Source organism: Hibiscus syriacus, unplaced genomic scaffold (genome assembly GCF_006381635.1).
Source record: "Hibiscus syriacus cultivar Baekdansim isolate YM2019G1 unplaced genomic scaffold, ASM638163v2 tig00111330_pilon, whole genome shotgun sequence".
Taxonomy (NCBI): Eukaryota; Viridiplantae; Streptophyta; class Magnoliopsida; order Malvales; family Malvaceae; genus Hibiscus; species Hibiscus syriacus.
This window is the reverse complement of record NW_024063059.1, coordinates 7,007,851-7,068,798: the sequence shown is the minus strand read 5'-3', so window position 1 is coordinate 7,068,798 and position 60,948 is coordinate 7,007,851. Positions and strand designations below refer to the sequence as shown.

The following is a 60,948-nucleotide window of genomic DNA, read 5'->3' as shown; positions in this document are numbered from 1 at the left end:
TGACCCTTTTTACTTTAGAGCCATAACTCAACATATAGTAAACCTAGAACTTGAGTCTAGTCAAAGCCCAACCCAATTCAGTCTTGTAAGGTTAGTACACAAGGAAAAACATGTTGGGTCTTTTAAATTACTTAGCCTTACTTTTCTGAATAAATGCATGCGAACTAGAAATCATGCGGTTAGGATTATTTTTCCAAACAAAGCATGGAACTAGAAAGCATGAGGTTAAGATATATATATAAATGTACTATGATAAATAGATTTTTTTTAATTAACTGGTACTAATAATTTTTTATTCTAAAAATACATTTTATTTTGGCCTTAATTTGTTTATATGGATTTCTTTTGATTGAATTGCATAACCATGGCATAATCAAGAGTGTTGATTGAGGAGTGATCATCAAAATCAAAAGGTTTTCATTATCGACAAAGGGTTTCATGATCAATTGAACTATGATGCAGTCAAAGAAGGGTATCTTGAAGAAGCTCTAAAAAAGGTTGAAAGCTATGTACCCAAAGGTCCTGCTAGATTGGTACCAAAAGCATTTTATGGTAAGATCATCAATAGAAGCATTCAGAAGGGAGAAATTTTTTATGAAGCTCAAGCACGTTTTTGGAAAAATAAAAACAGGAAATTGAGCACAGTGGTCGAAGTCATGCTTAATGATTTTCGAAAAATAATTCAAACCTTTGAAAATACTGGCCTAGGAAATACCCTAGAAGAATGGACAACAGAGATCATCAAACTGAACAATGATGCTGAGCACTGGAAAGAGAATAAAAGATACATGAAGATCAAGCAAAGAAATTCTCCAATGACTTGCAGATTGTAGAAGAAATGTGTAATACAACCATCATCAATTTGGGAAAATGTCAAGCTGAAAATCAGATATTGAAGAAAGCTATAGCAAACATGGAAGCCTCATATCAGATCTACCAAGATGAGATTGATGCTAAATTAGAAGCCACTAGAGTCCAAAATCACACATTAATGAGGATGGTATAGATAAACCTTTTGTGTTCAATGAAAGCTATTTTAAGATGATCACTCTTGAATCATACCTTTTCATTCATACATTTACATAACATAGTTTGCTTTTTTATTTTTGTATTTACACTCATACTCTGCATAGCATGATAACATATGTCAATAATGAAGACATGGGAGTAATCAGTGAAGAATTTTGTAATCAGGAGTTCTGAAAGTGCATTCAAGAATTGGGACAGGTCTTTAAAAGATTGAAAGCAATGAATGGAATATTAGCACGAGTTGGAAAGATTGAAAGAATTCAAGAGCAACTTGTAGAAATTCAGCGAGAAATGTTTAAAGAAACAAAAATGTTCCAAGTTGAGTCTAGAGAGCAGATGTCTAAGATGATGAGTATGATGGTCACTATATTGTATGGGGGGAAATGTTAGAAGACCCTATTGAGTATAAAAAGATGAAAGTCTTGGGAAAAATTCTGAATCTTAATGATACAGTTACTGCTATGATGATAAATGACCAAGAACCTGTTATGGAACTCAGAAATCCAACTCAGCTCCAAAGATTGGGAAATATGACAGAGGACATGGAAATTGAAGTTGGTTCAAATAAAAGAAACATGGAAGAGGACCAAGTCCCATTAAAAAAGGCTAAAAAAGGCAAGAAGAAAAATAGGATGACGCATCTTATTCCAATTCCAATCTCATATTCAGAGTTGTTACCCTTCTCTTTGAAAATAGTCTTGTAACACCCATTCCTCCTAGTGTACTTATTTGCTCCCAGATTGGAAAATTGTCGAAGATTCATGTAATTATCATTCTGAAGATTCCAGTCATTCTACAGAAAATTGCATAATTCTAAGATTAAAAGTCCAAGACCTTATAGAAGAAGGGTTGTTATGTTTTGAAGATGGGAAACTAAAGTCCCTCATAAACTCAAAACTGGTAGAGAAATAGAGACCCTCAAATCACCATCTCTCTCATGATATTGGTCAATATTTTGGTCATCAGTCACAAGATCTTCAAGATAGTAATCGTAAAGAAATGATAAAGGCAATAGAGCTTCTACCCAATTTTCCTTTAGTTTCATACAGCAAGATATATTTCGAATTACACAAAGCCCAACTTATTGCTCCATGTTTGGCTAAACCTTTGATACCTCCGTACCCAGGTTGGTATAATGAGAAAGTCTCTTGTGAATATCATGTTGGAATTCAAGGACATTCTATTGAGAATTACGGTAACTTCAAACGATGAGTCCAAGATCTTGTAATTCGTGGATTTATAGAAGTGGATGTAAACAGTCAATCCATTTTTATCAAACAATTGGGAGTTAACCCCCAAAATGAAGTTAGGATCAAAGTAAGTGAAGTTCATGCAACGAATAGAATTGAGAAGAAAAAGGGCAAAACTAAGAAAGAATAAGTAATTCAAGACTGGCCTATAGGTTTAAGAATGAATGGGGTAGATACAACCCTAAAGACACCTCAAACACATATATCAGATTTTCTAGAAACAAAAGAGACAGGGGCAATTTAAAGAGTTTGGTGAATACTACGCCAATCACAACTTCAAGGAGTGTCCAAAATCAGGGCAACACTGTCATCACCAAAGAAATTTTGTTCTGAATCTGAATTTGAACTTAATTTCCAATCAGGAAAGGAAAAGATGATGGGATTTGAACAAGAAAATGTTAAGGAGAGAGCAAAAAATTTGCATATCTGAAGGCTCATCCAAAGAAGCTACCCAAGAAATGATCAAGAAATGGGGGGGAAATATAGACAAAGATCCTGGTCTGATTACACACCCAACATCTAAGGAGTAATGGGGCAGTTAGATAAATAAATGGAAGTCGTTATCTACCACTGTTGTACTTTTCATTTTCAATATCTTGTTTGAATGTGTTTTGTTCCTTTCTCCGTTTTTTTTTGTAATAAATAAATTTGTATTGCTTTTAAGGTTATGAGCATTGAATCAATTTTGCAATTTTGCAATATTGCAATTCTTTGAATATCACTGGATTAAAAACTCTTTATGATTAGAGTTATAAATCTTTTACAAAGTATCAAGATTGAAAACTGGTAAAACAATGACCTTCGCCTTACCTCAGAAGAAATATACCCAAACATTGTACCCTTATATAAATCTGAGAAAGCCTTCTCAAGTGTAAGGAATTAGACACCCAACATCTAAGGAGTAATGGGGCAGTTAGATAAATAAATGGAAGTCGTTATCTACCACTGTTGTACTTTTCATTTTCAATATCTTGTTTGAATGTGTTTTTGTTCCTTTCTCCGTTTTTTTTTGTAATAAATAAATTTGTATTGCTTTTAAGGTTATGAGCATTGAATCAATTTTGCAATTTTGCAATATTGCAATTCTTTGAATATCACTGGATTAAAAACTCTTTATGATTAGAGTTATAAATCTTTTACAAAGTATCAAGATTGAAAACTGGTAAAACAATGACCTTCGCCTTACCTCAGAAGAAATATACCCAAACATTGTACCCTTATATAAATCTGAGAAAGCCTTCTCAAGTGTAAGGAATTAGACAAAAGGCTTGGTATTTGCATATTGGAGCGTACAACATGGGGCATCTTTTGTGTAACATTACAAAATTGGCTAGACTACTTTTCTATTGATGATGTTTGACGGGGAAATCTTCACAAATAGGTAAAATCAGTTTCTTGATAATTTAACTCTAACAATGAGATTTTCTGGCTTCCACACAAACACATAGACTATAACAGGTTCTTCTTAAATAAGCTTAAGAAATTAGAGCCATATACCCATGATATTATTATATGTACTAAAGATGTCCCTCTAGAGAAATTGGTTAAGAGCCCCGACGTTATGGATAAGTTTCAAATAGCCCAATGAAGGCAAGTTTCAATAAAGTTGAATTCAGCTAGCCAAAATGGAAAAAGGTCACTAAATAAGAAGTTGATATAAATATGGACTAAGGGAGTTAAGAAACACATGTTATAGTCAACCTCACACGTGCACAGAGAAATTTCGTTTTTAGACCAATATTTTTGCACTACTTTGGTTAGAATAAAGATTTCAAATAACTGAAATAAAGGTATTCTAGAAAGTCTAGTAACTGGCTATGCTAGTTGCGTCATTTTGTCTGCATCCGGTTAAAATACCAAGTCAAGAAAGTGAGGCATGTAACACCCCCAACCCGTACCCGACCCTGATACGAGTTCGAGATGTCACATTAACTTTTTAAAACAACATTCTTACAAAATATCAAAAAATTTGAACTTATATTAAGAAAATACAATAATATACCATTAAATTATGTTCGTTATAAAATTTTAAGGCAAAAACATATTTATGAACATTACTATACGGTACCGTACAGTACCATGAACAGTAATAAACAGTACCAAATGCTAAAATTTTCCAAGATGCTAGAGGGGTATCGATACCCTGCTACAGTACGGCTACAGTACTGCTATAGTACTTCCGTAAAACATACATAAACTATTAAAATTTAAACCGTTCATCACTATACAGTTATCATTTACATAAATACGTTTAAAACATTCCAAAACTTGAACAGAGCACACATACTTAATTAAAAGACTTTGTTTATATGTCAACCTATTTATCACATAATAATACATACTTTTTAATTTACTTCTAATCTGATCTTCAAGTGGAGATATGTTGTTCTGCTGAGCTTATAATGGATCTCTCTATTTTTTGGTACCTACGTGTAAAATGCTTACACGCTAAGTCATAGACTTAGTGAGACATAATGATAATGTCATAATAATATGAAATGTAATGAAATAATATATTTAATATATGCAAATTGCATAACCATGTATCTTACCCATAATCTAATCAAATTAATCATCATGAATTCATATAATAAGTTCACTAGCCCATGATATAATACTGAGAACCTGAGGTATGTGAGTACTGTGAGGTTGTGCACTATGCTGTCACCACATAGAAATTCCTTAAAATCATATACATATACCAAGGATCAAGTAGGTGTCTCAAAAGACCTCATACATGTTCCAAAGAATACATATATGTCCCGAATGACCACGTAGAATTTGTCCCGAATGACCGCGTAGACCTTTACTCTTGGCATGCCAACTATACCTATAGTTCTCATCTACATAACATGGGCTTTCAAAATTCACATAGTGTATCTCATAGACATATTATTTCCATACCTTTATCACATAGACATATCATTTTCCATACCTTTATCACATAGCTCATATAACTTTCCTACATATTCATGTTACATAAAGCATATAATATGAATTCATGTCATGTATCATAATATGGAATGTGATCATGTATCAAAATATTGAATCTAGACTTATCACAAGTCTAGAACTGATTATAATACTATATTCATGCTATGCACATGAACTCACCTATATCTCTTTGCCTTTTCCTCGATCGATCTTACTTGTCAATTATTCCAGAACTTATTTAGGCTTGATATCTACATAAATATAATTTTCAAGAAAATTATAAGAAGCCTAAACCTTATAATTTGATACTAATAGCTTAAACGAATTTAATGAATCAATCTTTAATTTTTTCTTTAGGGGGTATCGATACACCCCTTGAGGTATCGGTACCCTTACTGTATTCTGTTATTTTTCATTCAAGAGGGTATCGGTACACATATATAGGGTACCGATACACTCTGCTCAAACATGCTTTTTCACCAAAAAATTCATCAACTCTTCACTAAATTCCTCATACAAAGATCCTTTCATACCACTAAACTCAACTACAACCATTTTAACTAACTTTTATCATTCCAACACTTTATTATCTCCCATACTTCATTCAAATTCTTAAAACTAAGAATCATACCCAATTTTCCATGTTATCCAAACTTAATTCTAACACTTATAACTTCTTATTCTCATAGATGACAAGTCAAATTCAACCTCCAAATTCATTTAAACACTTTTATTCAAAATTTCACTTTGAAACCCATTCTTTTTAATCTTTCATAACTTCTTAAGTATCACCTAAGGATCAAAACCCACTCTTGAATTTTAAGGATTAACCAAAATAAATCTACTTACCTTAGCTTGTGGCTTCACGTTGGAGAAGAGAATAAGATGAAGAAGATGAGAAGAGTAATCTGGAAACTTGATTTCCCAAATTATGATTCACATGGGTTTATAAAAATATCCACTATAATTATTTAATTATTTCCTTGTTCAATGACCCATTTTCCCTTTGACTCTTTCTTCATTTACTAAACTATCCTATATAAAATATTTCAATTAATTCTTAAACTTTTCAATTTATTTAATCTGGTCACTAAATTCTTAAAATTTCACACTTTGGTCACTAACCCGATATTGAGGATGTTATAAGGCATGTGACAATGTTCAAAAAGAGTGAGAGAGGAGTGACATCATAATAAGATGATACCATAGAAAATAGGAAAGCCAACCTGAAACTCACCCATAAATTTTGATACTTGTCAAATAACTATAACTTTGAAACATTAAAGAGCTATTGATTCTTTTGATATTCTTTGAACTCATGCTTATGATTTGATTCTATTGTGAACCTGTAAGCGATAATATTTTACAAAATTCTTTCATTCTTTGATAAAGAAGGGAGGAAAAAACATTTTCAAACAAGATAGCCTCAGATGAGAAAGGTTCTTGAAACAAGTTGATGCGTATTATACCTCTTTTGGAAAAAATAAGCAATGCCAGAATGATGAAGCATTTCACATTCTTGAAAGTAAGTGGACCGAGATACCAGAAGTCTAAAGAATTGGATTTATAACATTCCTTTCATAACAACCAGTCAAGAAGAAGATGATCATCCTCGTATGGAAGGGGCATACATCTCAGACATTTTGTTAGAAGGAATAATCACTTCCTAAGATTACTTGGCAACACTGTTGTTTAGTAACAATGGGATGAGAACATTCAAGATAAACCAATTTGGCACCAATAGAGCTACAAGTACCCCCAATGGGGCATCATCAAAGTTGGACCTCGTAAGGATCATGAGATTCAAATTCAATAGACATTGAGAAATGTGGGGCATTTTGAATGCCTATTTCAGGAAAAAATGATCCATGTGGGGCATTTTGAAGGCAAATATTGAGGGCAAGTTAAAAGTCCTTATCATGGAAAGATCATTGATTTAAGTAAATATTTTCAATGAAACATAAAGGTATAAAGATGAAAATGGAAATGCAATGACAGTAGAGTTGACCATACATAACTGTTTTATCCACCATGTGATTACATTATCCCGACATAAACCACATGAAAGGATGAATGTGTTGTCAAATGTTCCCTGATATGATATTGACAAGTTAAAGCATTTCATTTTTATCCTTACTAAAGTGTCATTATGACATCATACAAAAGCTCTAAAAATCATGCAAAGAGTTTCCATGATTGAAATCTAGACATAAGATACAGGAATGGATGAATATGTTGTCAAATGTTTTACGAACCAGTAATTATGGTGTTAATGCTATAATCATATGCGGTGACTCAAGATTAAGTTTGTCTACAACCCCAAGAATAAAAGTGAGAAATGATGAAGATTTCTTTCCAAAGAAGGGGAGCTGAAATTTTAACAACAAGAAACTAGTAGAACCAACTAAGATCGAATGATGGGTTGTTGTTAAGCATCTCGACATGATATGGTTTGAATAGTCTTGTTCGATATCTGATTAGATATGGAGACATGAAAGGAATTAGGATAAATCCTTCTTGTGATGTGTTTCAAGAGTCAAATCAGAACAGACGTTGCTCTCTTGATTAATCTCTGTTGATACTGACAAATGATAGATTCATTTTTCAAAGGAGAAAGCTTTATTGGATTTCTACTCAAGTTCAGGTGAAGAAACTCGGTATTATCATTCTGAGTGTGGCAAGAGCTCTATAAATGAAATATTTCTTCTGAGACTTTAATGCAAATTGAGGCAAAGGAGACACAAAGATACAAGTTAATGAGATGATTCTTCATAAATACAAATTTGAAAGAATAAGTTGCTACATTGATGACTAAAGTAAACCCTATAAAGGAATGATCAAGTGGAAGAGGATCAAACTTTGGAAGTCAAATGAAGATTGAATCATCATTCATTCATAAGAACATCATTTGCATAAAACATCATGCATTACATACATTTGATTGCATTTTCATAAATACATTGTCACAAGAAGATGCATGAACAAAATACCTTACTAGTATAAAGTAGAATTCATATCTAAAATGAAAGAAGCACGTTAGGAGAGGCAAACATCTGAAGAATAGATGGACACAATCCAAAAAAAAACATTAATTTTGCGGCATGCCCAACCAATAATTTGTTTTGAAAATGAGAAAATGATTTTCAAAGTTTCTCATTCAATCTTAGCCAAAAATGAAATTTTTAAAAAGTAATAGGTTTCTAACCCAGTAAATTATTTCCCCCAAATTTGTAAAACCTTCGGGTTATTTGTAAATCCCCTGGGTGATTTGTAAAATCTTCGGGTTATTTGTAAATCTTTCGGGTCATCTGTCAGTCTCTTGAGAAAAATGATAAGTCCTTAGGGCCATTCACCACGGAAGAGTAGTGGAAGAAAATCAATTTCGAATCTGATCTTCATGGAAGAGTAGTGAAACAGATTCTTCTCAAGTTAGTCATCATTCAAATTCAACCTTCACGGAAGAGTAGTGAAGTAGATCATTGTCATCATCCACGGAAGAGTAATGGAAGCAAAAGTGAAGTTAATCCAACCTTCATGGAAGAGTAGATAATACGGATTCTTCTCAGTATAATTCAACCTTCACAGAAGAGTAGTGAAGTAATAGAATCTGACCTTCACGGAAGAGTAGTGAAGTCAATCATTTTCATTATTCACGAAAAAGTAGTGAAGTATTCCAACCTCGAATTTGATCTTCACGAAAGAGTAGTAAAACAGATTCTTTTCAAAGTCAATCCAGCCTTCACAGAAGAGTAGTGAAGCAGGAGTAAGATCAGATCAAAATTCGATCTCCACGAAAGAGTAGTGGAACGAATTTCTCATCAAAGCATAAAGTCCACTCGACGAAAACTTCTTGTCTTTTTTACTTTTGTTTTATTCTTGTTAACACAAAAATAAGCAAAGAGGGGCAGCTGTTGACAGTCGTTTTCGTCTGAGTGGCGTTTATATTATATAATATATTATATATAATATTATTATATAAGATTATTATTAAATTTTTACAAGACCCGAAGGCCCAATTACACAACATGGTTCGAATGCCCAGACCCGATTTTAGGCTCAATAGCCCAGTAGGCTCAAATTGGCCCGGATGCAGCTAGGGTTTTCTGCTCATCTTCTCCAGCTGCCAGCAACCATCACCATTGGATCTGGAGAGATTCAACGGTCCATAATCATCCAGTAAAAGCCCTAGGGTTTCATTACACCCTAGGGCATATTCTAGCTACCACCTCCAACTGCTCCTACTGCCACGCCTCCACCGCCTCACCAGAGCCTAGTAGAATACTCCAGAAGATGAACAATAGCCGCACACCTCATCGGTCTATGGTGAGTCACCACCGTAGGTTCGGTGACTCATCGAAAAGGCAATCATAATAGCCGAATTCTGAGGCCTATAAAAGGCGACCCTGCAAGAAAGAACGAACAACAAGCACCCATACAAAAAAAATGAGAAACAGAGAGAGATACGCTATACACAGCAAGCAACGAAAGAAAAGAGAGAAGAAAAGGCTTACCCAAGGTCATCGGAGCATTCATGCGACTCCATGCGCCACCAGAGAAGACGAAACGCCAAAGGTAAACAATTAGATCTAAAGAATTTACGTGGTTTTTAGAAAACAAGAACGTCGGATCTAGGCTCATGGGAGAATTATATTTATTTTGGTGTAGTTTGGTATTTTTCGGCCACCGTGGGTGGTGGCCAGCAGCGACGATCGTCGTCAGAACACGGCTGCTGGCCGGTGGCTGGTCTCCCTCTGGTGAGGGATTTTAGAGAGAGTTGAGAGCTTTTCTCTCTAGGAGAGAGAAGCTGAAAGAGGGAAATGAAAGAGTTGGGTCTTTTTGGACCGGTTTTGGTCCTTAAATACCCTCCCCGAATGGTGTCATTTTGGGAAGGGACTGTTTGTGTAATTCGGCAATGGTCTAATTCCACCCGAGGTCCCCACATGTTGTAATACTTCAATTTGGTCACCAAAAGTTGATTTTTTGCTTTTAATTCTATCTTTTAATTTTATTAATTTATATTTTAGTACGTAAAATGTGTAACTTTCGCTCTAGAAATATGATATTTTTATATTTTAATTATTATTTTATATATGTGTATTTAAGTCGTATTATTTCATACAATAGATCATCAAATATCTTTTTAATTAATTAGGAAGGTATTTTAAAATGATTATTGATGAGAAATGATATTCCTATTATTATTTTAGTATAAATTTAAAATTAGATACAAATTTATAATTTATTGCAAAGACAAATTAATTAATAAACACTGGTACCAATTTTTTAGCGTTGTGGGGATGTTAATCCTTCCCCACACGTAACCGAGTCTCGAACTCATTTCTAGTAAGCAGACCCTTTGTTGTATTATTTTAATATTATTCTCAAGAATTGTATTAGAATAATATAACATTTTGGTGACCATTCACACCTCAATAAATGATTGCTGGCGAACTCTACAAATTGGTGTTTTATCTGATTCAAGGAAGATAAACACTTACTTTTTTTAGAAAGGTACACTTAGGTGTACTATTTGCATTCCCATCGTCGGGCAGAGAAATGTCTCGACAATCCCTCCAACAACATGATTTTCAGGATTCAAGCTTTGAGTTTCTTATTTTGCTAAACAAAGTGGGGATTTTATCATCCAAGACCTAGAGGGAAATATTGGTTGGCTAAAGTAACTTTATTTCGGGATTCTAACATCAAAGTAGTGTATTTCTAATCCTTTTTGTTGTTAAGGCTTTCATAAGCATGATGATTTGTTAAGGTTTGGGTATTTGAGTTTTTTTAGGCTTTCGTACTTGATTCATGCCATAGATGACGAAATTGATGTAAACCATGTGTTTTTGTGATACTTTATGACCCTAAATGACTTCCTAATTTTTTAGCACATGATTAGGAACCAAGCTAAGACCTTTAAAATGATTTTTGGGTATTTCCCAAGCTTAAATAAGACATATCTAGATTTGAGTGTTGATACTAGATGAACTATGATGAATTTGGGGCAAAATTAGCTGGAAGTATCGATATTGCCCCTACAATATCAATACTCAGGGTACCTAGTATCGACATAGGGCCAATTTTCAACAAACAAAATTCATTTTTAGAATCAATACTCATAGGGGGTATCGATACTTGACCCTAGGGTACCAATACTATAAATAGAGTGTCGATATTACCCACTTTGGATGGTTAGAGTTAACCTTTTAAAGGGTCGTAAGAGCTAAGGATGATCTGTAATGATGAAACTTAGTCCGTGAGGGACAAAATTGATCAAGAAGGCCTAAAAGCGCTCATAGGAGTGGATAAAAATCGAAGTAACCATACTAAGATTGATATGTCTAAGTATCTTCAGTCGAGCACGTATCGAATAATTACGAATGAGATCGTTCTAGAGGATGTACCGATAAACAGTACATGACGATAAGTCAAATTAAGTAATACTGAAAACCGTGTACTTCGGGAACATCAGTGAACCGAGAACATATAAGTCGTCCCTCTAATTCAAGGGATATTAAGGAGAAGTACGATAAGAGTGATTAGAGTGCCACTACCAGTATTGAACCCGACAGGTATCAGGCTAGCTAGTATTACCGCTAGTGAACAGTAGAATCAATAATTATCATAAAATAACGAAATACGTAGAGACTTACTTAGAGACAGAAAATGACTAAAACACCCTTCAATCATAAATGACCAGAATATAGCATCTTACTAAACTAATAGAAGTGATAAACTAATAAACCTTGGCATAATGTTATAGGTAAGAGAACGAGCGATATATCAACTAGTGAAAGGATGACCTCACTTTATTGTGTCCAGTTGTGCTAGGGTGTAGCCACGCTACCTTAGTTACCTTAGTGGGGCATTGTCAGCATCATAAGGCCTTAAGGCCCTCAGTTAAGCATGTATAGTTGCATCAGTCCAATACAACAAATATCCTTAGAGCTTGGTCTGACGGCTATGTGAGGCCGAGCCAATGCTTCAGTTGAGCAGGATTGTATTGATGTTATGTGACATCATGTTCCCCCTTCATGATCTAACTAATGGTTATATAAGACCAAGAGATCGTTCAACACTTTAGTGGGAATTTTTTCAATGCTTTGTGATACTGGGTTCCCTCGGTTAACTAGTATCTAATAGCTATGTGAGACCAGATACTAGCAGTTTTGCATTCAGATAATGCACAATAGAGTTAGTGTCACACTCAAATAATGTGTAATAATTACAATTATTATGGTTAGAGGCCCTTTAGAGGTGTATTCATGGCGAGGCCCTTAGCAGAGGATTAAGGGAAGCATGGGACTCATACTTCAGCGATAGAATAATTAAACCCTTAGTAGACAGCACTTGATTTAGATCATGCATGTACCTACTGCTTAGTATCATGTCTTTAGCATTCATATGTTTATAGAACTCGTAATGTTGCCCTATATTAGTGATTATGCTACTGGGCTTTGTAAGTTCAACGTTCAAATGTTTTTTGTGGGTTATTAGCTTGAGTTGTTCGAGGAGCACCATTGGAACAAGACCTCAAGCATCTCCTTCATAGTATAATATTGTAAGTTTAGCGGGAATGTGTATTCATAGAACCTTACTTATGTATTTGAGTTGTAAATTGCATAATGTACTATTTTGATTTAAATCATGTGTCACGGAGCTCTAGTTTATAAAATATGTTTATAACTATTATTTATGTTTATTCTTGGTATCGTACAATGTGTTTTAAAAATGAAAATGAACATGTTTAGAAAATCATGGATTGTCTCGATAGTCTAATGTGGCACTTTAGGCTCAATCATATTTAGGGTGTTACACTCACTTTACGTACACAACTCAAATTTTTATTTCTAATTTTAAAAATAATATTTTTACTAATTTTATAATAATTAATACAAGATAATGCTCATGTTACCAATTTAAAGCCACATGAAAAGCATATAAACAAAAAATTACGTATCTAGTCTCCGCCCACCTTAAAATAGTAATAAAGATGTTTCAAAATGAGTTAACTACATCATATGTCCTCAAAATATGATCTTTATTTTATATTAATCCCTAAACTTTTAAATGTTATAGTTTCATCCACAAACAATGATTATCATTCTAAATTAGTTCTCAAACTTTTGAACATTTCAATTTCATTCCCAAACTATGACTTTCACTTTAAATTGGTCCCCAAACTTTTTGAACATTCTAATTTCATCCCAAACTATACGTATATACTAATCACATCTCTTGTTAATAAAATTGTTAGGCCAAATTATATTATTATATGTTTGAAAGAAACAAATTTAGGTTAAATTATGGTTGAAACTAATTACATATTTTGATGGATTTAGGGATTAAATTGAAATATACAAAAGTTTGGGGTCTAATATAAAGAGAGGGTTATAATTTAGGGATGAAATTAAAATGTTCAAAATTTTAATGACTAATTTATGGTAAGTCATAATTTAAGGATAAAATTAGAATATATCAAAATTTAAGAATCAATTTAAAATAAAGATTATAGTTTAGGAACATATGATGCAATTAACTTAAAATTAGTATTGAAGAACTTGAAACCCCATATTATTTTTATTTTCATTAATTTACATCGCTTGTTATGTTTGACACGTTAATAAATGTTATGAAACACAAATAATTTAATTTAAAATAAAAAAAACATATTATTAATTAGACTATGATTTTATGTAAACTCTAGTTGTGCAAAAAAAATGTTCTAAAAACATGGTTAATCCAAATATTTAGTACCTTAAACCCATTGCAATTCATTTATGTTGTTTGGAAAATGTGCATATACAATTAAATCTCAAGATAAGATAAATTGTGAGTCATTAAAATCATTTCAATTAAAATTTAACCAATTTTTAAATTAAATGAACTCAACTTAAACTTAAATTTAACTCAAGTTAAGAATAAATTTAACTCAAATTAAATTCTTAACAAATTTGAAATAAACTAACTGATATATAAAGATTTGTTGTACATTTAAAATTGAGCTCAAATTACCTATAAGATTAATTTATATAAAATTAATTTAAATAGTAAGCAATTTGATATCTTGAGTTTAAAAATTTTTGTATACAAAAAATGTTATTAGGAGATTCACACACCCTACTTACAACAAAACAATTCATGCTTGGAGACTTATTCATTTACCAAAGTCGAATTTTGACTTTTAAAAATATTTTAAATTGAGAGAACCACCAAAAAAATATTGAACTTAATTTAAAAATATTTTAAATTTACTATTTGAAACAAAGTCGAATTTTGACTTTTAAATTTTCCGAGAGAACAACAAAAAAAAAAAACTTAGTCGGATTTTAACTTTTAAATTTGAAAATTTTAAATCTGAATTGAACTTAAAAATACTCTAATTGAATTGAATTTTTCATTTTTTGAATCGAATTTAAAAATAACTCGGGTACTGTACCGCCTATGACCACTTAAGTCTTTATGTATCCTTTTAGCTCTTCATCTGTGTATTTGCTTCATTGCTTGCTGAAGTTTAAACGGAGAGAAATCCACGTTGAGCATAGTTGATTAGTTCCTTGGCTTTAAAAGGACTTAAAATTAAAGCATCAGACATTTTAACCCTGAAACTAAAAACGTCCTCCGAGTTCTGGATTATATATACAGATTGAATAGTAGCAAGAGTAAAACCTGAAAAGATACAGGAAACAAAAAAAAAACTGCAAAGATGCAGGAAAAGAAAATGAAGTGTTGCAGCACAAAACAATCTACAATAATAATAAATACATCTAAATATGGTTGCTCTCTCTCAGTTCTTTTCATCGAACACTTCTCCCAAACGTAGCAATAAAGAAAAGGAAACAGTGAAAAGTTAAACTCGCATAAAATATTTGGTAATTTTCCCGAAAAATCATCCTAGTCTTTTTTTTTGTCAGACACTGTTTAAATTATATTTCTCGATCTAATATATTTTTTTTAGAAAGACACGCTCCCTACACTGCACTTTACGTTGATCTGACGTCACGTGGGTTAAGGCGTCCCCTGCAACACACCTTGTTAAAAGCGTACAAAATTCGGGTGCTAATTTAGTAAATAATTTTAAACCAGTGTCTAATATGTAATTAATTTCTATTAGATGAAATTTATGTAAAAATGTCAACTTTATCTATTTTTTGTGATATTATTTTTAATAATAATTAATAATATTTATTGACTTTTAAAATTAATTGTTTAAAAATATTAAAATATTAAAATATTAAAATAAATTTTTAATTACAATTGAGATATCAAATGAATTATTATTCACTTTCTTAAAAAATAAATAAAAATAAATTAAAAATAAATAAAATTCAATAAAAATATAATGTAAAACTAAAAAATATCAACTCCTTATTTAAAATATTCTTTCTAATATTAATTTTAAAAAATATTAAATAAATATTAAATTTTAATTTTATTAAAAATCAATAAACATTATTAACTGTTGTTAAAAAATAATAATTAATGAATAATAATTCATTTGATCCCTCAATTGTAATTAAAAGTTTATTTTAGTCAAGTTTATGATTGTTAAACAGTCGTAGGCGTGGAAAGCTACAAGAATCGAATGAAAATTAGTACAAAGTCAATAACTCAAAATTGTCTAACTGCTGTCTAAATATCAACTCAATTGTACCACGAATAAACATTCGATCAAAGAGTTGATCTTTTCTGCTCAATCTTCACAAAAACTGTTTTGTCTCATCATTTTCTCCAGCATATAAGCTTCTTTCTTTTTATAACATTCATGCAAAAGAATATACGTATTGTGTAATTTCAAGCAAAAATTAAAATTTGTCGAATTATAAAATAATTTACAAATTAATATTTAAAAGTATTTTAAAATATAAATAATTTTATAAAAATTTTATAACTATTATTTCTTTTAAAAAATGATGATGATAAATATTTTATAATTTTAAAAATTATAAATTTCATATATTTTTAAAAAATTTATTAATTTTTTGTTTAAAAATATAAAAAATATTAAAATAAACTTTTAATTACAATTGACTTTTACAATGAAAGTCACTCTATTTTTAATTTTTTTTTGCACGTGGGCAAATTATTTTCAATAAAAAATAATTGAAAAAAAGATACTCATACGCGGAAAAAATGATGAGACAAAACAGTTTTTGTGAAGATTGAGTAAAAAATATTAACTCTTTGATCGAAAGTTTATTCGTAGTATAATTAAATTAATATTTATAAAGCAGTTAGACAATTTTGAGTTATTTACTTTTTACGATCAAATTTTTATTCGATTATTGTACCTTTTCACACTTATGACTGTTTAACAATCTTGACTAAAATAAATTTTTAATTACAATTGAGGAATTAAATAAATTATTATTTATTAATTATTATTTTTTAACAATAATTAATAATATTTATTCATTTTTAATAAAAAAAATTAAAATTTATTTAAATTTTTTTAAAATTAATATTAAAAAAAATATTTTAAATAAAAAGGTTATATTTTTTAATTTTACATTATATTTTTATTAATTTTTATTTCTCTTTTATTGTATTTTTTTTATTTTTTTAAAAATAAATAATAATTAATTTGATTTCTTTAATTAAAATTTTATTTTAATATTATTAAACAATTAATTTTAAAAATAACTGTTGTTAAAAATAATATCAAAAAATAAATAGATAAAATTTACATATTTTACACAAATATTATTTACACAAATATCACTCTAACAAAAAATAATAACATATTAGTCATAAATTTAAAATTATTTATAAAATTAAAACTTGAATTTTTTATACATTTAACAAGAAGGTTATAACATCACCAAAATATTTACATGCTGAAAGAGAGTGTCGTTCATGCATTAGAATAGATGGATTCCCATCTCATCGGCCCAGGCAGAGAGCGGCGTTGATATCCAGCCTCCATGCAAAGCCGCCGCCGTCCATTCGCCAAACGTCACAAGGCAGCGTCAAGGAGCTTTGCTCTATACCGCACGTGTACTGCACCCTTGCCTTGCATGTAAACACCGGGTACGTTATCATCAACGGCAGCCTCTCCTTCATCGCCAGCCACACCATCGTTTCCCCTCCGACCATTTCTTTATACGCTCCGTTTGTCCACGTCACCCTCCCAATATCATCCGATATAAACCCTGGACACGTGTCCCTCCCCAGATTAATTTTCTTTTCCTCGTCTGTTCTCCCTAGCACATCTCCACTCACCCAAGTCTCCGTCAGGCATTCGACTATAACGCACGACCCCACCCTCACCGTCTGCGGTGGCACAACCACCGCCTGCTCCGCTGGGAAGCTCTCCTTTTTATCGTCAGCGACACCGAAGCTTAACCAAAAAGGCATCGTCTTTTGGATTACTCCACCCATTTGCCGATTCAGAACAGACTCTTTGCAGTCGGGTGTTTCGGGGAGAAGCGGCAAAGTAACTCTTTTTTCCTCGTTCCAAACCCTTCTTTTCTTGTTGCACCTCTTGGTATTACTCATTGTACAACTATCTTTACAGGGCCTTCTCTTTCCCCTCCCGGACTTGGAACAAACCTCACCGCTTTCCTGTGGGGAAACCGACCCGCCGGTCGCCGGTTTAGGAGCAATTGGACGGAACCGGAGCATTATGCAGTTCACTTTGGACATATCATATATCCCATGGCCAGCGGCTTCATATCTCGCTATGCAACACCCTCCTCTGCCTTGCATTATTTTTCTCTCCAGAAATAATCACTCTTTTTCCTCGCACCTTTCCTCGCGGACGCACTGCTTGCCTGGAATAGGAGTGTTGGGTTTTGTAAGGGGGAGGAAGGGGACCCGTGTGAGGGTTCCAACACGTGTGTGGATAAAGAGAAGAACAGCGCAGAAAAATGATTGGTCGAGAAACAAAACGTGGCAAAAAGTTGCAAAAGATAGGCGGGGCCCAAGTTATGTAACAAATGTATTTAGTGGCCCCCCGAAGAGAACCAATGGGAAGAGGAGGAGTGTCCTATGTACCGGCGCCAATATGGAGGCACGTCGATCTCGGGCTTCGGGTTGAACTGCTTTCTAGTCGATCGTGGGAGATAGAATGGGACACGTGGGTCAATTTGAGTTGGATACAGATTAAAAGGCGAGGCGATTCAGCTTTCCATAAATAGTAGGTGGGTAGATGACCACCACGTGGATGGTCGGATCATGACGCCGATCTCGCTTTTAATTGGGATACGTGACGTCAGACAAATTTTTTGGTTATATGGACTTTTTCTCTACTTTTCTTTTTAATTCTAACCTGTCTCCGTGATTGGAGAAAAAGGAAAATGACGTTGTTTTCTGTGTCAAATAATATGCATTTGATACTAAACTACCCTTGTATTGTTTATGAAATTTCGTAAATGGCCTTAGTTGCTCTAGCATATTATCAAAATGAAATCTTGGAGGGGCCATATTTGATTTTGGGATGAGTCTCTGGTTTTTAGAATCGGATTGGTTAATGAATCGGTCATGCTATCGGTTTATTAGTTTAATTGGTTGAATCGGTTCGATCGGTCGAAAGAACCGGACGACGTCATAATTATTTTAAAAATTAAATAAAAATACCAAAAATATTTAATAATTTTTTTTATATCACAAGTCATATTCAAAGCAAGTCATAACATATATATAAGTTAAAAACCATAAAATCAAGTGAAACAAAATGATTCAAATTAACTACAACATAATATTTAAGGTAAAACATATTAAATATTAAAATATAATTATACAACTATAATTAAAAAAATAAATTTGGGGTAAAAAAAATCATAACAAAATGATATTGTTTGGTTTAAATTTTTTTTTAAACAATCTCACATGGCTAAGAAACATAGAAGAGCATCCCAAAAGTCTAAAGAGAAAAAATATGAGAACAAAATAATATTACATTGCTAAGAAACATAGAAGAGCATCACAACTAACTTCTATAAATAATAGATGTAATTTGGCATTCAAAATCATGAAGCTTTTTGGTGAGCATTGAGTGAACTATTCTTTCACTTCAATCAAGCTCGAATTTTAGGCTTCAATCGAGCTTCTAAATTTTTTTGAGTTCAAGCCTTTTTGAGTTTAAGTTTTAATATTATATTTCGAGTTTGAGTTGAACTTGATAATTTTTAGCTTGTGAGTTTGAGTTGAGTTGAACTTACTTTTAAAGTTTTCAAGTTCGAGTCGAGCTCAGCAATACTCGAGTTCGACTTGGCCCGTTTAACAAACGACGTTGTTTGGTTTAATTTAAAAAAAAACAAAATTCCCGGTTTTCCTGGTTTTTATCGGTTTTTCCGGTTTTCAGCTGGTCCGGTTCTAACGGTTCAACTGTTCTGACCAGTTCACTAGCAGCGATTCAACTGGTTTAAATTGAACCGGACTAAACAACAATTTTTTATTGAACCGGTTGAACCGACCTATCCGATCCGATTTTCAAAACAGAGGTAACTACGACTTGCATATGCTTATTCACCATCTCATAGCCCTATGATAAAATAATGCCCTCTTTATTGGATTCCACACGATTATTCATATGCAAACGGAAAAATGATTTTATGTTTACAAAAATAAATTTAAATTTATAAAATTTTATAGAATAAATTTAAATTTATAAAATTTAAAGAAAAAAAAATTAAATTTTTAATAAATAATAAAAAGAATTTTAAAATATAAAAGTATTCAAATTTTTTCGGAAGCGTATACTCATCCAGACACTGGATTCATCCGTGTTCAAACCATAATTCCATCTTTTCAAAGTTTTCTTCTATCATGTCCACATTATTACTAACGAAAATTATTTTTCGGGGACATTTTAGATAATTACTCAATCATTTTAAAAAAAATTAATTGAACTCTTTCATACTACTTTACAAACACTTGAAATATTTAATTAGAAAATTAAAAAATAAATGTTTTATAAAACGTTGATTGTTAAATATATTGATGATTTGTATTGTCAATAATGTTTTACATATAAATTTATAAAAATAAAACATTTAATGATGTAGCATTTAATTGATAAATTTATTCAAATAAATTCGTAATTTCAAATAATAATTAAATAGTTAAATAATTGAAATAATTATAAAAACTTTTTATACTATTTATATAAAAAAACGTATAGTTTAGGTATTTAAAGAAAACAGAATGGTGATGCATCAAACCAGAGCTGAAAATGCCATAATTCATACAAAAAAATATTTACTTATTAAAAGAACGAGACAGTATGGAAAATAACTCGCATAACCTACTCCAAAATGCCAAATCAACTTATTTAAATCAATTTTATTGGCATTCTTAATAGATGTTAAGAAATCACAATTTCAACGGTTATTTTTTCCTGCAGCAGTTATTTCCCTTGGCCGTCCGTTATACAATTTTTTACCTTTCAGCCAGGGATGGTAACCTTACACGGTTATCTCTCTGTTTTGCTGTTCCTTTTTTCTGTTAGTTCTTATCTACTTTTACTAGTTTTCAATTACAGTTTAACATATTTTAATAATAATTCTCTAGACTTATTTCTAATAAAGGACATCATAGTTACTGGTATTTTTTAACTTTCAGTACATGTTTCTTTTATTATCTTCTTCTAGATATGCAATTCTACATACTTTCATGCTTGATTGCTTTCTCGATGTATAGTTTCTTTGTTCGTTTATCCATGACATCCATTGGTTATAGAATAGCTATGTCGAATGAGATTGTTGTTAAGGGGAGATCACTTTTTCATTTGTCCATTTTGGATCTTGTTCAAGTTTTTCTCATCCATGTTTGGTGCTTGGGGCAGTTGGAGTAATCCGTTTATGTACGTTGTTGCCTCAATTAGGGGTGTAAAAAGTTGACCGACCTATAAAACTGATTGAAACCGACTCGAGTCAAAATTGGTTTTGACCTACTCTATGGCGATCCGAAACCGACTCGAGTTGGAACTGGTGTTGACCTGAACCCGAGTTAGACCTGGAAATTGTGGATCTGAACCCAACTTGATAACGACCTGAACCCGATTGAACCAAAAATATGATACTTGAACCCGATATGCATCCGACTGATATGAACTCGAACCCGATATTGATCTAGTAAATAACAGATATTACCTGACCTGTTATGAACCTGACATGTTTTCAACCTGACCTGTAAATAATCCGACTTGTTATTGACCTGATTTAATATTTACCTAACTTATATATTATCATTGAAGAAATATAAGATTTTAATAAAATTGTGAGATTTTGAGTTTATAATAAATCATACTAATTAATATGATTAATTTTTAAATATTATAATAAAATATTAATTATGATAATTAAATTAATAAATATACTTAATATATTAATTATGATTATTAAAATACTTTATATTTAATACTTATATTTATATACAATAATACTTTATATTTAATACTTATATTATATAGTTTAATATTTTATATTATATACTTTAGTACTTATGTACTTATATATTTTATATTTAATACTTATATCCAAACACTTTATTACTTTATATTATATATATATATATATACTTATACTTTATGAAAATAACCTCAGTGTCCAAAAATGTCTTATAATATACAAATTTAACCAACTTTTTTTGGATTTGCCAAAATGACCAACAAATTCGCAACTGAATTTCAAATTCGCAACAGGTTTTAGTTTCGCAACACAAATGTTTTGGGTATATAACAACGCAGCAGCAACAACTCATAACCTAAATCCCTAAATCGCAACTCATTCCATCTCCATCTATCACTCTCTCCGGCGACATCTGTTCCTATATCCAACGACATCCTTCCCCATCTCTATTTTTTTTTACATAATTTTATTTCTATATAATTTTTCAATGATTTCTCTCCCAAATTATCAACTATCAACTTAATAAAGGTATGTTTTTCTCTAAGTTAGTGATGATATCTAGTTTATAGCTCGTTTGTTTAGTAAATTAATTTACAATTTTTAGAATGAAATCATCTAATGTTGATCATGTTTGGATAGATTTGTGTTTTGGAGGGTCATGGGAGAATGTTCATGGTGTTTTACAATATGTGCTTTTACCCATGAATCTTCAACTAAAACTGTCATTAAAAAAGTTAACTTATGAAACTCTAATGTTACGTGTTGCAAAGAAATTGAATTTAGAGCCTCTAAGTGGATTTAGGTTATCTTATCTGAGAAAAGGTAAAGTTTATTTGTTAACCGACAATGAAGATGTTGAACGATTCATTGCTTACATTAGTGTTTCGCAAGAAGATGATGTTACATTATATGTTGTTGAACCTAGAAGTAGTGAAGTTGAGTCAGTAGCGGGTAGTAATCAACTAAGTTCTTCAACCCAAAATTTAATGGTTCCACCACAATTTCATCACCAAGTAAATTTTGTTTCACCACATTTCCAATACCAAACACAATATCAAACACAATCTCAAAACCTACAACCTTTTCCTAATCCAAATCCCAATCAACTTTCAGCACCAAATTCCGGTTTTCGTATTGACCAGTTAGACGATTATGAGCCAACAGAAAAAATTGTGAGTACTAGTCAGTATTCGAAATTTGATCTTGGTCAATACCCGAACTTTGATCTTGGTCAATACTTGAATTTTGACGATGTGATGGAAGAAGAAACAGACCATGCGTGTAATGATTTTGATATTGGTCAATACCCAAATTTTGATGATGAAACAGCCGCTGCCGAGGAAGATGTTGTTGATGATAATGAGGAGAAAGTTACGACTGTGAATGAACATATTGAACATCCATTCTGTAATTCATATAACCCTGAAGAAAAATAAGAATAAGAAGAAGTCCCCGAAGAAAGGAAAAAGAAGAAAATGCCACGGGAGTATAACTGGAATATGCCAGAATTACTTCAGATACCGGAAGAAGAGTTGGTAAAGATATCAGTTGATTGTTACACAAAAGTTATTCGTATCAAGAAAGATGATTGTTTTGATACAAAGGAAGACTTGAAGATAGCTTTGTATACGAAATGTGTAGAAGATGGCTATCAACTAAGAGTTAACAAATCAAGCAAAGATCGTTTGGAAACAAGGTGTATAATTGACAAAAACTGTACGTGGCGTATGATTGCAAAGAGGATAAAAGATTGCGAAATGTTTCAAGTTAGGACTTTTATTGATAAACATACATGTTCAAGAACCCAAGTTTTTCCTCACCATAGACAGGCAAAGAAAAAGGTATTGTGTGGTTTTCTAGCTGAGTTAATATTTTTGAATGGAAGGGTATATCGGGGACATGAAATTATGACTGACATGAATGCTCGGTTCAAGATTAGTATCTCATATTCTCAAGCTTGGAGAGCCAAATGTTATGCCTTGGAATTGTTGAGGGGGTCGCCAGAAGCATCGTTTGTCCAACTGCCGGCTTATTGTCACAATTTAAAGTTGAAAAATTATGGGTCGGTAACTCATATCAAAACAGATAGATATGGACGCTTTGAGTTGCTGTTTATCGCCATTGGTGCTGCGGTTAGTAAATAATTATAATTTTGTTGACTCATTTTTGTTAGTTGCATGCATTTCACATTTAAATGATTTCTTGTGTATATGATTTTATAGATTCGTTCGTTTATTACTTGCATACGCCCAGTTATTATAGTTGATAGAGAACATTTGAAAGGTCGATACCTTGGAGTAAACTTATTAGCAGTAGCCATGGATGCTAACAATGGGATACTGCTAATAGCTTATGAGGTTGGTAAATCTGAAACCTCTGATTCATGGACATGGTTTATGGGGCATCTTAGGGATTGCATAGGTCCTATTAGCAATCTGACAATCATTCCGATAGGGCAAACTCAATTGACAACGATGTTAGAAGGTGTTTCCCAGATGCTTTTCATGGACTTTGTGGTGTTCATTTGTATAGAAATCTAAAATCAAGGTTTGCTGGTATAAAAAATCACAAATGGACATACTAGAATGCTGTAAAAGCTTATCGGGAAGTGGATTTTAATAAGCATATAAATTGTTTAAGATGTGTTTTGCCTCAATGTGCTCAAACACTAGAAGATGTCGGGTTTGAAAGATGGTCAAGAGTACAACAACTTGGAGCAAGATATGGTTTCATGACATCTAATAGTGCAGAATCAATCAACTCTCTAAGTTGTCATTCCCGGAAATTACCCATTACTATGTTAATGGAGTTTTTTTGAGCCTCTATTCAACAGTGGTACTACAAGAAAAGAAACCATGCAGGTATTATTTCTTTAAATTCGTAACTTATCATATATTTTACTAAGTATTATTTATTTAAATTTACAGGAACATTGGAACGTCGTGTTACACCATGGACTGAAAAAAAAAGATAACGAAACGTGTTGTGAAGTCAACGTCCTGGAGAGTTGAACCATGTTCAAACACTTTGTTTGAAGTATTGGATAATAACTTAAATGGGCTTGTCGATCTAAATGCAAAGACGTGTAGTTGTAAGAAATGACAAACATCTGGTTATCCGTGTGGCCATGTTATAAAAGTTGCTCTTCATCTAAACCAAGATGATTCAAGTGCATACGCTATGGATTGCTACACTACAGAAGTATATCGACAGACTTATGCCGAGATTGTCTACCCATGTCCACATCCTTCTGAGTGGGACATACCAGATGACTTACAAACAGTTTTTCCACCAGTCATGGACAGCATGCTACCTGGCCGACCAAAAAATCACGATCGTATACCGTCTAAGGGTGAAGAGAAGAGGATATCGACATGTAGTCGGTGCAAGGAGAGTGGTCATACAAGGTTGACATGTGCATCACCAGTGCCATCACAATCATCTTTTCCTCTACCAAAAAATGGATCCTCATCAAAATCCAAAGCTCATATGGTGCCAAGCAAAAGGAAATCAAAATCGCAATCAAAATCAAAATCCCAATCACAACCGGCTTCACCTTTTGGGACTTATTAACTTAGGTGATTTTTAAATGCAAACGTTGTATTATGTGTATTTTATGTGTGAATGCATACATTTTCAGTTAGACATTCATTAGTAACTTGAGTTTGAACATTGCTATGATCTGTTCAGTTGTTATCATGTTGGGATTTTCTCTTGTGTTTGATTGCTTGGATAGTTGTTCTCTTGCTTCTTCAAGTGTCCTTAGCTTGTATTTATAGCTTGGAATGTGTTTGATGTTGTATATACCTTGATGTTGTATGTTGCGATCAACGCGAAAGTCAAATTTACAACGCGAAATAAGCGTTGCGAATTTACTATCGCGTAGCGAATTTGACTTTCGCGTTGCAAATTTGACTATCGCAACGCTTATTTCGCGTTGCGAATTTACCTTTCACGTTGCGAATTTACCTTCAACAGGTCTTTTTTACCTTCAACATAATTCAGATTGAAAATTGAACAACAAATCAATTAAACATTGTTGTGGGTACATTATTTGAACATTGTTATGGGTACATTATTTGGAAAAATAATGTTCCAGACTTCGTTAGAAATAACCCTTTTTCATCGGATTAATTTCATTTTTGTGGGTACATTATTTGAACATTGTTATGTATAAATTTGTTATGTATGTATGTTTTGGTTTGATTATATTGTATATATATTTTCATTCAGATGAGATGGGCTGTGTATAACAAAACAATCTATCTCTTCCATGTGAGTACTTTATTCCAACCATGTAACAAGTGTGACAACCCCATCAACTCACAACTCAGCTTTGAACTCAATCAATATTGTCTTTTAGCTTGATGGTTCATAAAGCATGTTACTTGAATAGTATGAATCAATTATGCAATTTCCATGTTCAATTTAACACTGCATTTTAAATTCATTTCATATGTAATTGGAGTTTGAATTTAAATTTCAATTTGAGTTTGAATTTCAATATAAATTTCGGCTCCACTATAAATATTAGCCCAAGCCAATATGCATGTTATCATTGATTATTCCTAATTTTCATTGGTTTTTTCAACTTTAAACGCGAGGGAAATCCTAACCATCGTATTTTTTGGTCAACTTTAAAGCGTCAGAAACGTTTTGGGCGTATGATCTGGGTGGTATACGAGAAATTAAACAAATGGAAACTAAAAATCCCGATAATTGAGGGGTACAACTTGTAATAATAACAAAAATAATAAGTCCGAAATGCTTTTGAGTACCACCCAAATCATAAGTCTGAAATACTTCCGATGCTCATCAAAATCCAAAGCTCATATGGTGCCAAGCAAAAGGAAATCAAAATTCAAATCTCATATGGTGCCAAGCAAAAGGAAATCAAAATCTACAACTTGAGTTTAAACATTGATATGATATGTTCAGTTGTTATCATGTTGGGATTTTCTCTTGTTTGATTTTTTGGATAGTTGTTATCTTGCTTCTTCAAGTGTCATTAGCTTGTATTTATAGCTTGGAATGTGTTTGATGTTGTATATACCTTGATGTTGTATGTTGCGATCAACGCAAAAGTCAAATTCGCAACGCGAAATAAGCGTTGCGATAGTCAAATTCGCAACGCGAAAGTCAAATTCGCAAACAAAAAATCGCGTTGCGAATTTGACTTTCACGTTGCGAATTTGACTATCGTAATGCTTATTTCGTGTTGCGAATTTGATTTTCGCGCTGCGAATTTGACTTTCGCGTTGCGAATTTGTACCTTCAATAGGTCTTTTTCGCCTTCAAACATAATGCAGATTGAATTTTTTAGAAACAACAAATCAACTTTTACAAATCAATTAAACAAGGAAAAATAATTTTTATTTACAAATCAAATTAAACAAATCAACTTTTACAAATAATTAATCAAAAAATAAATCTTATTTCCTCATCAATTGTAACAAATCAACTTTCAATGTAAAATTCAATTAAACAAAGAAAAAAAAGTGTACCCCAGACTGTTGTTTATGCACAAATACATTTCACGTAGCTCACTTCAGGATTAACCTGCAGAAACCAAACATTTGCTCAAACAACACTTTCTACACATCTAAAATCAACAAACAGCAAATTACTGAATTCTAGGTACTTAACCAAATATTTTCAAATCAATTAAAGAGTATATATGTTAACAACACTTGATCAAACTTACCAATTGTTTATGTACAACTTTCAGCACGTGGATGCAGGTAGGAAGCGTCTCGTATATATCGATCTGGCCATATAATGCCGAAACCACAAGCCTACTGCAGCTCTATCTCTATCTGTGGGAGGTAGATATTGTATACTTCCTGTTGTCAAACATTCCAAGCACAAGCATACGAGAGGACCACAATCCCCTCTGGCTCCCTACGTTTGTTGTGGCGCAGTCTCATCTCTAATCATTATAATTTTGAACTTCTTTGGCTTCTTATTTCAAGATTTTGTCTAATAATCAATCACATTCAAGTATTTAGCCAAATGATCGCTCCATCTCTTTGTAATAATATCTCTCAAATCAGACTATGGTATGTAATTCAACATGCTGTCATATACCATTGTCTTCAGGGATGGGAGTTGAAGCTTGACGAGAAGCCAATGACGATGTTCCAAAATAGGGATAAACACCTGTAATCATAAATAATTGCGCACATCAAATAAATTTATGAAAACCTTTAAAATATTTAAAAAATAAATACTAACCTTATCGACCTCCCACCACGCAGGATAAAGTTTAGCTTTTCCATTAGCCAACTTATATGAAGCATCTCTCTGATCCTTCAAGTGAGCTGCGTGAAAAGACGTCGGCATAATAGTCCATCGAGTACCTCTTTTCTTCAATTTCCTTATTATTAGAAGACATGATACCCATACATCAATATGTTGTTTTATAAAAAAATAAATATATTAGTTAATTTATTAATAATTTAAAAAAAATAATCAAAATGCAATATAAGAAGAATATAATACTTACCCCCCTTCGAGGTAGCCATTATCTTCAACCCCTAATAAAATACCCCACCAAGACCGATCAAGAAACAAATGAATAGCATCGTCGATTTGGCATAGGTCAGAATAACACCCCTTGCTCCGCTCATGTAGATAAAAATCAACTACGGTCTTAGCCCAAAGGGTATTATCTGTAATTGTGTCCAGTAGTGTTTCCATCTCCCGCTGAGGAATGGTACTGGTCGGTAACTCATACGAAAGCCAACACGCATCTATCATATCGGGCACGGGAGGTGGTTTATCAATATGTCGACATATGACGCCAAATGAATCGGGCTCTTGAACGGCGGGCGGGACCACTTGAATGATGAGAGGGGCCTCTTGAATGGTAGGAGGGGCTTCTTTGATAATGAGAGGGGCCTCTTGACTGATAGGAGTCACCTCTTGAATGATGATAGGTGTATCGGGCTTATTCTTACGGAGTCTTGGCACTAGTGGGGTGAATGGAGACGTAATGGCATGTGCACGACGTCTGATGCGTGAACCCCATCGTGCAAGAAAAACCCGACGTAAAATATCTACCTTAACGGGCCGCTGAAAATAAATTAATATATAAATCAGTAAATAAATAAATAAATAATGCCGAAAAGAAGTTATTTGCATTTTTAGTATAGTATTAAACAAATTTACCTCATTGCGTATAATATTAACCTCATTCTGCAATAATGAAACAATCTCGCGTAGAGCGGCAACCTCATCACGTAAGGTAGATATCTCACCGTGTAGCGCACCATTGTCATCGCGTAAAAAATCCACCTCACCACGTAAAGATCGAACCTCATCACGCTATGCACCATTATCTTCACGTAAAGTACCGACCTCATGACACAAAGCACCGACCTCATCGTAATTCCCCTAACTCATCCCGTGGAGGTAGAGAACATGGAGATAAATGTCGTGGCCTCTTTGCCAGTCGCCTATCATGAGGTGATGGTAGAGAAGAGGCTCAATGATGTGATGGAATATTTGATGGTGGAGGTGGAGAAGAGGCTCGATCAGGTGATGGCTCCGGGTGTCGAGCTGTAGAATCGGCCCGAATAGGTGATGGCTCTCGAGGTGGGGGGTGCTCATCATCCGTCCCATCAAAAAACCGCTTACTAGCTTGCCACCAATCAGTGGCAAGCTCAGCCTCTGTAATGGATAGTTGGCCACCTAACAATATAAAAGCTCAAACAAAGTTAAACTTGTACTAGTAATAACTTGTTTATATGGTATTATTTGTGTGTTAACTTACATCATTCATCGTCGTATATGGGAGTAACTCTTCCCAATCCAACATGCGGATCCTCTTCCAGGTAATAGTCCTAGGAATATCATTTGATCTTTTTATCGCATATGTCCGTATGATGGGGAAAGCCTCAAATATCCAAATCTACAAATAATATAATACACAAACATTAGTAATTGTTAAATAATTAATTATGATTTTGGAAACATTATAATATAGAAATTCTTACCTTAAAGGCCCAAGTAAAGCCTGTCAAAGTGTATTTAGAACCATCTCCCCGTAAACCTTTTCGGTCCTCAAAGGCAGACGACAACTTCTTCTAGGTAGCTTTCCATAGATATGAACCCCACGAAAACAGGTTCCATGCATTTAGGTCCTCTACCAATAATATTAGGTCCTCAGAGATTGGTTGTCTGCCCTATTTGCCTAAAAAGCCAGCATGCAAAAGTAATAAATGGCATACTCGGACAACATCAAGGTCATCCATCCGAGTAAAACCATCTTTATCAAATAATCTCTTCAAGTCATCGATGTGTATACTCGGCTTCAACTTTTCCAGCTCAGGAAAAACCCGATATAACCATGATGGGCGGGCCATATGACTAGTGTACTGACCTACATCATCGTGTCCGAAGCGTAAACCGGTGATTAAGCAAAACTCCTCCCGCCCAAAACAAGTATATGCCGGTGCCGAAGGAAAATGAAACCATATCTCCTCATCACCACGTTGTACCCCCTCGGGTAGATCGTTAGTCATGGTCTGAAGAAACAAATGTGTCAACATAGCATCTCCACCCGTATGTTGCACTTTCAGCCATGGCCCGAAGCAAGTAACCTCAAACAATTTTCTTTGTAGAGGTGTAAGCGTCGACGCAATTTTAGTGGCTAGGCTTAATTTATTCCTTAAGGTCAATGCAACCAAAAAAATTTCTACAAAAACAATAAACATACCAAGTTAGATATACCAAAAACTACAAATTATACACTATAAACAGACATGATATTAAACAGTGAAAACAAAGCCAAATATGTTTCAAACTAGCACTGTATTCACCCAAGTCATTATTCCATCATAGTTCACAAAATGCATTAGATAACATTCCAGAAGTAAGCACTTATATAAACATTTAAAAGGACAATATATAGGTTTAGTGCAGGTTCAAGGACAACATAAAGAGTAGTAGTTTATTCTTGAAACATAAATTTGCAACACTGTGAAGTTAGTATTTGTTTTTTTTTTGTTGAAGTAATACAATTCATTCAAGTTTCAATTTGGCGAATAAAAGAAGTTTCTTAAACTTAAATTCGCAACGCGATTTTAGTTTCGCGTTGTGAATTTGGTGTTGCGGTTTAGGGTTTCTTTAATAAAAAGACAAAACAAAAAGACAAAACAAAGACAAATACTAACTTCACAGGGTTAAAGACTAAACAGTTTAGCAGTATTGGCAACAACCGAATGAATTTAGCAATCTCAGTGAAATGGTTAATCTAATAATAATACAAAAATTCAAAATAAAAATAAGAGATTAAAAAAACTAACCCTCGGTGGTTGATTTTCCATTTCTGACCGTGAATGGTTGTGAGGGTTGATCTGAGAGATGGAGATAGATGGATTTTGTCAGAAATGGGGACGAATTTCGTCGGAGATGGGGACGGATGTCACCGTAGAGAGTGAGAGATGGAGATGGGACTGAGTTATGCTTTAGGGTTTTAGGTTAGAGATGATTTGCGATAATATTGTTTATATTTGTGTTGCGAAATTAATATTGTGTTTCGCGTAAAAACATTTGACTTTTGCGTTGCGAATTTGGAAAATCGCAATGCGAATTACATATTCGCGTTGCGAAATTGGAAATTGGGTTGCGAAATTAGAATTCGCGTTGCGAATTTATTGGTCATTTTGGCAAATCCAAAAAAAGTTAGTTAAATTCGTATATTATAAGGCATTTTTGGTCACTGAGGTTATTTTCTCTTATATATTTATATAAAGTACCAAATTGAACAAACATGAAATTGGAAATAAAAGTTGAATAAATTAAACAACACACATTGATGAGGGATGAAATTGAATTAAATATAAAATGTGAAGCTGATATTAATATAAAAAATGGACTTAACTGCATACATTTAAAAAGTTGGTGAACACAATTTGAAAAGAAATTTATTATATGATTTACATTTTATAGGGTTTGTTTTAAGTAAATTATAAAAATATAAATATGTATGGGTCAATTTCATATATGAATATAATTTGAAGGACTAAATTAAACAAATATGAAATTACAAATTAAAATATAAATGCAATAAACCACATAAAATGATCAAATAAAAAAAATGTAAAATATGAGGAAAATTTGTAAAATGGGCTGAATTGCATTAATTTCAAAAGTTGGGAAAAATTAATATATATATATATATATAAATATAACTATATACTTATAATGTATTAATCTATGCATAAGTATAATGTACATTATCTATAGATGCATCATATTATCATAACATTCATTATAAATATTATATATATATATATATATATATATATATATATATATATATATATAAAAGTATAAGTATAAGTATATATATAAAGTGTAAACTATAAAGTATATATAATATATATATAAACTATAAGGTATATATATATAAAGTTTTAGTATAAAGTATATATACATATATAATAATAGAAAATATAAGCATATTAATATATATATAAATTATAATTATAAAGACTAAAGTATATAAATATAATAATATAAATATAAGCATATTATATATATATAAAGTATAATTATAAAGACTAAAGTATATAAATATATAATATAAAGTATATAAGCATTAAATATAAGTATAATATATATATATATATATATATATATATATTTAAACTATAAAGTTTATATATATGTATATATATATATATAATATAAAGTATATAATAATATAATACAAAGTATATAAGTATTAAATATAAATATATATACGTATATATATATATATATATATATATAATATATAAAGTATAAGTATATAATATAAAGTATATATATATATATATATATATATATATATATATATATATACTTTATATTATATACTTATATGTTTAATACTTATATACTTTATATTATTACACACACGCGTACACGCGCGCACACACACACACATATATATTATACGTATATATATTTTATATTTTATATTTATATATTTTATATTATATATTTATATACTTTGTATTATATGTTTATATACTTTAGTCTTTTAATTATATTATATTATATGTATATATAATATACTTATATTTTATATTATTATATATGTATATATACTTTATACTAAAACTTTATGTATATATATATGTATACTTATACCAATATTGCTCAAATTCCATAATACAAAAATAGTATCGATCCCTAAAGGGGTACCGATACTACTTTACATAGTAGTACCGATACTACTTTACATAGTAGTACCGATACCATAGGTATATTATCGATACCATAAGGCCCCAACGGCTAGTAACGGCTAGTTTATTTAAATATAAACAAATATAGTATCGATACTCTCTTTAAGAGTATCGATACCCTCTGTTCTGGGCAGTTTTATTTTGCACGAAAATTTATCCCCAACGGCTCCAAAACACTCCCAAAGGCTAGAAACGGCCACAACAACATTACAACATATAAATACAAGATGAGGACACTTAAAGAAGGGTTAGAACACCTATCCAAGCATTCAAGCACAAGAGAAGAGTTTTCCAATCTTATTTTATCTATCTTGTAAATATTTTGTTCTTGTGAGCTAAATTTTGTAAACACCCTACCTTGTAGATGTTTATTTGTTTACTTTTTTTAACCTTTTGTAAAGGGGTTGGTTCTATCTTAGCCAAGTGAAAAGGATAGGGAGTGTAAAGGTTATCTCTTGAGCCTTTAAAAAGAAATAATAAATTAGTGAATTTGTTAGAAAGTCCTAATTGATGAGCTTAGGTGGTGGAGGTAGACTTGGTTGATTAGTCGAACCACTATAAATCCTTATGTCAATTGTCTTATCTTTTTATCTCCTTACTCCCTAAACTAATTTTTATTCATTCCCCCTAACAACTTTTTCGATTGATCAATTCGTGCTTCTGCATATCCTAACAATTAGTATCAGAGTATAACTCGTTAGAAGGTTTAACCATCTTGAGACGTTCCTAGAAGAAGCTCTACAAATTCCCGATGCAACCGACAAAGAAATGGCTTTAACCTCCGGTGCCTATTTCATTGAAGATTCACAACCGGTCAATAAGCCACCCTACTTCAATGGAGCAAATTTTGCCTATTGGAATAATAGGATGATGCTCTTAATTCAAGCCAACGATCTAGGAGCTTGGAACTCAATCATTAAAGGATACACCATTCTAACTGGCGAAATGGACGATTAGAGTGATAAAGAGAATAAGAAGTTCCAAATCAATGCTAAGGCTATGCACATCCTCTTTTGTGCGTTAGGCCCAGATGAATATGGAAGAGTCTCCTCTTGTTCCGATGCCAAGGAGATATGAGATAAGCTCCAAGTCACTCATGAAGGAACCCATGGATTGAGGGAAACCAAGATAAGTCTTCTAAACTATAGCTACGAGAACTTCAAGATGAAACCCGATGAAGACATCAAAGCTACGACGAATAAATTTTCCGTGATTGTCAACGGTCTCAAGGGATTTGGAGAAGTAATCCCTAATGAGAAGCTTGTGAGGAAGATGATCTAGTCTCTTCCAAAGTCTTGGCAATCGAAGAAGACGACGATTATCGAAGCTAAAGACCTAAAGTCTCTCACTCTTGATGAGTTGATTGGTTCTCTTCTCACTCATGAGTTAATGGTGAAGGAAGAGGAAAATGATGAAGAAAAGAATGACAAGAAGAAGGAAGAAAAGAAAAAGGAGGTAGACGTTACCTTCAAGTCCACCAATGAGAGCTATCAAGATTCAAATGAAGAGGTAGATGAAGATGATGATGAAGAAGAAGAGATGTCCAAGCTCTTCAAAAGATTCAAGAGATTCATGACTTCCAAGGAGGTGAAGCATGAACCTATCAAAAAGAAGAGTCCTCCGGTGTGCTTCGAATGTCAAAGAACGGGGCATGTCAAGTATGATTGTCCCTTTCTAAGAAAGAATTGATCATCTAAGAAGAAGGCATTTATGGAAGCTTGGAGTGATGAAGATGATTCCAATGATGATGAATAAGTAGCCAACCTATGCCTCATGGCCATCGAAGAAGATTCAATGGTAACTTCTAACTCAAATGAATTTAATTCATATTCTTTTGATGAGTTACAAGTTGCCTACAATGAATTTTTTTGAGTTTGAGACCATGAACTCCAAATACAAGAAATTGATTTCTAAATTTAAAGTTGAAAATGATTTTCTTTTGAAAGCTAAAATGGATTTTGAAAACCAAAATGAAATTTTAAAAAAGGATTTAGAGCTTTCAAAAATGAAAATTGAAAGTTTTGAAAAAGAATGTTTTGATTTAAAAGTTAAGTTTGAATGCTTAACAAAAGAAAAAGAAATTATTTTAAATAATTAATATAGTTCCATAATAACAAAATGCTCACATTGTCATTATCATGGTCACATTGAACATACTTGTCCTTTGAAGAAATGAAAACGTTTTAAAATTAGAAAAGTATGGGTTCCTAAGGGAACTAGGGGCATTAAAACTAACGTCCAAGGATCCCAAGCAATTTGGTTACCAAAATCTACTTAAATGTCTCTTGTAGGGGTGTGGGAGCAAGGGTGATGAAAGCGAAGATATTAAAGTGCTCTAGCCACACTTTTAAAAAGGAATGGGTAACCTCTAAGCTTAATGCTTTTACTCTGGTTATTTGGTTGCTCATTTTGTTTATGCATGCATGAGTTTTGATTTTAAATGATTATGTATTATTTTTTTCAATCTCATGTATGTTGAAAAATGCTTTATGATGGACATTTTAATGTTTTAATGATTTTTCAAAATTTTTAAGTTCATCATAATGAATTTTGGTCAAAATTGATCTTTAATGCAAATGATATCTCTCTAACAATTGATATCAATTTTTCAAATGCTTTGATTTTACAAATTTTAAATTTTTGACCTAAATTTAAATGTTTATGCATGTGTTTTTAAAAGTAAATATATCTCTCTAACAATTTATATCAAATTCTTCAAATGCATAACATTTTTAGAAAGTTTTATGCATATGCACTTAATTTCAAAAATTAGTATTGCATAAGATATTTTAGACTTGGATATATTCAATTTCATGTGCTACTAACATTTTGTTATTCTTTGATGAAATTCAATTTTGTTTAAGTGTCAAGATTTTAAAGCTAATTTTTGTTTGGAATGCACTTTTTGAGGGGGGGCTTTGATTTTTCAAATGTTTTTAATGTCAAGTCCAATGTTATTTTTGAACTTTAAAGTTGAATTATTTTTTATATAACTAAAAGGGGGAGAAGTATTGGTTTGAAAAATTCAATTTCTTAATGAAAAAGGGGGAGCTGAGCATTTTCATCTATTTTCCAACAATTGGTATATTTTTAATTAAATATTTTATAAATGGGGAGTTTTGCCATAAATATTTTTTTCAAACGTTTTGTTATATCAAAAAGGGGGAGATTGTTGAATTATATTTTGATATAATAATTAAGGTAAAATGTTTTGGACTTGAATTGAATTTATTCAAAGTTTTCAAAAGTCCATTTTAACTTGAAATTGAGCTCAAAATGTTTTTCTGGACAAGAAGTACCGATATTATTCTTACAGTAACGATACCTAATGAACAATACCGATATTGTTCATATGGTACCAATACCAAGGTAAGGGAAGTATTGATACTCATTAGGTAGTATCGATATTACCAGTATTGCTCAAATTCCAGAATGCAAAAATGGAAGTTGATTTAAATATAAACAAAGGTAGTACCGATACTCTCTTTAAGAATACTGATACCCTCTGTTATGGGTAGTTTTATTTTGCATGAAAATTAATCCTCAGCTACTCCAAAATACTCTCAACGGCTATAAATGACCACAACAACATTACAACATATAAATACAAGATGAGGACACTTGAATAAGGGTTAGAACACCTATCCAAGCATTCAAACACAAGAGAAGAGTTTTCCAATCTTATTTTATCTCTCTTGTAAATATTTTGTTCTTGTGAGCTAAATTTTGTAAACACCCTACCTTGTATAGGTTTATTTGTTTACTTCTTTTTATCCTTTTTGTAAAGGGGTTGGTTCTATCTTAGCCAAGTGAAAAAGATAGTGTTGAAAACATTTTGATATTTTGATATAACAAATTAAGTTAAATGAATTTTAAAAAGATTTTCTAAGTATATTCGATATAATTATTCGAATATCAAAATATTACTCTAAATGTTTCAGATGTCATTTTTAATCCTTACTCAAGTGTAAAATTAAGTTTTAATCTTAAAATAATTTCAAAACAATTTTACAAAGTATTTCGAACCGTTCCAAAGCCAAAATTCCATATTGTCCAGAGGGAACCGATTCCCCCCCAAGTGGGTACCGATTCCCCCTGAATGGTTTGGCTCCGAGAAAAAATAGAATGCTCGGAGGGAACCGATTCCCCCCAAGGGGGTACCGATTCCCCCCCAAGGGGGTACCGATTCCCCTTGTTTAACGATCGAAATATTTGAATTTTACACTTAGGGAATCGATTCCCTATGAGGGGGTACCGATTCCCCCCACGCTCCAAGTTGTTTTATTAATTGATTTCACACTAAAACGGCTCCATTGACTCCACTAATCATCCCCAACGTTCAGAATCAATTGAAGGAGTATTTAAACAAGCTTAGAAGCCATTGATCAACACAAGAAATAAGAATCAAGAGAGAATCAAAGAGAAAGCATCAAACCTCAAGTCTGAGCATTTTCAAGCCTATTTCAGTCAATATTCATTTTTGCTTTCAAGAACACTTATTGTGCTCAATTATATTATTCTTGAGTGTTCTTTCTTTGTTCTAGAGTTGTGCAAACATCTTGCCTTGTGAGGATTTTCTTGTAAGTTTGCAAAATTTGTATTGTTCTTTTTGGGGGAGAGTGTTCTCAAGAATTTGGGGTATAATTCTTGAGGGATTTGTAAGGTTACTCTTTTTCCTCAAAAGAAAGACAAATTAGTTAATTTGTGGAAAATCCTTAGTGTGGATAGCTAAGGTAGTGGACGTAGACTTTGGTTGAGAAAGTCGAACCACTATAAATTGCTGTGCAAATATTTTCAATTTTCTGTAAAAGCTTCCACCAAAATTTTAATTTCCATTCACCACCCTCTTGGCCATATTCGTCGATCGATTTGAAGGTTTAATCGCCTCCTGAGTCGATTCGAGAATAGTTACATCGATATTCAAGTCATCAATGGCCGACACTTCAAACGCCGACTTCATTCTCGATTCAAGGCCCATCAACAAGCCTCCCTTCTTCAATGGAGCTAACTATGCTTATTGGAAGAATAGAATAATATATTTCATTCAAGCAAGTGACATGGGAGCATGGAATGTCATGGAAGATAGATACATAAAACCCTTCACTCACCCAATATTGTGGAGTGAAGGAGAGACAAGAATGTTTCAGCTCAACTCCAAAGCCATCCATATCATTTTTTTATGCTCTTGGACCGGATGAATACGGGAGAGTTTCATCTTGTACAACCACCAAGGAGATATGGGACAAACTACAAGTCATTCATGAAGGCACAAACGAGGTAAAAGAATCTAAAATTAGTCTTCTAACTCATAGCTATGGAAATTTCATGATGAAACCGGATAAAAATGTCAAAGCTATGACGGATAGATTCTCCATGATTGTCAATAGTCTCAAATAATATGGAGAAATCATTCTAAATGACAAGCTTGTAAGGAAGTTAGTTTACTCTCTTCCAAAAGCTTGACAATCAAATAAGACGGCGATCATCGAGGCTAAGAACTTAAAATCCTTGACCCTTGATGAACTTATTGGCTCTCTCCTCATGCATGAAATGATGCTTAAAGAAGAGGAAAACCTTGAGAAAAGAGACGAGCCAAAGAAGGAGACGGAGAAAAAGAAGAACATGGGAGTTACTCTCAAATCAACAATAGATGATAGTGATTCGGATGAAGATGACGATGACAATGACGAGTTGCTCTCAAATCAACATGGGAGTTGCTCTCAAATGTCAATGATATTTATCAAAAGAAAATTGATGATCTTAAAGCTTCTTTTGATAAAGTTGGAACAAAACGTTTTGAAAAAGGAGAAAATTCAAAATCCAACTTTGGTAGAAAAGTTTTAAAAACTACAATCATAGAGGTCCCCGAAGAACCTCTAATGGAAAAATCGTTAGAAGTATATGGTTCCTAAAGAACTCATATTACTAAAGATAAGGATATCCTACACAAATGGATACTAAGGGACTAAGATTTTGGAAACTAATGAATATGAACCCAAAAGAATTTGGGTACCAAAAATCAAAAATTAATTTATGTTTGTAGGAAAAGGAGCATTACTACAAGGCACGGGAAACTAACTCAAACTCATGGTACCTTGATAGTGGATGCTCAAGACACATGACTGGAGACAAAAGCCGGTTCATAGAGCTAAACGCCAAAATAGAGGAGAGGTGACTTTTGGTGATAACTCAAAAGGTCACATTGAAGGTATATGCACTATAGGTAATACCTCTTCCATACAAATTACGAATGTTTTATATGTGAATGGATTAAAATATAATCTTTTGAGTATTAGTCAATTTTGTGATAAGGGATTCAATGTCATATTTGAAACTAATGGTTGTAAAGTTATTGACATTGCATCTAATCGGATTATGCTTATTGGTCATATAATAGGAAACATATACATGGTGCATTTAGATTCCATAGATATGACTAATTTATGCCTAGTTGCTAAGGATGAGCATGATAGTTGGTTATGGCATAGAAGACTAGGACATGCTAGTATGATTGTTTTGCAACAGTTAATTCAAGGAGATTTGATTCGAGGGCTGCCTAAACTAAAATTTGATAATGATAAAATCTGTGATGCTTGTGCTAAAGGAAAACAAAAGTGAATTTCTTTTAAATCTATTAATGATGTATCCACTAGTAGAGTATTACAATTGATCCATTTAGATTTTTGGGCCATCTAGAACTAGCTGGTGGAAACAATATGCATTTGTATTGGTAGATGATTATTCTAGATATACTTGGGTTCTATTTTTAAGTACTAAAGATGAAGCATTAAAAAAATTCATCACGTTTTCAAAAGTAATCCAAAATGAAAAAGGTTACTCTATAACTAGCGTTAGGAGTGATCATGGAACTGAATTTGAAAATCTTGGATTTACTAAGTTTTATAATTCTAATGGTATTAGCCATAATTTTTCAGCACCTAGAACCCCTCAACAAAATGGAGTTGTTGAGAGGAAAATCGAACCTTAGAAGAAATGGCTAGAACCATGCTTGTGAAAACAATTTGCCAAAATACTTTTGGACGGAAGCCACAAATACCGCTTGTTATGTTATTAATCGAGTAATGATTAGGCCTATTTTGAAGAAAACTCCATATAAACTTTTTAAAAATAAAAAGCCTAACATTAACTATTTGCATCCTTTTGGATATAAATGTTTTGTTTTAAACGACGGTAAAGACAATCTTGGCAAATTTGATGCTAAAAGTAATGAGGGAATTTTTCTAGGTTATTCCTTAAATTCCAATGCTTATCGAGTATTTAATAAAAGAATTTGAGTTGTAGAAGAGTCTATACATGTTGTTTTCGATGATAATCCCCTTCCGAGGAAGGATTCTTGTGTGAATGATGATGTAGGTATTATAAATATAAATGACATTGGACATGACATTGGAGAACCATCATCAAAGGAAGAAACGAAAGATGAGGAAACTCAAGATCCTCGAGAATCCAACCATTGAAGAAAGGGAAGTATCTTACCCAAGAGAGTACAACTATGTCAAGGATGGTGAGATTATAGGTGATCCATCCAAAGGAGTAACAACTCGATATTCTTTTAGAAATATTTGTAATTATGTTTTATTTATCTCATGCATAGAGCCTAAGAATATTAAAGAAGCATTAAATGATGAACATTGGATTATGGCTATGCAAGAAGAGTTAATCTATTTGAGAGAAGTAAAGTATGGACATTAGTTGAAAGGCCTAGTAATAAATCTATTGTAGGTACTAGAAGGGTATTTAGAAATAAGCTTGATGAAAGTGGTAATATAGTGAGAAACAAGGCTAGACTTGTTGCTCAAGGTTATACTCAAGAAGAAGGCATAGACTATGATGAAACATATGCTCTCGTAGCTAGGATGGAAGCAATTAGAATGTTATTAGCATTTGCATGCTTCAATGAATTTAAATTATATCAAATTGATGTTAAAAATGCATTTTAAATGGTTTTATAAAAGAAGAAGTGTATGTGGAATAACCTCCTGGTTTTGAAGATTCAAAATTTCCAAATCATGTTCTTAAATTGACAAAAACAGTTAATGGTTTAAAACAAGCTCCTAGAGCTTGGTATGAAAGATTGTCAACCTTTTTAATTGAAGAAGATTTTTCCAAAGGGAAGGTTGACACTACATTGTTTTTAAAGCATAAAGGTAAAGATTTATTAGTAGTTCAAATTTATGTTGATGATATAATATTTGGTTCTACTAATGATGTTCTTTGCCAATAATTTTCTAAGCTAATGCAAAGTGAATTCGAGATGAGCATGATGGGGGAGCTCTCATATTGGGACTCCAAATCAAGCAAAGAAAAGATGTCATCTTCATCAATCAAGCTAAGTACGTCAAAGATATGCTCAATAAGTTTGGACTGGAAAATGGGAAACCTCATAACACTCCAATGAGCTCATCAACAAAGCTTGACATAGATGAAGGAGGTAAATGTGTGGATGTTAAATTATATAGGTCAATGATTGGATCTTTGCTCTATCTAACTGTAAGTGGACCGGACATTATGTTTAGTGTTTGCTTATGTGCTAGATTTCAATCATGCTCTAAGGAATCACATTTACTAGCTGTTAAGAGAATCTTTAGATACCTTAAGGACACTCCTAGTTTAGGACTTTGGTATCCTAGATACTCTAGCTTTAGCTTGCATTCCTTTTCTGATGCGGATTATGGAGGATGCAAATTAGATAGGAAAAACACCTCTGGTACTTGCCAATTCCTTGGAAATATGTTGATCTCTTGGTTTTCAAAGAAACAAAATTGTGTTGCATTATCTACCACTGAAGCCGAATACATTTCAGCTAGTAGTTGTTGTGCACAAGTTTTATGGATGAAACAACAACTTTTTGATTATGGAATTGAAGTAGGTACCATTCCTATCAAGTGTGACAATACTAGTGCTATTTGTCTCACTAAAAATCCCATCCAACATTCTAGAACTAAGCATATTGAAATTAGACATCACTTCATTAGAGACCATGTCACTAAGGAAGATGTAGTTCTAGAATTTGTTGATACTTTGCATCAATTAGCGGATATCTTTACAAAGCCTTTAGACAAGGAAAGATTTTGGACACTTAGGAGAGAATTAGGTTTAACTAACCTATCTTCACTTAGTGTTTAAAATAATTTTAGCACTTTTAAGAATAAATGAAAAATGCTTATAATAAATTTTGATTGCATTCTTTGCTACTAGTTAGGGGGAGTTTATGATTCTTTGTGAAAAATTGATTATATGTTCAAATAATTTTTAATGATAAAATTAATTTATTGAGCATGATTAATTTTCAATATATGAGTTGCCTATACCACTAGAGAAAATTAATTTAGCATTTTGAATGATTAAAATCAAATTTTAGCAGTTTTTGTGCAGAGGGAGTTGATACCCCCCTTGAAGGGGAACTGATTCCCCCTTTGAAGGGGAATCGATTCCCCCTGTAGGGGAATCGATACCCCCTCGGGGTTCTGGATATTAACGGCTAGAATACTCTATTTTGCCTCAAAATCTTTCTCTCTTTCTTACGCCGTTCTCCTCTTTATTCTCACCCTATCTCCATATTTCATCAAAACATCGATTTTTAATCGGAATTAGTTCAAATATCATCTCCTAAACCTGTTGGAATCATCAAACTAGTGTAAAAATCATCACATTCTCACAAAATCCGAAAATCTTCAAGGTATTTTTCTAAAACTTCTAGTTTATCAATTTTTGAACATAGAACTAGTTTTAATTAGTTCTAGATTGAAATAGTGATCAGGCATTGATTGTTTAGTGTTTATAAACTATATTTTACAACTAATTTCATCAAAATCTCACAATTTTTCAATTAATTTTTGAATTTTCGAAATAAAAAAAAATGAAAAATTTTATTAATTTCAAATATTGTTGTGTTTTGATTTAATTATGTTGTTATTATGAAAACTATATGTATATTGATTTTCAATACTTTAATTTTTCAATAGTTTTAAAAAACTTTGCCTATTAGGATTGGTTTAGAGAACATTGAGATATTTGAGGACTCAATTGAGTTTTGGGATTGATTATATTGTATACATGTGTTTGAAAAAAATTGCAGGTTATTCTCTTCATTCCAATTACCTTAAATCATGTCTCACAAATGTTCTAGACCTTTCTCTAGTCGTTCTAGCCAACCTTCAAACTCACCTCCAAATCCTCCACCTATCCAACAAATTCCTAATCCTAATCCCGATATTGAGGACTCAATTGAGTTTTGGGATGATATTGTATACATGTGTTTGAAAAAATTGCAGGTTATTCTCTTCATTCCAATTACCTTAAATCATGTCTCACAAATGTTCTAGACCTTTCTCTAGTCGTTCTAGCCAACCTTCAAACTCACCTCCAAATCCTCCACCTATCCAACAAATTCCTAATCCTAATCCCGATGATCCAAACATGACCATTCGTAATTCTTGCTTTAATGAACCTGGTCGTAGACAAAATCTCTAATTTAGGTTTTGTCAATACTTTGAGTCTTACAAAATCCTGGAAGAACGAATTCCATCTCTTCAAGCCATGTTAGACATCAATTTTTGACATCTTCCTACCCTTCAAGAGTGGAAATTTGATAAACTCTTTGAGCTTGAACCAATAGTTTACCACCAACTTGTTCGTATCTTCTACTCTAATGCAGTTTGCATTCAAAACTGGGAGAAAACAGCAACCCTAGGAATTCGTTCCTATCTTCTATTACGTTTCTTTCATCTTGACCCAAAATACATAGCCAAAACATTAGGATTAGATAATGACGGGTTAGATAATGAAAAACTAACGGTAGGATCTCAGTATAAACGAAGGGATAATGCAAGTGTTTTAGATCTTCATGACCATTTTCTTCATCTAATGATCTTTTGGTGGTTTAGACCATCTGGAGGCCGTTACTCTACTCTTCGAGCCTTAGATCTATTTTGGCTACATTGTGTCCAAAATAATCTCAAAAACAACCTTCCACATATTATATTTGTTGAACTTGTCGAAACCGTAAATCTTGTTCCCAATAAGAAATTATGTTCATCTTTAGTTTACAGTTGTATTCTTAGTAATCTGTTTAAAAAGGCTGGGCTTAGAGTTGGTCTTAATGCTTACTTTCCCCTCAAAAACCAAATCAACCTATTTTCTTTAATTAAATCGGGATGGAAGATCAATGAAGAAACTGGTCTTTGGGTTCATACCGGTGAGCAACTTCCGGAAGCAGACGACTCCGACGATGAGCCAGGACAACACGAAAAACAAGCACGGCCAGAGGATCAAATGCCTCCATACTTTCAATCCTTTATGGAGACATTCGATTTTATGTATGCATCCATGGATTCTCGCTTCACTTCCATAGAGTCTCATTTATTCACAATGGGCGCTCAACAATTGGAAATTCTTCGGGAGATGCGCGCGAACAACACTTCTATGAATGAACACATTAATGCACTCTCACATGAGATAGCCGCTATGCGAGCTCATTTTTCTCCTCCCGATCCTCCTACGGATGCTTGATTCTTTGTCATGCTTTAGTACTTTGAAATAGAACTTAGAGATTATTGTTTCAACATTTTGAATGACTTAGGATTGTTTTTACTTTAATTGTTGGATGTTTGAATTTGTTTGATTGTTTATGGATATTTGAACTTATATTTCTATATATTTGGTTTAGTTAAATTTATTCATTCTTGCATCATTTAGCTATATGATCAATTTTGTCATGTCACATTGTTTATGAATATTGATTATGAAACTAATGGCTAACTTTTCTCTTGATTGTGATCTTAGCAGCTTAAGCTATATTTATTTATAATCAATTGGCTAAGTGTTTTTCAAAAACTTGTTTAAAATCTTTTAAAGGTCTTTTTGATTTAACAAAAAGGGGGAGAAGTGTCAAAGTATTAAAGTGTTTTAAAGGGGAGAAGTGTTATAGTAAGGGGGAATAATTTCAAACTTAATTTCAAAAATGCTTTTCAATTAGAAAATCTTAAAATTACTAAAATGTTTTGTTATATCAAAAAGGGGGAGATTGTTGAAAACATTTTGATATTTCGATATAACAAATTAAGTTAAATGAATTTTAAAAAGATTTTCTAAGTATATTTGATATAATTATTCGAATATCAAAATATTACTCAAAATCTTTCAAATATCATTTTTAATCCTTACTCAAGTGTAAAATTAAGTTTTAATTTTAAAATAATTTCAAAATAATTTTACAAAGTATTTCGAACCGTTTCAAAGCCAAAAATTCCAGATTGTCCAGAGGGAACCGATTCCACCCCAAGTGGGTACCGATTCCCCCTGAATGGTTTGGCTCTGAGAAAAAACAGAATGCTCGGAGGGAACCGATTCTCCCTAAGGGAGTACCGATTCCCCCTATTTAACGGTCGAAATATTTGAATTTTACACTTAGTGAATGGATTCCCTATGAGGGGGTACCAATTCCCCCCTCCAAGCTATTTTATTAATTGATTTCATACTAAAACGGCTCCATTGACTCCACTAATCATCCCCAACGTTAAGAATCAATTGAAGGAGTATTTAAACAAGTTTAGAAGCCATTGATCAACACAACAAATAAGAATCAACAAGAATCAAGAGAGAATCAAAGAGAAAGCATCAAACCTCAAGTCTGAGCATTTTCAAGCCTATTTCAGTCAATATTCATTTTTTGCTTTCAAGAACACTTATTGTGCTCAATTGTAATATTATTGAGTGTTCTTTCTTTGTTCTAGAATTGTGCAAACATCTTGCCTTGTGAGGATTTTCTTGTAAGTTTGCAAAATTTGTATTGTTCTCTTTGGGGGAGAGTGTTCTCAAGAATTAGGGGTATAATTCTTGAGGGATTTGTAAGGTTACTCTTTGTCCTCAAAAGAAATACAAATGAGTGAATTTGTGGAAAATCCTTAGTGTAGATAGCTAAGGTAGTGGATGTAGACTTTGGTTGAGAAAGTCGAACCACTCTAAATCGATGTGCAAATATTTTTAATTTTCTGCAAAAGCTTCCACCGAAATTTTAATTGCCAATTCACCCCCCTCTTGGCCATATTCGTCGATCGATTAACTCAACAAATAGGGATTGTAAAGGTTATCTCTTGATCATTTAAAAAGAAAGAACAAATTAGTGAATTGTTAGAAAATCCTAAGTGAGGAGCTTAGGTAGTGGAGGTAGACTTGGTTGATAAGTCGAACCACTATAAATCCTTGTGTCAATTGTCATATCTTTTTTTATCTCCTTACTCCCTAAACTAATTTTTATCCATTCCCCCCTTGCAACTCTTTCGATTGATCAATTCGTGCTTCCGCATATCCTAACAATATACTTTTACTTTATAGTTTATATACATATATATATATATATATATATATATATATATATATATATATACATACATACTTTATATGTATATACTTATATATTTTAGTCTTTATAATTACTTTTTATATATAGTATACCTATAGTTTATATATATATATAGTTTATATTAATAAATTATAATTATACATAGTATGTAATTTAATTATAAATAATATAAATATAATTTATATATTAAATATAATTCATATTTAATTTACATAAACTATATAATTTATTAATAACTATATAGTTATATATAGTTCAATAGTTCATATATAACTCTATAGTTATACATTGTATAGTTATACATAATGTATATATATATATAGTTTATATAGTATAAATATAAATATAAACTATATATATACACACATATATACTTTAGATGTATATGTACTTTATATACTTTATACTTATATTATATACATATATACACTTTATTTAATACTTATATATTTATATATATACTTATATATATATTTATATATATATAATACTTATACTTTTATTATTATATGTATATATACTTATACTAAAACTTTATATATATATATATATATATATATAAATATATATATATAGTTATATATATACTTATGTACTTTATTTAAAATTATACATAGTATATAATTTATAATTATACATAATATATAAATATAAGTTGTATATATTAAATATAATTCATATATAATTTATATAAACTATAATTTATATAATAAATATATAGTTTATATAGTTCAATAGTTCATATATAAACTCTATAGTTATACATTGTATATAGTTTATACATAATATATATAGTTTATATATAGTGTATAATAATATAAATATAAACTATATAGTTTATATATAGTATATAATAATATAAATATATATATATATATATACTTTATATATAAACTATAGTTTATGCATAATATATATAGTTCATATATAGTATATAAATATATATATATATATAATATATATATTATAATTGTTTTAAAAAAAATTCAACTGTTTAAATGAATGCAATTTAGTCCATTTTATAGATTTTATTCCCATTTTACAATTATTTTGATTTAATCTCTTTATGTTTTTTAATTTATTTAAATTTTTATTTTAATTTCATATTTGTTCAAATTAGTCCTTAAAATTATATTTGCATATGAAATTGACCAATACTTATTACTTATTTATATTTTTAATTGGCCCACAACTTTTTAAATAGGTATAATTTAGTACTTTTTATATTAATTTCAGCCTCACATTTTAAAATTGTTTCGATTTGGCCCCTCATCAATGCATGTTATTTAATTTATTTAATTTTTTACTTGCAATTCCATATTTGTTCAATTTATTCCTTAATTTTATATTTTTCATAAAATTGATCCATTATTATTTATATTCTTAGTAATTTACTCTAAATCAAATACAATTACAAATTGTAATTCAACTTTCGCGAAAGACGAAAATAATTAATCCAGAAATAAAAATTGACCCAATTTAAACTCAATCCGTATCTGATAAAGATATGACCTGAATTTTATTTGCCCATGATGTCACCTGATCTAAACGAGATCTGCCTGAAGTCCAATATGAACCTGAATTAACCTGATCTTTATCTGCTTCGGACCTAAACTGTTTTAACCTGAACTGACATATATCCAAACTGAAAGTAACCTGACCTGAACCTGAACTATACCAAATGTCAAATCAACCTGAAAATGACCCTACCTGATCCGAGTCGAAACATCAAATTTACTTGACTTAACCTGTATCCGATTTTACCCGACTTGACATGCATCTGATTTTACCCGACCTGACAGGATCCGACTGAAACCTGAACGATTACCCGATTTTACATCCCTAGCCTCAATTGTTTTTACATTTTTACTTACTAGGCTATCACTAGTCGATCATTGTTATATTTTAATTATAATAGTCACGATTGTATTTGTTCAGTCTGTATTTAACACGACATTATTGATGATGCTTCCGAGAAGTGAATATATAATAATTCTTCTTCAAAAAAATAAATTTTATTTTTTATTTATTTTTATTATTGATCGAATTTAAAACCTCTAAAAAGAATAATATTTATTACTAAGGTTAGTCAACGAGTCACTTATTCCACTTTTATAATTGTATTATTTCTCTTTAATTTTATTACATCACATATTTAATTTTTAATTTTTAATTATTCAACCTCATGGTACGTTTTTCTTTATTTTCATAGTACGTTTTGCTCTGTTTTTGACATATTTCTATTATTTTTATCGGTCGTTTGTTGGTTTTTTTTTTCATTTATTTTTTCTTATTGTTAGATTTGATATATTCTCGATTAATCAAGATGACACTTATTTATCATCATATTGACCTTCCTTACTTTGGACTTTCATATTGGAATCGGATACATGATTGTGTTCGTGAATAGTTTTCTAATATCGCTCGACTCTAATTTACGATATTCCTGTAGTTTTTTAATAGTTTGATCTCATTTTGTGGTTTGTTTGTTGATATTGTCATATATGTTCGTATCCATTTTTTTGAGTTACTTGGTTGGATTTTTAACATTTTCCTTATATGGTTCTTATACGATCTCAATTGACTAGTTTATTGGGTTAGTAGTTATAAGAAAATATCATAATTATGTATTTAATTTACTATTATGATTATAATCATTTATTGTAATTCCGGATGTTTATTCTCTTTAATAAAACTAGTAACTTCTAGTTAAAAAAATTAAATATAAGATAATTTGGTTCATGTCATATACTAATATTGTTTTTGTTATGGTAAGATAATTACAAAGTAGCATATGTTCTTTTTTTTTTTGGTTTAATACAGGAGAATGGGCCTCTTAGAATTTCGTTGTATCTGCTCTAATTAGCTCTTCAGCTTCCTTAGGGTAAATGTACAGAAAGACCGTATCTTCTTGCTGGTTCCTCATTAGCTTGGCAATGAAATCTGCGACGCGGTTGGCCTCCCTCGGTATGTTTTGAATCTTTACCTCCCAATTTCTTTTGATCAGAATGTCTATGTGTCGAAGCATAGTTGGATATCTTCATTCGGTGGAACCATTGTTTATCAGATTTACTGCTTCCTTATTATCTGATTCCAATATTATTTTCCTATCTCCTTTCATCCATGCCATTTTTAAACCTTCGTGAATTCCCCAAAGTTCTGCTTCCAATAAGGTACATTTACCTATTTTCCTGTCAAATCCCCAGAGCTAGTTACCCTTATAGTTTCTAGAAAGTATCATCTGTTCTAAATACTCTCAATCGTTTGACAATAAACACTCAATCATCCATGATGTAGTTGGTAGTGCTTGAACCCTAGACCTTTAGAAATAAGAATAATTTCTTTAACCACTTAGATAATTTGGTTAATCTCATATACTAATATTTTTAAATACTTATCGATTGACAAATGATTAAAATAAACAAAATCTTTAGACCTTACTCTATGAAGATTACTGAAATAAAAAACGAAAAGAAATATTAATCAAATAATTAAATTTAAATTAAAAATAAAAATTATAAATTTTAATTATCTAAATAAAAAATATTATATTATTCTCTATTTTCATCCTTCATACTAAATAAAGTCTTATTGACATTAGGTCCTAGGTTGAAACCATGTACAATCTCTTCACCATACATATTATTAAAAAAAAGTCAGGTTAAAAGAAAATTAATTAATAAAACCATTCTTTATCTTTGTATCTTTACTAAATTAGATATGAATTCTAGATTGACGCATAAATGATTATAGAAACCAACTACTTTAAATATAATATTCAAATAAAATATAATTGATATATAGTTTAACCATAGAAATAAAATAATTAATTAAAAATAACAAAAAGATGATTGTGGTCTTTTATTTTTGTTCCTTGCAGTGTGGGATTTTCAAAGTTTGTGATTAATTTAGCCTTAGTCCCCCACCATGATTGGATTGTGTGTTTCAAAGCGTGGGAAAATTGAGGACTCATTCCATGTCTGGAATTTTCTTTCCAGCCAAACAGAAAAAAGTAAGGAATCCAATTAGTATCATAATATTGGACGTTAACAAGATTTGGCTTTTATATCTTGGACAAATGTCCATTGAAGCACTCCAACTTTTCTTTTTTATCTTTGTTTTCGAATTGTAATTAGTTTGTATTACCTATGATTATGAATGGTGTTCCTTTGGCCCTTACACTTCTATAGGGTTTTGAAAAACAAGAGTGGTTTGCTCACAGTGGATTCATGTAGGACCCAATTCCTTCGCAAATGGAAAGATCCTAGCCCTTGGACCAAAACAAATAAAGATCCTAGCCATGCACATCAGCGGGGTTCACAAATCCAAAAGGAAACGATCACGGCACTAAAGAATAATCATATATTTTAGATTTTATTTATGTATTTTCTATTAAAAATTTATTTCGCCCCTAATTAAAACTCATGTGCCCCTAATTAAAACTCATGTGTTCGTTTTCATCTACACTCATTAATCCCTAGCATTTAAGTCAATTGAAACTCTAACGTATAGTATAGATATATATAGAAAGGGATGTGCATATAGCAATAATTGGGTCAATTAAATTGTGAGTGAATGGAAAAGACTGGTATAATTAAGCATGAAACTCCATTGTCATGTATATGGTTGCCATATACTCTTTTGTTGTCACTATCATAATTGCCACTTAATTGTCGTTTTCAATTTGTTCCATCAATAGAGTTATATTCCCCCTCCCTCCAAAAAAAAATCACTCAAATAAATTTATATACACGTTATATTTTAAAAATAAATTTAGATATTTTAAAGAAAAAAATCAGAAATCATTTTCTGGACATGAGACAATCTAATATTTTAAATAATAAATATTAATATATTGGAAGAATAAATGATGTATGTATAGAAGGGAAATTCCCAAACTTATATGCGTTTTACTTTTTATCTATGGTTTGGACTTGTGAAAATCAAACATATGATGTTGACGTAATGGTATTGTATATTTTTATCATTTTAATTTATAATTTAATAAATTCTCATATTATTTGTCAATAAAAATATTAATTAAATATATAAATTTAATGATATCATATTACAGTACACATGACAAATCATGTGTTTACTAAAGGTATTTGAAAATATTGATTCAAAATATCTGATTTACCCACGCGAGCAATATCTGAACTCCAGTGCTGGAAAACCTAAAAAGGCTGATGGGTACATAAGTCATCTACGTTAACTCAAAATGGTTGGTTTGATGGACTGGAGACGAAATTGTGAAAAGAAAATGGCGTTTCTATCGACGGAATGGAATGAGGTAAATAATGTAAGTGGAATAATTAATAAGTAAAATAGGATATTCTTAAATTTATTTGGGATGTAAGCTATTTATTATCGTGCACGTGAAATCCGTTACATAGAGAGGATGAGTTTTATAAAATATATTTGAAAAATAAAACTCACCATATGAAATGGATTAAACTTGCATAAAAATTATCACCTCCGTGTCATAAGTTTCACATACATTATAACAAATAACTTAGATCTCAAAATAAATTTGAGGTTATCTTATTTTACTAAATAATTATTCCACTTGTACTATTTTCCTAATTTTTCCTTTGCTTTCCACTTTCTCAACTCATAAATTTAAGGTACCCTGTTTTACTAGTTAATTATTCCATTCAGGGTCGGTTTTGACTTTTTCTTAGCTCAGAGCAAAATTTAAAAAATGGGCCCTAATTTAAAAGAATATTAAAAAATATGCAATATAAAATTTTAATTAATTTTTATTAAATTAAATAAATATAATTCATTACAATATCAAAAATGTCAAAAACATTTAAGCATTTAAATACTTATAAAAAACATTGCCTTCGAGCATTTCTTGATGCAAAATCATTGATGAAAGTATCAACATCAATGCTTTCCAACATATTTTTCTCAATATATAACATAGCTAGCACATTCAATCTTTCTTGTGACATTGTTGACTTCAAGTAATTTTTCAATAATTTCAGCTTTGAAAAACTTCTTTCCGCATATGGTACCGTTACCAGCATTGTTAATAAGATTCGATAAGCAATTGAAACATTAGGATAACAATATCTAGCTTTAACAAACTCAAGAACTTCAAGCGCTGACATGAAAACATCTGGCAAAGTCAATTGCAACACTTTCATTTCAGAAAAAAAATCATCTGCATCAACATCCGACAAATTATTATGATAAAAATAATCTTAAATTATTGCAACATTCTTTTAATATGTCATCAATGATTTCAACCTTGTAGAATCAATTAAAATCCAAAATTTTTAAAAAATATTTAACTGCTCAAATCTATCTTTCAAAGAAGCGACCGCCATATCAACAACAAAAATAATTAACTTTAAAAGACTCCTGATTGCATTTCTTCCATGGTTCTCATCAAATTGTCTTTTTCTAAAAATACGACGCTTAGTCAGAAAAATTGGCTCTATGTTCATATCTAATGCAAGACTTTTAGCAATCTATACTAGCTTCGAACCCTTATTTCTATAGTTTTCAAAATATGACATTACACCTTCCAACTCCTTATGGTAGTATCAATGGCCATTGATTTAGATTGTAATTTCTTACTTACCGTGTTGATAGCAAATAAAATATCATACCAGAAAACCATTCCAGGTAAGAATTCAAAACTTTGAAGGGCACTAGCTAAACTTTCTGCTTCACTCTTTGCTTTTCATCATTACACAATATTCATATAATTGTAACAAAGCTAACCTTATTTTAGGAGCACATTTAATAGCTTTGACACTTTTAATTCGACTTTCCCACGAGTATCAGATAAAGATTTCACAGTTTTCGGAATTATACATAAATTTTCCACCTTTGGTAGAACTTGCGAACAATGAATATTACGTTGCACAATCCCAAAAAACGAAATAGCTTTAACACAAGAATGTGCCATACCTGAAAGAGAAGATTAAGATTATAACAAGCGCATGGCATATATAAAGCTCTAGGATTTATTTCAAGCAATCTCTTTTGAACACACTTGGAGTTTTCCTTTCATATTAGAACCATTGTCATATCCTTGGCCCCTCACATCATCAACGTTCGACTCTAGAGATTGCAATGTTTTCTAATTCATTGAAAAGCCCCAATCCAGATGCATCATCCACTTTCAAGAACTCTAAAAGTAGTTCTATTTTACTTTGTTGTTTGACATATTTACGCATCGCACTATTAGAGTCATTTGTTCTTAATGACTTACATCAGGGTACAATCAAGAATAACAGAGAAATATTTGCCTTCTGGATGACCTTTAGAATAGAAGTTCTAATACAATGACCAAGAGAGAGAAATCATTTCAATTATCATAAAAAGTTTCCATTATTCTCATAGTAATTTTTTCATTAGATCCTCGAAAAGCTAAATTATTTTTAGCAAGACATTTTACAACACAAACTATTCTTATTAAACTTGCCTCCACGTTCTTTCTCTTTGAATCCTTGTTGTAAATCTTTATCAAGTGTTGATTAGTTTTAATCTCACTCTTAATTCACTCCAAATATTCATGTTAGTCATAGCTCAATACTATTTCATGTTGTTCGAGTCTCTCACTAAGATGCTTCTAATCATTAATCCATCATTTGCTAAAACTCTTATTGGCTTTGTAAACAATTTACAACAAAAACAATAAACTTGTCCACATGTTTAGAATAGACCAACCATTTTCTATAATCTCTCCATTACTCAACTTTTTAGAAAAATAAGAATATGAAAAATGCCTAGAATTATTGGCTATTTCAAATTCAATTCTCTTATAGGCCCTTTTCAACTAAATATCTCTAGATTATCAAGATTACCCCAATTTCTAGGATCATAAATGTCCACAACAGGGACAAGTATTGATCATCCCACATCTTCAACTTAGACTCATTTTGTGCATGATTATGGATGTTAATTAGAAATGTCACCATCTATATGATTTAGGATATCATGGTAATTTGCATTAGTAACACCTAGATTGGTATAATTTGAAGAACTATCAAGATTATTTAAATTCCCAGCAAATCATTTAAATTTTCATTAGAAGACCTACTCCACTTTTAAAATTTATCAAGAGCTCCCTTTGTGATTCTATAAATCATCTATTTGTTTTCTTTTTTTCTTTCACTACCAGACAAATATTTTAGGCAATATATAACAATGCAACTAATGTAGAAAACACAATAACACCTGTAAATGGAAGATCCTCGATATTATCGCCAAATTCGCAACACCGAAGATTGAACTTAGAAGAATGAAGTTGCATCCACGTTGACATTTCATATCCAAAATTTATGAAACAAAAAAGAGAATAAGTTATATAATTTAGAAATATATAAAAATAAAGAAAAAATTTTGGAAACACGAACTTACTTGGGATTTTTTTTACACAATTGTTAATTTTTTATGTTTGTGAATTGTGAGAAATATGAGAAATTGAAAATTGAGAACAATAAGAAATAAGTTAATTTTACTTCAATGTTCTCCTATCATTTATAGGAAATAAAAAGTAACCGTTATAAACATTATGATTAATTTAGTTTTTAATGTTATGATAATAACATCTAATTTAAAAGTTTTAAAATTTTAAACTGAACTTGCATTAATGTACATTAATATTTATGGGCCCTCTTGCATTAATATAAGAAAATATTATATTAATATTTATGGGTCCTGCTTTTAATTTAGTTAATTAAAGTATGATAAATAAATATAAATTAAAATTATGGACCCTGGCAGGTGCCCCTCTTGCCCCGCCCAGAGCCGGCCCTTGTTCCACTCGTACCATTTCCCTAATTTCCTCTGCTTTCCACTTTCTCAACTCATCTATACCACGTTTAACCTGTTAGGGAAGGTCAACCTTCAATATCACCACCTATATATATGTATAGAAGGAATAAAAATATCCATTTTTTACTAATAATTTCCTTTTAATTCATTATATGTGTAGTTATGCCCTAATTTTCTAAGAGTTTTTGCGCCACTTGTGTTTTCTTCGTCATCTTTTATTCTAATGCTCAATTCTAATTTACGATTTTCGATAGATTTTAGTAGTTTAATCTTTTGTTTTGATTCTTTTATCAATATAGTTAAATCTATTCGTGTGTGTATATATATATATATATATATATATATATATATATATATATATATATATATTTATGATTTAATAATTTCTTAAATATAAATATTCTAACTATATATTTAATTTACATTTATGATTATAATTTATGATTATAATTTTAAATATTTATTTTTAATAAAATTATCGTTTATATTTACATAAAAATTTACTATATGCATGTGTGTAAACCCACGATTTTTGAAAGTACCTAAAATTATTAAACCCTAAATACTAGGTTTGATGTTTCCCATAAATAATTACCTTTGAATTTGGTGATTGAAAATTATTCTAATATTATTCTATTGGAACCTTGGATTAAATGACGACTTTATTGTAGATTTGGTGGGGAGACAAGATCATTGACATGTATATTTCGTAAGATCTTTTACCAGCAGGGTTAGGTCGCCTTTAAAAAAGTATTTTATAGAAAATCTACGAGATCTTTATCTATCATCGTAATTGAGTTAAAATTTGAATTCATCCTTCAAACAAATTTATATTTAATAATTTATACATTTATAAAAATAAGTACACTACAAAGTAGTATCGATACTCCCTAGATAATGGTAACGATACTACTCCTTTGTTTTTGACTCCAAGTTTTAACAGAATTCAATATGGGCATCGATACCACGATCGGTATCGATACTCCCTGGACGGTATCGATACTACACTACAAAGTAGTATCGATACTCCCTGACCAGTATTAATACTGTTGGATTGCAACGGTCGAAATATTTAAATTTTATACAGATAGTACCCAAAGCTTCATCGCCGCTGGTCACCAACAACGGTGGACGGTTTTGTAATACCCCAAATTTAAGGTTAGAGACTTTATTGAAAAGAATTGAAAATTTAAGATTTTATTTGAATAAGTGGTAAAAGATGAGAAAATGATTTGGAATAATAGTTAGATTAAATTGTAACCATAGATAAATTAAGAGAACACTTTGGTCTTTTAAGAGGGAAAATGAATTTTTAATATATTCCCTATTAGGGATTTTAAAAGGGGAAAAAGAGGAAAGTAAGCTATTTTCTACTCTTCTTCTTCTTCTTCACTTGGGTAGTGCTCTCCTCCATAGTATAAGGTAAACTTCAATTAGTTAGTTATTCCTTTAAATTTTGGGTTGCTCTTGTAACATAAATTGATATGTAAGCTTAAGGAAGGATTAAAGAAGATTAAAACTATGCGATGGATTTTTTATATGAGATTTAAGTAAATGGGTTTTTGAATGATATTTTGATATATGGGTTTTTATTGAGGTTTATTAGTGGAATTGACTTGTCAAAGGAGTGAATAAGAGATTAGAAACATTATATAGGATAAAAACATGTTAGAAAAATTGATATGATTATTGGATTGAGATGTTCCATGGAGAGTTTAGATGTTATAAGAGGCTAAATGAAAGAAAGTCAGTTGGGTTAAACAAAGAAGAGTTTAATAGTATTGTTGGAGGTAAAAGTAAAAGATTAGAAGGGAAAATTTAGTGAAAATCGAGCTGAAAAATGGCAAATCTGGGTAAGGATATCGGTACTGATAGAACAATATCGATACTATAAGTGTAAATAGGTAGAAATGTGATGAATAGTATCAGTACTGATGCAAGTGGTATCGATACTTGTAGACACTAAGTTTTTTTCCCGTTTCTTATTTATTATTATTATTATTATTATTATTATTATTAAATAATGAATAATTACAAATAAATATTTCAGGCCCAATTTACAAGGGAACCAACCCAGTTACAAGACCCAGAGGCCCGTTTATAGACTCGATCCAATCCATATCTGACCCGTAAAGCCTAACAAGATCTGATCCATACCCGGAAGCCTAACCCGATCCAGATCCGGTCCAAGGCCAGACGACCTGAACCCTTCTAGGGTTTCATCATCTTCTCCAACCACCAGCGACCATCAACCGTTGGATCTGGAGAGATCCATCGGTCTACAAATGGTCTAGTAGAAACCCTAGAGTTTCATCATTACCCTAGGGTTATCATCACGCCGCTGCCTCCACGTCTACGCTCCAGCTGTTGCCACGACGCCGCCGTCTCGCTAGAAGTCTCCAGAAGCACCAGATGGCCGCACACATCGCAACCCTATGGTGAGTCACCATCGTAGTTTCGGTGACTCACCGAGGGCCACTTTTATGACCAGTCGGAAAGGAGCTCTATAATGGCTTATAAAAGCTATCACCTACAAAGAATAAAAGGGGGAGGAACAACAAGCAATATACGCACAAAAATAAAGCTACCAACGATCACAATAACAGAAAACAACCGAAAGGAAAATAAGGGAAGGCTTACCACATCCGTTGGAGTCTCCACGTGCCGCTAGAAAACCAAAACGCCGAAGGTATAACACTAGATCTAGGTCGATTGGCAAGTTTTTGGGACAAAAGGGCTCCAAAATCGGCTTTAGGGGAATTTGGGGCTTCGATTTATGTATTTTCCCAAATTTACGGTGGCTGACAGTGGTCTTCGATGCTAGAGCACGGCGGCCGGCGGTGGTCGAATTTTCTCCGATCATATGGGTATTTATACCCTTCGCTAAACGACGCCGTTTAGCAAGGGACCTAGGGGCATTTTTTGCGTGGGGTAAAATACGTAAACGGTCACCGGGGTTTTGTAATTTTCCATTTTGGTCATTAAAATAAAGTTTCTAAGTATTTTAATTTTGTCTTCGCATTTTATTTGATTTATAATTTAGTCATTGCCCATATTTAAAAATATTTATGGTACAATACCAGATTTAGCCCTATAATTTTAATAATTTATATTTTAACCCCGAATAATTGATTAAGGTTAAATTACACTGATAGTACCTAGATTTTATAATGTTTCTAAATAGGGCTGTTAATTTTGATATTATACAATTTAATCCCTTATATTTTAGTAATTTTCATTTTTGACCAATTTCATAATTGGATTAAATGAATAATATTTATTTATTTTTAAATATTCAGAAAGGACTGTCTTAAAGTAACTAGATGTCCTATTATGATATTTTAATAAACAAATACCTCGCTTATAAAAACTTAAAAAATATTTATTTTTAGTCTTAGGTTATATCAAATTGTTTTAATATGATTTCTTGGGAAGAATGATCACATTCTTATTATTTCAGTTAGAAAGAGAAATATTCATCCTAAAACAATTTAGGAATTAGTTTCTATTCAATTGGAAATATTGGAATATTTTATATTTTTCCTTAGAATTATGCTATTGAATCTGAAATAATAGGATCATAAATTAAATTTTTATTCGAATTCTTAAATTTCCACTAATAGAGACAATTTATAATCGACGGGTACCAATTTTGGGCGTTGTGGGGTGCTAATCCTTCCCCAAACGTAACCGACCATGAATCCCTTTTTTTACTAAAAAGAATGAATTTTTGGTTATACGCATACCAGTTTATCTTTTAAAATGGTGTTTTCTTAAAATCTATTTTAAAAGATGATTTTTAGGTATTCGAACTACCTAACCCAAAAGGTCGATGGGGACTCCAAAACATTTCCTTTTAAAAAATCCAGATATTTCATTCACATATTTTTCCGCCAAGGAAATTCGTGCATGGGCGAAAACCGGTTACGACAGCTTGGCGACTTCGCTAGGGACCCTGGTCAAGCCTAAGTTGATTATATATTGTCTTTATAATTGGAAATTGAGAATTCAATTTTATTTAATTTATGATTCTTTTTATTTCTTTTAATTTATTTTATACTCTTATATATTAATATTTGATTATTTTTAGCTATTAGGATTCAATTTTTGTGTGGTTGTTTGTCAAAGGTTTGAGAATTTATCCTCACACAAAACACGTGCATTGCATAAACATAAGCTCTATACTCGAGCTCTTTTCCCTTTTAAGTGGGAGTGAAAGCGATGTCTTCGTGCGAATTTATTCTCCGTGTCGGACTTAGCAAGTAGCTTCCGGGGTTCATATACCCTATGTCTTCGCGAGGATTTATTCTCCGTGTTAGGCATGTGGATATGTGCTCTCTTGAATTGAACTCGATCCGCTTAAGCCTATAATGAGCCAGGATTGAGGGTTTGACAACCTAAGGGGGCACCAACAAGGACAATTCGAGTACCTTTACTCCTAGAACCAAAACCCTGCATATAATAAACCTTTAAAATTCACCCAATCTAAGACAATGCTGAAACTCTATCCGTAGGTGTACACAAAGGAGAAATAAACTCTAACTTTCATCTTTTAATTTATTTGATTTTTTTCTGAATAAATGCATGCGAACTAGAAATCATGTGGTTAGGTTAATTTTTCCAAACAAAGTATGGAACTAGAAACCATGAGGTTAGGATTTATATATATAGATACCATGATAAATAAGATTTTTTCATTGATTTGTACTAACCATTTTATTTTTTTCTTATTTTTATCTATTTTGAAGATACATTTAATTTGCTTTAATTTGTTTATATTGATTTATTTTGCTTGCATTACATGATCATGACATGACCAGAAAGTATTGATTCGAGAGTGGTCATCAAAATAAAAGGTTTTCATATATGGACAAAGAGTTTTTTATCAAATAAACTATGACGCAACCAATGAATGGCATCCTGAGGGAACTCTGAGGATAGAGGAGAACTATGCACCCAAAGATCGTATTCCCATTGAAGAGCAAAAGGAGATACAAGAAATAAGAGAGCAAATGTCCAAGATAATGAGTATAATATCTGTTTTGGCCAAAGGAAAAGAGACTCTTGTACAAATAAAAAGAGAGCTTAATAATCCTGCAATCTTTGATATACAAGGGACTTCTGATCCTAACCAATTTGAGAAATTATATACAGTCATCATTTGTATTCACAAGTTGTCTAGAAATACCCAGGAAATGGTGACAACTGTAAAAGCTCCCAGAAATGAGACGAAATCATTCAATATGAAATCGTCGAGGTTTTATCTTCTTCCGACATTGTAAACTCAGGTTCAATCCAAGAAAAAAGGTGGTTCTCATTTTGATGCTATCCCTATATCATATAAGGAGTTATACGAGATGCTACTTGAAGCACGAGAAGCAGTTTTGCATTATGTGAAACTGAGGCAACCTTCGTATCCGAATTGGTATGACATCAGTGTTCATTGTGAATATCATGATGGAGCTCAAGGACATTTCATAGATAATTACATTGCCTTCAAACATCCAGTCCAATGCCTTTTGGATCATGGAATCTTAGAGTTTATGATAAATGATCAACCTAGTTTGGTAATTGAAGGTCCTGCTTGATTAATACCAAAAGTGTTCAAAGGTAAGAATATCAGTAGGGGCGTCCTGAACGAAGAAGACTTGCTGATGTACGAGGCTCAGATAAGTCATTTAAAGATTGAAAACGATAAATTGAGCACAAAAATGAAAACCATGTATGAGGATTTCCAAAAGGTCAGTCAAGCCTTTAAAAATGTTGGTATAGGAAATACCCTAGAAGATTAGATAACATGGGTCACTAAACTGAAAAAGAACTACATGACACACGAAAATCGAGCGAAGAATTTCACTCATGATTTACGAATTGCAGAAGAAAGACGCAATACATCTGTCATTGAATTGGGAAGATGTCAAGCCAAAAATCAAATGTTGAATAGTGCTATAATCAACATGGAA

The 60,948-nt window shown here is 31.6% G+C and overlaps 1 protein-coding gene across 1 annotated transcript; it reads right to left on the bottom strand.

The window, feature by feature from the left end:
- Positions 1-17,081: 17,081 nt before the first annotated feature.
- On the bottom strand, positions 17,082-17,936 carry LOC120158602. The gene has a single exon (XM_039169428.1). It carries the CDS (start codon positions 17,919-17,921, stop codon positions 17,097-17,099), a length of 825 nt encoding a protein of 274 aa, XP_039025359.1. The 5' UTR covers positions 17,922-17,936; the 3' UTR covers positions 17,082-17,096.
- Positions 17,937-60,948: the final 43,012 nt, after the last annotated feature.

Coding starts and splice junctions, on each gene's coding strand:
- LOC120158602 (XM_039169428.1), bottom strand. CDS start 17,921: ATGCAAGGCAGAGGAGGGTGTTGCATAGCGAGATATGAAGCCGCTGGC.